At 47.6% G+C, this 69,635-nt stretch overlaps 4 protein-coding genes across 8 annotated transcripts in view; 2 read left to right on the top strand and 2 right to left on the bottom strand.

Annotated features, from left to right (window-relative positions):
• Positions 1-31,877: 31,877 nt before the first annotated feature.
• Positions 31,878-36,924, top strand: Cdc42ep5 (CDC42 effector protein 5). The gene is made up of 3 exons (XM_038340798.2): positions 31,878-32,150; positions 32,451-32,557; positions 36,388-36,924. Exon 3 carries the CDS (start codon positions 36,388-36,390, stop codon positions 36,847-36,849), a length of 462 nt encoding a protein of 153 aa, XP_038196726.1. The 5' UTR covers positions 31,878-32,150; positions 32,451-32,557; the 3' UTR covers positions 36,850-36,924.
• Positions 36,925-38,468: 1,544 nt separating this feature from the next.
• Positions 38,469-40,072, top strand: Leng9 (leukocyte receptor cluster member 9). The gene has a single exon (XM_038339650.1). The coding sequence runs from the start codon at positions 38,550-38,552 to the stop codon at positions 40,005-40,007; it is 1,458 nt and encodes a 485-aa protein (XP_038195578.1). The 5' UTR covers positions 38,469-38,549; the 3' UTR covers positions 40,008-40,072.
• Leng8 (leukocyte receptor cluster member 8) lies at positions 40,050-51,468 on the bottom strand. Of its 3 annotated transcripts, XM_038339648.2 has the most exons (16): positions 51,316-51,468; positions 49,387-49,479; positions 48,587-48,758; positions 48,142-48,249; positions 47,060-47,170; positions 45,965-46,217; positions 45,611-45,752; positions 45,207-45,410; positions 44,530-44,808; positions 44,300-44,440; positions 43,894-44,179; positions 43,378-43,479; positions 43,224-43,292; positions 43,002-43,131; positions 42,714-42,921; positions 40,050-41,273 (listed from the first exon to the last, which is right to left on the bottom strand). In XM_038339648.2, the coding sequence occupies exons 2-16, from the start codon at positions 49,422-49,424 to the stop codon at positions 41,111-41,113; spliced, it is 2,406 nt and encodes an 801-aa protein (XP_038195576.1). In that variant the 5' UTR covers positions 49,425-49,479; positions 51,316-51,468; the 3' UTR covers positions 40,050-41,110. The 3 variants fall into 3 exon arrangements, with proteins under 3 accessions (XP_038195576.1, XP_038195575.1, XP_038195577.1); XM_038339647.1 differs by lacking the exon at positions 40,050-41,273 and having other exon boundaries at positions 42,339-42,921; positions 45,611-45,749; XM_038339649.1 differs by lacking the exons at positions 40,050-41,273; positions 47,060-47,170 and having other exon boundaries at positions 42,339-42,921.
• Positions 51,469-54,207: 2,739 nt separating this feature from the next.
• The window catches only part of Ttyh1 (tweety family member 1), a 17,074-nt gene continuing 1,646 nt past the window's right edge, over positions 54,208-69,635 (bottom strand). The window contains exons 2-14 of one of the 3 annotated variants that reach the window (XM_038340170.1): positions 68,072-68,250; positions 65,976-66,087; positions 64,966-65,186; positions 62,225-62,320; positions 61,019-61,091; positions 60,652-60,727; positions 59,687-59,742; positions 59,412-59,504; positions 58,899-58,991; positions 54,971-55,113; positions 54,792-54,837; positions 54,451-54,525; positions 54,208-54,330 (exon numbers count right to left, since the gene is read on the bottom strand). In XM_038340170.1, the coding sequence (XP_038196098.1) occupies positions 54,487-54,525; positions 54,792-54,837; positions 54,971-55,113; positions 58,899-58,991; positions 59,412-59,504; positions 59,687-59,742; positions 60,652-60,727; positions 61,019-61,091; positions 62,225-62,320; positions 64,966-65,186; positions 65,976-66,087; positions 68,072-68,250 (1,227 nt within the window). In that variant the 3' untranslated portion in view covers positions 54,208-54,330; positions 54,451-54,486. Of the gene's footprint in view, positions 54,355-54,450; positions 54,526-54,791; positions 54,838-54,970; positions 55,114-58,898; positions 58,992-59,411; positions 59,505-59,686; positions 59,743-60,651; positions 60,728-61,018; positions 61,092-62,224; positions 62,321-64,965; positions 65,187-65,975; positions 66,088-68,071; positions 68,251-69,635 lie in introns of all 3 variants that reach the window. The other 2 variants (XM_038340169.1, XM_038340171.1) reach the window with 2 other exon arrangements.

The following is a 69,635-nucleotide window of genomic DNA, read 5'->3' as shown; positions in this document are numbered from 1 at the left end:
AAGCCATCCCACTAAAATCAGGAACAAGACAAGGCTGTCTACTCTCTCCATACCTCTTCAATATAGTGCTTGAAGTTCTAGCAATAGCAATAAGACAACCTAAGGAGTTGAAGGGGATTTGAATTGGAAAGGAAGAAGTTAAACTTCCATTATTTGCAGATGATATGATAGTGTACATAAGTGACCCCAAAAACTCTACCAAAGAACTTCTACAGCTGATAAACACCTTTAGTAATGTGGCAGGATACAAGATCAACTCCAAAAAATCAGTTGCCCTCCTATACACAAAGGATAAGGAAGCAGAGAAGAAAATCAGAGAAGCATCACCATTTATGATAGCCACAAATAGCATAAAATATCTTGGGGTACTCTAACCAAGGAAGTGAAGGATTTATTTGACAAAAATGTTAAGTCTTTGAAGAAAGAAATTGAAGAGGATACCAGAAAATGGAAGGATTTCCCTTGCTCGTGGATTGGGAGGATCAACATAGTAAAAATGGCAATTCTACCAAAAGCAATCTATAGATTCAATGCAATCCCCATCAAAATCCCAATGAAATTCTTTACAGATACTGAGAGAACAATAATCAACTTTATATGGAAAAACAAAAAAAAGATAGCCAAAACAATCTAATACAATAAAGGAACTTCTGGGGGCATTACCATCCCAGACTTCAAACTCTATTACAGAGCTACAGTATTGAAAACAGCTTGGTATTGGCCTAAAAACAGAGAAGTCAACCTATGGAATCGAATAGAAGACCTGGATTTTAACCCACAAACCTATGAACACCTGATTTTCGATAAAGGAGCTAAAAGTATACAATGGAAGAAAGAAAGCATCTTCAACAAATGGTGCTGGCATAACTGGATATCATCCTGTAGAAGAATAAAAATAGATCCATATTTATCACCATGCACAAAACTCAAGTCCAAATGGATTAAAGACCTCAATATCAATCTGAACACACTGAACCTGATAGAGGAAAAAGTGTGAAGCAGTGTACAACATATGGGCACAGGAGACCACTTCCTATGTATAACCCCAGCAGCACGGACATTAAGGGCAACATTGAATAAATGGGACGTCCTGAAGCTGAGCAGCTTCTGTAAAGCAAAGCACACTGTCACTAAGACAAAAAGGCAGCCTACTGACTGGGAAAAGATCTTCACCATCCCCACAACAGACAAAGGTCTGATCTCCAATATATATAAAGAACTCAAGAAACTAGACTATAAAATGCTAATTAACCCAATTAAAAAATGGGGCACTGAACTGAACAGATAATTTTCATCAGAAGAAGTTCAAATGGCCAAAAGACACTTAAGGTCATGCTCAATCTCTGATGGAGGAAAGTTATCTGTCTATGTTTCTTTCATTGGTTAATTAATAAAGAAAACTGCCTTGGCCCTTTAAGAGACAGAAAATTAGGTAGGTGGAGTAGACAGAACAGAATTGTGGGAACAAGGAAGTAGAGTTGGGGAGACGCTTGAGGCAGTCGCCATAGTGAGGCTCCATGCTGCTCCTCTCCGAGATGGACGCAGGTTAAGATCTCTCCTGGTAAGCCACACCTCGTGGTGCTACCCAGATTACTAAATATGGGTTAAAGGAAGATGTGAGAATTAGCCAATAAGAGGCTGAAACTATGGGCCAGGCAGTGTTTTAAAAGAATACAGTTTCCGTGTAATTATTTCGGGTGTAAAGCTAGCCGGCGGCCGGGTGGCGGGACACAGTCCCGCCGCTTCTCACTACAAACCTCCTTAGCTATCAGGGAAATGCAAATCAAAACAACTTCGAGATATCATCTTATACCTGTTAGAATGGCTAAAATCAAAAACACCAATGATAGCCTTTGCTGGAGAGGTTGTGGAGTAAGCGGTATACTTATCCATTGCTGGTGGGAATGAAAACTTGTGCAACCTCTTTGGAAAGCAGTGTGGGGGTTTCTCAGGAAATTTGGGATCAACCTACCCCAGGACCCAGCAATCCCACTCTTGGGAATTTACCCAAGAGATGCCCAATCATATTACAAAAGCATCTGTTCAACTATGTTTATAGCAGCATTATTTGTAATAGCCAGAACCTGGAAACAACCTAGATGCCCTTCAGTGGAAGAATGGATGAAGAAAGTGTGGAATATATACATATTAGAGTACTACTCGGCGGTAAAAAACAATGACATCTTGAATTTTGCATGCAAATGGATGCAAATAGAAAACACCATCCTGAGTGAGGTAACCCAGGCCCAAAAAGATGAACATGGGATGTACTCACTCATAATTGGTTTCTAGCCATAAATAAAGGACATCAAGCCTATAATTCGTAAAAAATCCTAGAGAAGCTATATAAGAAGGTGAACCCAAAGAAAAACATATAGTTATCCTCCTGGATACTGGAAGTAGACAAGATTGCCGGACAAAAAATGGGAACATGGGCGTGGGGTGGGATGGGGGGAGGGGTATGGGGAGAGAAAAGTGTGAAGTGGAGGATGGGAAGAGCTTTAGGGAATAGGATGGTTGGGATATAGGAAAAGTGGATATGGGAACAAGGAATTATATATCTTAATTAAGGGAGCCATTCTAGGGTTGGCAGAGACTTGACTCTAGAGGGGTTCCCAGGTGTCCAGGAAGACGCCCCCAGCTAGGTCCTTGGGCAGCTGAGGAGAGGGTGCCAGAAATGTACAGATCCTATTGCCATACTCATGAATATCTTTCATATCACCATAGAACCTTCACCTGGCATTGGATGGAGAAAATGACAGAGCCCACATAGGAGCACCGGACTGAGATCCCAAGGTCCCGATGAGGAGCAAAAGGAGGGAGATCATGAGCAAGGAAGTCAGGACCGTGAGGAGTGCGTTTACCCATTGCGAAGGTGGGACAGATCTAACGGGAGACCACCAAGTCCAGTAGGAATGGGACTGATGGAACAGGGGACCAAACCGGACTCTCTGAATATGGCTGACGGTGGAGGAGGACTGAGAAACCAAGGACAAAGGCAATGAACATGAACTCTACAGCATGGACGGGCTCACTGTGAACCTTGTCAGTTTGGTTGCTCACCTTCCTGGACTTAGGGGGAGCTGGGAGGACCTTGGACTTAACATAGTGAAGGGAACCCTGATGGCTCTTTGTCTTGGAGAGGAGTGGAGTGGGGGTATGGGTGGAAGGGAAGGGAGGGAAGGGGGAGGAGATGGAAATCTTTAATAAAAAAAAATGAGAAAAAAAATTTCAAATTACTAAGTTGTATTTTTTAACTATTTTAGACATTTTATATTTTTCAAAAACTTCACTTAGGTTTTAAAGGTTTTATAATTTAAAAATAAACTTCAGCTAGACAAGATAGTTCGAGCATTTAATCCCAGCACTTCGATTACCAGAGCATGTGGGTCTCTAAGAGTTCCAGGCCAGCAAACACTGTACATAGCATGACCTTGCCTCAAAAATACAAAACAAATTAAAAAGGACTACAAATCTGTTTGTAAAAAAAACAGTTTTTTAAAAAATACAATTTTGAACTTACAGAAAAAGTTCTAGAGGGCAGTAGAGACATAGTTCTTTGGTTGATAGTACTGGCTGCTCTTCCAGACAGCCTAAGTTCAATTCCCAGCATGAGTTCATAACTGCCAGCTAACTCTAGCTCCAGGTATAACCGACACCTCTGGCCTGATGTGCATATACTCACATGCACACACACACACACACACACACATGCACACACATATACCCACCTAAAAATAATTTTGAAGTAAATAAGTTAAAAATATATATGTATTTAACATCAATAATTTGATATGGTTATATATATATTCCTTATGAAATTATCAGTATAACCTATATCATAAACATGATTTCTCTTAGTTTTTTCATACTGCCATCAGTTCCTGTTGCTACATATTTTGTAATAACATGATGTTGAGAGGCTGGAGAGATGGCTCAGCAGTTAAGAGCACTGACTACTCCTCCAGAGGTCCTCAGTTCAATTTTCAGGAACCACATGGTGGCTTACAACAATCTCTAGTGGTATCTGATGCCCTCTTCTGGCGTAAAATCATGCATGCATATAGAGTACATAAATAAATCTTTAAAAGAAACAAGTAACAAATAACAAAGTGTTGATATCTATTCTCTTAGAAAAATATTCTATGAAATAGGGTCTCACTTAGTTATTCATGCTGGGTTTGAACTCATGACCTAATGAGTCACTCTTTGACTTCAGTGCCTTGAGTAAGATGGTACTAGGTATGTACCACCGACTATGATTGCAGTTGTCTAATTACACTAAACCCTTTTGTCAACCATACAATATATTTCTAGAACTTTTTAGTTAATGCAAAGTGAATTTTTACACTGTTGTTAACCACTGAATGAGTCTGACATTATTGCAAGAAAACGTCTGTATTAAAATACCGTCAAAGTGTTTTCCTGCACAAAGACCAAATTGTGAAGATTGCCGAGCATACCCAAAGTCTTTCCTGCCTCTTTTTCATAATATAGTCTGAAAATCCCCATTGATTCTGTCTGTTATATGTATGATTCATGCCGAGTAAGCTTGCTTAGAGGTGTTTCTCTTTTTGACAGAGACCATCATTTTTTATTGTTTTTATTGAGCTATACATTTTTTTCTACTCCCCTCTTCCTTTCTACCCTCTCCCGTAACCCCGCCTCCCAATTTACTCAGGAGATCTTATCTTTTTCTTCTTCCTGTGTAGATCCATATATGTCTCTCTTGAGGTCCTCTTTGTTGTCTAGATTCCCTGGGGTTATGGACTGTAGGCTGGTTTTTCTTTGCTTTATGTCTAAAAGCCACTTATGAGTGAGTACATATGATATTTGTCTTTCTTGATCTGGGTTAACTCACTTAATATTGTCTTTTCTAGATCCATCCATTTGCCTGCAAATTTCAAGATGTCGATATTTTTTACCGCAGTGTGGTACTCCATTGTGTAAATGTACCACAGTTTCTTTATCCATTCTTTAGTTGAGGGGCATCTAGGTTGTTTCCAGGTTGACAGAGACAATCTTAATGACACACACTGAGCATGTCTACATGTAGGCTCTCTTCCATTATTGTGCTGCAGGGTGACTATGTACTTAAGAGCTTATGATGACTGTTGCAGATTTTGAGTCATATGTTCCATTCCATGATCTTCTTGGGCTGCCCAAAATATATGTACAATCTTCTTTTCTTATATTCTGACCTTACATCAAGAAGCTGCACACTCCTAAAGCTGTTTTTGACATGACAATGTATGGGCTACCTGCATAAAATCCTATACCTCCTTTCTTCAAAAGCCACTTGCTCTCCTCATTTGCTGTGTACAATAAGCCCATCTTCACTCTTTCATTTTCTGATGGTTTGTTTTTTTATTTCCACCTACTTAATGTGACTCAGTTACAGATAGATGGGTCAGATCAAATGTTCTGCTGAAAATCACAGGGCTTTTTGCTATTAACTCCCAACAGGAGAAGGCATGAAGAAAAGCATTCTGCACTTGGTTGACACCCTGCACTGATAGAAATGGGTCTTGAGGTGAAATACTCTCCAGTTTTATCTGTTAATAAGTTTGTGTACTGACATCTATTTAGGCTGTTGCCATTGCTTGGTGATTGTAGGTATGAATTTCACAAACATGAGTGTGCTTGCGATCTTGACATCAGTATGTTTGCATAAGAACCTAGGTAGAAAATACAGAAGTTTTAGGTAGCTCCATTGTGAATTTATTTATTTTACTAATTTTGTTACCATACAAGAGAACAGGTTTCAAAATAATAGTTTTTATGTTTTTATCAGTGTACTTTGCTCATACTCCTCCATTAGGTTATCCTCACTTCCCCTCTCCAGTGTGTGAGTTCCTTTTTTCTGTCTAAATATAACCATTAAGGTCTCATTTCCTTCTCTGGGTATGTGAGACCTAAAAAAGCAGAACTCCAAGGGTCACCAGAACCAAAGCAGCCACAGTGATCTGAATGAGATTCTCCATTCCGTGATCCTGGGAAGGGTACAAAGAAATCACAACAAAGTAAGGTCAGAGGAAACATGAATGCTCACACAGGACACATCCCTTGCATGGACAAGACTGTACCTTCTGTATCTATCTATTTCCATATCTAAGGCTTCTCCTTGGTCAGGTGTTTCAGTGTCTGACTTGTTCTATACTGGGCTGAACTTTTCCCAGGAAATAAAGAAGCAGAAGAGTATGTTTATCCTGATGAGATGCAAAATGTTCCCCTGAGGCCTTCTTATGTCTTATTTTCATGACTTAAGATAGACTATCTTCTATTTTCTGTGCATTGGTGCTTTGCCTGCCTGTGTGCCTATGTGAGGATGTTGGATCCCCTGGAACTGAAGTTACAGAGAGTTGGGAGACATCATGTGGGTGTTGGGAATCAAACTGGAAGAGAAACCAGTGTTCTTGTTTTATTTATTTATTTTGCATATCCACCACAGTTCCCCTCTCTCCTCTCCTCCTGGTCCCCCCTTACCTCCCTTCTACACCCCCATCCACTCCTTCTCCATCTCCAGCCAGAGATACATAGAGAGACCCTGTCTTACAATTTTAAAAAGCACTTTCTCCCTTCCTTTCTTCCTCTCCTTCCCCAGCCACTTTGTGTTTGGGGGGTGTGTTTTCTGTGGCCCCATTTAGCCACATCGCATTTTAGTTTCCCTGAAAGCAAGACTCACAGAAATGTATGGAGGAAATCTCAAAAATTATTGTGTCAATCATGGAGCTTCCTCACCTGACACCAGGAGCTTCAAAGGGTTACTGGATTCTGACCACACATATGGATTGATCTTGTAATTGCCATAGCATTTGCACGTCTATTTCTGGCCAAAGGTCATAGAACCCACAGAGAACAGGGCCTGGAACTGTTCAGCAGGTACATGTTGTGCATGTATTGTCCTGGATAGGCTGTGTTCTCCTTCCTCAGTCAAAATAAACCTATCATATCCCAGCAAGGAATCACACTGAATTGTCATCTTCCCTCCTGAGGTTTCTTCGGAGCTGGGCAAGACTGAGATGGTTGGTTTTCTGTAGAATTTTACAAGAGAAAAAGGCAGCCAGGGATGACAGCACAAGCCTTTAATCCCAGCACTCAGGAGGCAGAAGCAGGGAACTATGACTTCAAAGCCAGCCTGGTCTATGTAGCAAGTTCCAGGACAGCCGAAGCTGTATAATAGAGAGAACTTTTCTCAAAACGACAACAAGAATGAGAATAAAAAGAAGAGGGAGAGGCAGAAGGAGGATGAGGAGAAGGAGGAGGAGGAAGGAGGAGGCGGCCAGAATGTGTAAACTGACAAACTGACTCACAAATTCTTCCCCGTGGACTGAGCTGTGAGAAAAAGCATTCCTGAAAGAATACCCTTTCTAGAGGGAAGACCTGAGGACTGAGATCCATGAGTGTCCCCTTAGCTGTCACCACCAGCCCCAGGGGGTCACTGTGCTCTGAACAGCCAGCATGGCTCAGATAGTAACAATGATACCACTCTGCATGATGATCTGATAAAAATGAAATAGTGAAATTTACCTTGTTTTTGCGCTCTGATGAAGTCCGTCTGTATAAGGATGATGGGATTCCTTCTCATTCCAGATGATACTCAAGAGCCTCAAAGGTACCCTGACACCAGATGCTCATAGTTGTCCCCCAAGTGATCACAGAATCTAGTTCAGCCCAGATAGTGAACACAGAGCATGTCGCGGAAAAGAAGCCAGAAGCAAGTTACTAGGACACTCATTTCTCAGATCATTGTTTGAAAGCTCAGAACTTCCTATAGCCATACTGATGACTATCTTGCATATCACCATAGAACCTTCATCTGGCGATGGATGGAGATAGAGACAGAGACCCACATTGGAGCACTGGACTGAGCTCCCAAGGTCCAAATGAGGAGCAGAAGGAGGGAGAACATGAGTAAGGAAGTCAGGACCACGAGTGGTGCACCCACCCACTGAGACGGTGGAGCTGATCTAATGGGAGCTCACCAAGGCCAGCTGTACTGGGACTGGTGGAGCATCTGATCAAACTGGACTCTCTGAACGTGGCTTACATGGAGGGCTGACTGAGAAGCCAAGGACAATGGCACTGGGTTTTGCTCCTACTGCATGTACCAGCTTTGTGGGAGCCTAGTCTGTTTGGATGCTCACCTTCCTAGACCTGGATGGAGAGGCAAGGACCTTGGACTTTCCACAGGGCAGGGAACCCTGACTGCTCTTTGGACTGGAGAGGGATGGGGGGAAATAGATGGGGGAGGGGGAAGGAAATGGGAGGAGGGGAGGAGATGGAAATTTTTAATTAAAAAATGCTCAGAACTGTCCAGCCTTCCCCAATATCAGCCCACATCTAATGTTCCCCATCCCCTCTGCCTGTTATGACACATTGTCCCAAGTACAGTGGAGATATCTGGGACAGCTGGATATACACTCACCAGCCAATACTGCTTTCTTGTAGCCTAGACTCAGCCCTGAAAGAGATTGTCCTGTGAGAAGTTCATCCTGAAAGCTGAGGAGGTCCCCTCCTACCAAGAGCCTCCTGCACCCTTTGATTCTCCTCAACCGCCAGGTCCTGTCTTGGAGTGGGGTCTCTCCTTGACTTAGGTGACTCCTTCCCCTTTTCACATCTCACTGAGGCTGAACAGGACCATGAGAGTGAGAGCCATGGTATCTTCCCTCACAAATTACTGTTGTGCATGAACAAACATGCAGGGTGTGGCCTTTGTTGGCCTTGTGTTTCCAGAGACAAAGATACTAACAGCCACACAGGAAGAGGAACTGATCACCTCAGGAGGTTGGTCTTCATTTTCTTAGAGCTGGGGCACAGGCAGTGGTGAGAACAGGACTGTGGACACTTTAAATAGAAAGGAGTTCTTTCCCAGGTCCATGGACATATGACTTAATGGTGCTCATTTCAATAAATCAGTACATAAGCCCCTCAGGTGAGGGAGGCTGAGGTCTGGTCATCCATCTGAGAGGAACACCATAGGGTTTCCTTTCCTCCTTCATCCTGCCATGTATCTACACAGTACTGTTTGGTCCTTACCATGGCCAGAATCCTCCAAACCCTGAAGGTATTTTGAAGAAGATACACATCGGTGTTTCAAGGAAAACACCTCAATCTGGACATGAACCTAGAGGGATGAAGAGGAATAAAAAAGGAAAAATAGGTTATCAGGGCTCCGTATGAGGGCTTCATCAACTGCTCCTTTCTCATTTACTTGCTTTTTCTTATCAAATCATACTTGGTTGTCCCCAGAGTTGTTGGGTTTGCAGTTAGGACCCCAAAACCCCTCGCAATCCAGGTTCAAGCACTTGTTCTCAATAGAACAAATAGAAGGACAGAAGTAGTAGTGAAAAACAAAGAGGGAAAATTATTCAATTTATTCAATGTGACAACTCTGAGAAAATCTGTTTTGCAGAAGGATGCTGGCCTGCTTCCTGGAGTAAGGCTGTGGTTTATTGCCCCAAACTTCCCCCTTCTGGCTTCTTCATTTCTGTAAGACATTATGGCTCCTCTTAACCCTTCTGTATGGACCAGTTCATGTAGTTTCTTCTTCTTCATCCCCACCCTTTTGTTCCTTCCTCACTTTCTCCTCTCTCCTGACAACAAATCCTAACCTGATAAAGACTGCATGTCTAGATACTAATGCTCACTAGAAGAAATTCTCCAGTTTCCCCTTGAGACTGGGGAAAATATTTACCAATGGCCTCCTCCCATATTCTTCAAGGTGAAAACATTGTGACACCACCTCTCAGGTTGTTGTGAGGATCATCCAATATAGTGGCATTTTCATTTTTCAGAATAAGACACAGGATCAAGAGTACTTGTGGTAGAAATGGCTCATTAGTGCTCCACATCTGCCCCCTACTGCTCAGGAACATAAGATGCCATACTACATCCTGGGTAGAAAGGCAGATGTTGTACAACACAAGCTCCACACTTAGGAACATTATTAACCAAACCTTATTTTAGAAATTTTATCAAAGAGATTGGAGATAAAGTTCAGGAGTAAAGAGCACTGACTGCTCTTCCAGAGGACCTGAGTTTGGTTCCCAGCACCCATAATGAGTGGGTCACAACTGTCTGTTTTGTAGTGTCCCAACACCAGGAGATCTGACACAATATTACAGCTTCTGTGGTGACACACACACATGTGTGCACACAATACACACAAAGACACACAGAGAGAGGGGGTATGCATTCACACATACATAAATAAAAAATGTTTTTTAAAGTTTCACCAAGGAAGCAATGTTTAATTGTTGTGACCTCTGAAGCATGGTGTACCTCTTCGGTGGTTTCAATGAGAACTACCATAAACTTGTGTATTCGAACACTTGGTTCCCATTTGGTGACATTATTTGGGGGGAGATTATGGAACTTTTAGGACATGGGAGGCTTTCTGGAGAAAGTATGTCGTTGAAGGTTCAATGTCTCTGCTTCTTGGTGGGCATCTTAGTCCCACAATCTGCTGTCATGCTGTCTTCTCAATTATGGATTATCTAACCCTCTGGAACCATAAGTAAAAGCAAACCTTAGTCTATACGTTGCTTCTAGTCATGATATTTTATCAGAGCAACAAAAAAGTAATTAACGCAAACCTCCTTCTGCTATAAAGATTATGTGTTGTTGGTTCCTCATTTTCCTGCTGGACTATAGCTCATAAAGCATAAATTTAACTATTAGCACTTCGAAGTATGTAATTCAACAGCACTGAATAAATTCTCAGTGACACACAGCTACCACCATAATCTAATCTAGCTGTCACCAGCCCAAAATAACTCCATATCCACAAAGCAGACACTATGCTTGTCCACTGTGCAGTTTGTGATTTCTACAACTGTAGAGCTGTTGGTTATGAGTGAATATTATTTTAATTTGTTTTTCAAACTAGTGTGGAAAGAAATTCTACTTTTGTAAAGATTTATTTTTACTAATTTTAATTATGAGTGTGTGGGAGGAGGTGTACACATGAGTAGAACACCCTTGGAGGCCAGAAGAGGGCACTAGATCTCCTGAAACTGGAGTTGCAAGTGGTTTTGAGACTGAATCCAGTCCTCTACAAAAGCAGTATGTGTTTTTAAACTCTGAGCCATCCTCTCATACTCTGTTCTTATTTGTCCTCCTCCACATTTTCTTTCCCAATCCCTCTATTCCTATGCTGCTCTATTTCTTCTTCCCCCAAATTCCAATCCTGTAGATGTGCCTTATCCATAAAATGCAGAGTTAATGACATGATTAATCATATTCTATCATTTAGCACATTTCAGTCATCTCATATTGTATTATTATAGGATGTATCACAACTTAATTTCTCCTAGATTGAATGCAATGTACTCTACATTAGTACAATGTTGTATGCTGTTAAACTTGTTAAAAACTGGATTCTGGGAGTTTGGAGGACTCTCCTGTCCCAGACTCTAACATGTTTATGGCAAGTGTCCTCCAAGTTGAAGATGAGAGTTGCAAAATAATTCCACACTAGCTCAGAATTGAGTATAATAAAGGGTTATTTATTTAGGGGTAGACTCACATGTCACAGTCCTCTGCACAAACAGGGAACAGGAACCAAATCCAGCAGCCAGAAGAGAGAGCAAGCACACGCTTTACTTCAGCATTTATAGTATAAGAGGCCATGCTCAAGTAGGCTGGTATCTTAAAGGCTACTGGCTGAAGAAATTCCTATAGCACCTCCCCCTTTTGTTTAAATAAGAGAGTTCTAAGCCTAATACAAAACTATATACAATAAGAACAAATACCAAGTATAAAAATTAAAATTACAACCAGCATAAACAATATCAAGCAAGAAACCTATGCTAAATGTTTCAATAATTTTACTATTTTAAGGAGTCTAAGTCTTGTATTAGAAATAGTTTGGCCACAGAGAAGCCCTGTCTCAAAAATTCAGAAAGAAAGAAAGAAAGAAAGAAAGAAAGAAAGAAAGAAAGAAAGAAAGAAAGAAAGAGACAGAGAGAGAGAGAGGGAGGGAGAGAGGGAGGGAGGGAGGGAGGGAGGGAGGGAGAGGGAGAGGGAGGGAGAGAGAGAGAGAGAGAGAGAGAGAGAGAGAGAGAGTGCTTGGCCAAGTCCTGAGAGGAAAGTAACTATGACTATCTAGTCTTCAACCCCATCAAAGACCTGAGAAAGGAAATAATATTACCTGAGTAAACAGGAAGTGCAATGAAGCAACTTCTAAAATGTGCAGAAAAAATGACAGAAACAACTGGCTACCTGTGTAATCACCCAAAGTCTCATTTGTAATATTGGAACAATTAATTTTGGCTAAGGCCTAGAGTAACTGACAGACTGTTTTCAGAGGCAGGAAATTTTTCAAAACCATTTTACCCTGTCTGGGAAAGATTTGACAGTCTTTTTCTTGTATCCCACTTGTTGTGTCCAGACACCATGCATTTTGTCAGTGGTCGGGGTCTGGGCAGATCTTTGCTCAAAGGCCACCTGTGCCAAGAAGAAAACAAGCTTCAAGTGGAGTGTCTTTGATGCTCAACATTCTCTTAGGAATTGGTGTTGCCAGGAGCAATTGTGTCTTGTGGCAACAAAACCCTAAGTTATTTAAATGCTATATTCTACAGCTCTTTGAAGTAGTTGAAGATTACCTATCTATGTAGAATACAATCCCTATGTATCTAAAGAACCTGATTAGTCTAAGTATGACAAACATAGATGAAAAATATAAGAGAATTTAAAAAACTATTCAATCCAGTTATGCAATTTACAGACCAAAGAAAGGATTCTGTGCCAGTCCAGCTTGGGAAACTAATGAGTTGCTTGAAGTCACTTACAGAAGCACATTCAAGACATCATTTACAGAAACATGGTGATTGACATGCAGCTACTGAAATGGATTAATTAAAAATGCTGTGGATCCTCAAGTAGCTGCAGTGATAGAAACACTGCAGGTCCCTGAGTGGCAGCAGGCAGCAGGCCATGTGGGATAACACCTCCTAGACACCTGCCTTCTTACCTCCCTCAAGAAACAAATGCCTGGCATTTCCAGGATGACAATGAACAGGATGCCTTTCTAGTCACACCTCCAATTAAAGGTGGACCCACCAACACCCGCTCTCCCTGAGTCTCATGGCAACAAATGTAATGTATTAATAAAAATATGCTGCAGATCCCCGGTGGGCAGCAGTGATTGAAATGTTGCAGGTCATGAGCAACAGCAGTGGGCCATGTGGGAGCAGGTAGTGAACAGCGGGTCCAGCATGTTCTGAGAGCAGCCAGTCCCAGGCAGGTATGGCACAGTTCCCCAAGTGGTTGCAACAGGCCACAAGGAGAAACAGAAGGATGAACATGCCATGAGACCACACCGCAGGTCTTTGAAGGTGGCTGGTCCCAAGCAGGGAAACATGTGGCAGGCGAGAGACAGAGACATGGATAGGCATGCCATGCATTTATTTAGAGGGTTATGGAGGAGAAGGGAGAAAGGGAGAACAGCAGAGAGGCAGAGAGAGAGAGAGAGAGAGAGAGAGAGAGAGAGAGAGAGAGAGAGAGAAGCTGCCTCTTCAAGAGAGATGAAAAAGAAGAGACTCAGGCTGCAAGCAGGAAGGAAGATCTGTCTGTCTCATTGGACAAGGCAAGGAGTGGGCATGACTTGTCTCTTAAAGAATTAGAATGGATCATTACAGCTAGAACACCAAAAAAGTTCTCTTAAATTTTACATATTCTGGGGGCTGGTGAAGTGGCTCAGAGTTTAAGAGCACTGGGTGCTCTTCCAGAAGTCCTTAGTTCAATTCCCAGCAACCATATGGTTACTCAGAATCACATATCATGAGATTGGATGCTCTCCTCTGGTCTACAGATGTACATACAGATAGAGTAATTGTATACATAAAATAAATAAATAAGGGCTAGAGAAATGGCTCAGTGGTTAAGAGCATTGACTGCTCTTCCAGAGGACCTGGGTTCAAGTCCCAGCACCCACATGGCAGCACACAACTGTCTGTAATTCTAGTTTCAGGAGACCCAACACTCATGGCAAAACACCAATGTACATAAAATATAAATAAATAAGTAATTTAAAAAATAAATATAAATAAATATATATATAAACCTTTAAAAAAAACTTTACATATCTCACTCCTAGCAAATGTGCCCTTCTTGAGAGGATTGAGGAGAAAGCTTTGGGGAATGGGATGGTTGAGATGGAGGAAGGGTGGATATAGGAGCAGGAAAGATGATATCTTAACTAAGGGATCCATTTTAGGGTTGGCAAGAGACTTGCCTTTAGAGGGGTTCCCAGGTGTCCAAAGGGATTTCCCCAGCTAGGTCCTTGGGCAGCAGAGGAAAGGGTGCCTGAACTGGCCTTCTCCCATAGCCACACTGATGAATATCTTGCATATTACCATACAACCTTCATCTGGCAATGGATGGAGATAGAGACAGAGACCCACATTGGAGAACTGGTCTGAGTTCCCAAGGCCCAGATGAAGAGCAGAAGGATGAAGAACATGAGCAAGGAAGTCAGGACCACGAGGGCTGCATCCACCCACGGAGACGGTTGGACTGATCTAATGGGAGCTCACCAAAGCCAGCTGGACTGGGACTGAATGAGCATGTGATCAAACCAGACTCTCTGAACATGGTTGACAATGGGGGTTGACTGAGAAGCTAATGATAATGACACAGGATTTTGATTCTACTGCCTGTAATGGCTTTTTGGGATCCTAGTCTGTTTGAATGCACACCTTCCTAGACCTGGATGGAGGGAGGAGGGCCTTGGACTTCCCACAGGGCAGGGAACCCTGACTTCTCTTAGGACCGGAGAGGGAGGAGGAGAGGGAGTGGGGGAGGGGGGAAATGGAAGGATGGGAAGAGGTGGAAATTTGAAATAAAGGAAGGAAGGAAGGAAGGAGGAAGAAGGGAGGGAGGGAGGGAGGGAGGGAGGGAGGGAGCGAGGGAGCGAGGGAGGGAGGGAGGGAGTGAGGGAGCGAGGGAGGAAGGAAGGAAGGAAAGAAAGAAAGAAAGAAAGAAAGAAAGAAAGAAAGAAAGAAAGAAAGAAAGAAAGACATGCCCTTCTTATATAATCCATAATCCATGGATGGTATGGGATGCCATGAGCCTATCACAGTTTTTCTACTACAAGATCTCAACATTACAAGCTGACAAAAGTCTGATGTGTTTATTTTGAGTGAGGTAACCCAGACACAGAAAGACAATTATCACATGTACTCACTTACAGGTGGTTTTTAAATGTAAAGCAAAGAAAGCCAGCCTACAGACCACAATCCTAGAGAATCTAGACAACAATGCAGATACTGAGACATCCATAGATCTAATCTACATGGGAAGTAGAAAGTAGAAAAAGGCAAGATCTCCTGAGTAAATTGGGAGCATGGAGACCTTGAGGGAAGGTTGAAGAGGGAGAGGAGAGGCAGGGAGGGGAGCAGAGAAAAATGTAGAGCTCAATAAATATCAATAAAATTTTAAAAATTAAAAAAATAAATTAAAGTCTAATTGTTATAAACATTCTTATTACATGTATTGTACACTCATAGGCACTGTGAGAAGATGTACTGTCTAGACTAATCCAAGCCCACATCTTCCCTGTTACCCTTCTGTCACTCGGCCTGGAGCAGAGCAGTATCTTTTGACCTATCTGGACCTCATCAATGTCTTAAGATTCTTCACTTCCTGCTAAATTCTGAATCCTTCCCTGAATATGCCCAAAGTCTAGATACCTTCCCTAATAGTTTTCTCATCAGAATGAAGCCTCAAGAGAATCGTTTTTTTTTTTTCCTGGTTGCTGTCCACAGTGCTGATTGATATGCTGGCATTCGGCTCTGAGTTCAGCACCATGGTCAGAATCTATAGGTTCATGTGGCTTTTTCCAAGTGCTGCTGCTGTCTGAGCTAGAGGATGGATGCACACAAGCTAAACCAGTTGCTTTTCATACACATAGTCTTCCTGAAGGATTCTCATAAGAAATATGCCATTGGACTGAGAATATAGCTAAGTTGTCAAAGTGCCTGCCTAACGCATAAATTCTGAGGATCTAGCACCTGTTTCACAGAAACAGTGTGGTGGTACATACAAAGTAGAAGTGAGAGAATAAGAAGCTCAAGGCCACCTTCACCTACAATATAGTGAGTTCTAGGTTAGTCTGGGTTATATAAGACCTTGAAAGGACTGAGGGAGGGAAGGAGTGAGGGAAAGAAAAAAGAGAAAGTGGGGGCATGAGCATAAGCTTGAAATAAGTAAAAAGACATCCATATTTAGCATCAATTCAAATTCTCTCTACATTCCATGAATTATGACTAGAAGGAGAATTCAGGAGTTCAGGTGTCCTCTTAGGCCTCAAAGTGCTTCCTTTTTTGTTAATTGCACAATACCACAGACCTAGTGACCTATAAGGAAATGATTTTTGGCTCATTTTTCTGGTATAATATTGAGTCCACATCTGGTGGCAGCTTTCTTGATGTCAGAGTCTTGACATAACATTTGTTATCAAGTGGTGACAGACAAGGAGCACCTGACAGATCTAGCCAATCTAGTTAGACATGGTGATTCTTGTCTGTAGTCCCAGAACTTGGGAGGTGTAGGCAGGAGGATTGGCAGTCCAAGGGTGTCTTCTGCTTATAGAAAGTTTAAGGGTAGCCTAGGATACATGAGACCCTGTCTCAGAGAGAGAGGGGGAGGGAGGAGAAAGCAGGGAGACAAGTGGGGAGGATGAAAGGAAAATGGACTGGTTAGACTGTGAAATGAGTAAAGGCACTTGTATTCCAGTCTTACAACCTGAGTTTGATCCCCAGGACCCTAATGGTAAAAGGAAATAACTCCTTCCAGCTGTCTTTTGACCTCCATACACACATTGTGTGGCATGGGCAGGATGAGCTCAACGTGTGTGTGTGTGTGTGTGTGTGTGTGTGTGTGTGTGTGTGTGGTGTGTGTGTGTGTGTCACATAAATGCATACACAAAAATATATAAATGTAATAAAAAGTTTAAATGAAAAAAGGAAAACAAGATGAAGGAAAAGAAGTCAATTCTAGGGGCTGGAGAGATGGCTCAGTGGTTAAGAGCACCAATTGCTCTTCCAGAGGACATGAGTTTAATTCCCAGCAATCACAGGATGACTCACAACCATAGCCATATAAAGTGGAATCTGATGCCCTCTTCTGACATACAGTAGAAGTAGAAGTATAGCACTCATACATGAAATAAATAATCCTTTTTAAAAAGATAAGTCAATTCTAGAGGTAGTTTGCTAAACCTGTTTGTAGGCTATGAGATCCAAGATACAGAGGAGACTTGGGAGAATGGATATTACCTTCTATTGTGAATGTGATAAGAGGGTCCTACAAGAAATTCTTCAAGGGACAAAGAGGATTTGGAATAGGCAGGAGAGAATAAAACAAAATATGAGGTAGAAAAAAAAGGTGAGTCCCAACATATCTGGAAATACTGCTGTCATGGTTTTTTTATTGGTATGACAAACATCATGACTTTGGTAGTTTAAATGAGAATGCTCCCCATAGGCTCATATACTTGGTCCCCAATTACTGGAACTGTTTGAAAAGGATTAGTAAGTGTGACTTTGTAAGGTGTGTCCCTGAGAGGTTTCAAAGATTTAAAGGGTTTAAGAGGTTTCAAAAGCCCAGCCCAGGTCCTCTCTTCTCTCTCTCTCTCTGCTTCTGTGCCTGCAACTTGTGGATCAGATGTGATCTCCCAGCTACTTCTCCAGCACCACATGTGCCCACTGCCACACTGCTTGCCATGATGACCACTGACTACCCCTCACAAACTGTAAGCAAGCCCCTGACTAAATGCTCTCTTTTATGGGAGCTGCCTTAGTCGTGGCTTCTCTCTACAGCAACAGAACAGTAACTGAAACAATAACCGAAAGCAAGTTGGGAAGGCTAGAGGTTATTTCATTTTAAGGATTGTAGTCCATCATCCAGGGAAGTCAGAGCAGTAACTCAAGCAGGGTCTGGGGCAGGAACTGATTCAGAAGCCATGGAGGAGAGAGCTAATTACTGGCTTCCTCCTTATGCCTTGTTCAGTCCAGTTCCTTATACCTCCCAGGACCACTTGCCAGGGTGGTGTAGCCTGAACTCTAATTGGTCTTACTAAATAAAAACCTGAAGTCAGATATCATGGTAAATACTTAAAGATCAGAGAGCCAGTTACTAGGAAGATCTTTTACCTCTACTAAATCTTCAGACCAAAGTGAGTAAGATCCTGTCTCCACGAATCCTCAAACTGAATGCTCCAAGCTCTTGTCTCCTCCCATCTTATATTCCTTTCTCAACCAAGCCATATCAGTACTGTATCCACCTCCCTAGTGCTGGGATTAAAGGTGTATGATCCCAAGTGCTGGAATCTGTTTGCGTGAGCTCTGTTTCTCTTTTAGGCAGATTCAATCTTGTGTAGCCCAGGGTGGCCTCAAACTCACAAAGATTCATCTGCCTCTCTGAGTTCTAGGATTAGTGCTAGGTGTGTATGCCACCACTGCTTGGCCTCTATAGCTAGCTACTGTGGCTAGCTCTGCACGCTGATCTTCAAGCAAGTTTTATTTGCTAGATCACAAACAAAGTATCACCACACAGTGGCACCTCCCACAGTGGGTTGTCTCTTTCCACATCAACCACCAATCAAGAAAATGCCTCATAGACTTTGCCTACAGACCAGTCTGATGGAAACAACTCCTCAGTTAAGAGTCTCACTCCCAGGTAACTTTAGCCAGTGTCAGGTTGTCACAAACCACATCAGCACAACTGTCTCTCCTTGACACTCATTTTTTTATTCGTGTATATGTGTGCCCTGTTTTCATGCACAACAGAAGAGGGAGTCAGATCCCATTACAGATGGGTGTGAGCCACGTTGTGATTGCTGGGAACTCAACTCCTGGAACTAGCTCTTGTAGACCAGGCTGACCTCGAGCTCACAGAGATCTGCCTGCCTTTGCATTCCAAGTGCTGGGATTAAAGGCGTGCACCACCACTGCGAGGCTTGAACTCGGGAACTTTGCAAGATCAGTCAAGTGCCCTTAATTGATAAGTCATTTCTCCAGGCCCCTCAATACTGTTGATCCCCGATATCCTTAAACATGTTGGTCTCTGGGAAGTCACCAACTGAGTCTACACTTCTCAAGGTAAAAGCAGCAGCTTAAGGCCCCTTCAGGAAAGGTGCAGATAGGCAGCGTGGACGCCATAGGTCGGATGCATCCACAGACATCAGTTTGGGAGCTGGTGATCTGGAGCATTGGGCTGTGTGAGGAACCCCTTATAACAATGTGAGAAGATCACACATACTGCTTTCAAAAATCGCTGTGGCACTATATACCTGCTCTGCAAGATGGCCTGCGGTGTCACCTAACAGAGACAGAGAGAATATTACCTTTTTATCCCACTAGAGGGCAGCATTGTTATCCCGAATACCAGTTAGTTCTGTGTTTCCACCTGTGTGCAAATCTTCACAAAACCTTCTCCAATTCTAAATCTCTGATCCTGGAGCGATGCTGGAGACCCTTAAAATTATTCCCAACCTTTATTTTCCAACACAAAGCCACGGTGAGAAGCCGCACTACGTTCGCTACCAAAGAACAAAAATTAACAAGGGTTGGTGAGAAGATGGAGAAATCAGAACCCCGAACTGGATGGTTCAGGCCAGTAACCTCAGCACAGGGGAGGCAGAGATAGGAAGACCGCTTAGGCTTTGGAAGCCAGCCTGGTCTACATAGTGAGCTCCAGGACAGCCAGGGTTACGTAGAAGACACTGAAAAAAAAATCTTCAAAAATTAAGGATTAACTGGCCAAATCAGGCATAGTGATGATACTGAAGCACACCTTTAATCCCAGTATTAGGCAGGCATGAAGATCTCTGGGAGTTCAAGGCCAGCCTTGTCTATATAGTGAGTTCCAGGACAGGTACATTACCAGACCCTGTCTCAGAAGAAAAAGGAGGAGGAAAAGATCCTGTTATGCACTGTAATGGACAAATATCAAGGACATTGTGCTGAAAGAAAACAAGTAGCTCCATGTCCGTCCCCCCCCCAAAAAAATATCAGATGATTACGCTCATATAATATGTGAGTTAAAGTCATAGGAACAGCCAGGTTGCAATCCCCAGGTGCTCAGACTACTGAATCAAGAGTCTTGCCACAAATTCAAGGCCAACTTGGACTAAATAGGGATATGCTGTGTCAATAAGCAGGAAAAAATAGAGGTAATAGTCGAGGGTGGGGAGAGGGAGCAGTGGGAGCTATTAAAGTGGCATAAATGCTCAATACTGCTTTTATTTTACTTTATTTTATTAAGTTTGCTTTCTGCTTAAGCAAGAAGCACAGATATTTGTGTGGGGTGGAGCCAGGAATCACAAGCCAGTTGCTCTGCACCCGGGCATGCAGAGCTCATGCTATAATCCCATCCACTTGAATTTAGAGTCAGGCAGGAAAGCCCTAGGGAAAACTCACAAAACCCTCTGCCAAGGGTTGTAGCCATCATCTCTTGACACCTCCCTAATTCCTCAAATTTCCCACTTATTCCCAAGGCATCCAGTGCTCTTCCCAGGTGCCCAGTGGGCTTTCGGGAACTTCTGATGTGAAGGAGTGAAAGTTGAAGAGGGAAATCTCAGGCTGTCTGCGCTTTGGGGCAGGAATAGTGACAGAAGCCTCAACTGAAGGAGGAAAGTAGCTGTATTAGAAGAGTATGCTCCAGACATAAACATTAGCTATGTGTCCTCCCACACTCTCTCTTTGTCTCTTTCCATTCATTACCTTCTCCCTTCTCCTTCCTTCCTTCCTTCCTTCCTTCCTTCCTTCCTTCCTTCCTTTCCTTCCTTCCTTCCTTCCTTCCTTCCTTTCCTTCCTTCCCCTTCTCTCTGTCTTCTCTGAACCCAGTGTTCTCACAAAGTCCTTTTATTCCTGGACATCCCAATCCTGAGGTTCTCTGGCTCTGGACAGCCCACACCTAACAGTGAATTGTACAAATTCCAGAAGTCCCAGGCATCGGTCACTGCAGATTCATGACACACACCCACCCCCCAGCTTTATGGACTTTGGTACAGGCTCTGCCTAGATGACTCAGTTTGGCTGATAGGATGGAGCAAGATAACGTACCACGTGCATAACACACCTATGAAACATAGTTCCTTGTTTGTTTCCTGTTTGCTGGCTTGTTTTCTGAGTCTGTCTTGTAGTATAACCCAGGCTGGCCTCAGATCGGCCATCCTCCTGTTTCCTGCTCAGAGTACTGGGATTATAGGCAGGTGCCACTCTATCTAGCTAGAGGAGGAAGGGCCCTGCATTTAGCCAAAGCTCTGTAAATGCTGCCCTGCTGTTCTCCAGCCTAGAATGAGGCAACTTCTGTTTCTTGCCTTCAGCTGAGGCACAGGCCCTTCCCCTTCTCCGAGACCAGCCCAGACCAGCAGGTGCCTCAGGGCTATGTCCTTACCCTTCTCCTCTTCTCTCCTTGCCCCTTTCCAGAGGAGACAACTTCCTTGTTCCTCTGTAAGTTCTCTGGGCCTGAGCCAATCATTGTGGGATGGGACCCAAGCCAGCAGTGACCATTTCAATTTGAATAAATTAAATAACTAAATCAATCTAAAATTCCATTTTTTCGGCCCCACTAAACCATCATTTTAGACAGTGCTATAGGTCAATCTCATGATCTCCCATAAAATAAATAAAAATGTTAAACATAAAATTTTAAAAGAAGCTCATTTTGCAAGGTTATAGCTAGAACAATAGTTTTCTTTTTTATTTTTGTTTTTGATTGTTTCTTTGTTTGTTTGTTTTATTTCTCAAGACAGGGTTTCTCTGTGTAGCTCTGGCTGTCCTGGAAGGCATTCTATAGACCAGGCTGGCCTTGAACTCACAGAGATCTGGGTGCCTCTACCTCCCCAGTGCTGGGATTAAGGGTGTGCACCACCGCTGTCCCGGCTAGTTTTCTTTGGAACTTTCATACAATATACAGTGTATCTTGAACATGTTTGGAAAAAAAATAGGAGGCGGGAAGGAAGGTGATGAAAAGCAAAGGACCATGACTGTTCCTACGGTGGAGGAGAAAGTCTATTAAAGATATGTGGGCGAGCATAGCCAGATTCAGGGAGGTCTAGGAAGGTCCAGAGTGGACTGACCCTGAGCCATATTTGGGGGGGGGGGGGAAGAAGGGGAACCAGGTTTAGTAGTCAGGAGGCACAATAGGCTTGGATTATAAAAGGAAGAGCAACCCACCCCCCTGAGATGGAGAGTTCAGGGTAGGTGATGGGGATATGCAAGCCAGGAGGACCCTGTAATGGGTAAGGACTGAGGGGTGCTGGGAGAACCTGGTGTGTGCCAGCACCCGTTTTGAAATGTTAAAAGGGCACCTCAGCCATTTGTCCCAGGTTTGACACCAAACAGAAGGAAGGAAAAGAAACAAAATTGTAGCTAATGTATTCAAACAATGGGAGAAAGAAAGAAAAACTTTTTCTGACCCTACCCACTCCTGCAGATATCCTATCTCCTGACCTGTCCTTCCCTTCCCCTCCCACAGGATGCCCAGGGTTCTCCACTCTTTTTTCTGCACTCTTCCCACACCAATGGCTTCCACCCACTCAGCCCTCAAGTCTCAGCTCCTAATCACAACCACAGCAGTTTCTGGATTGTTACTAAATCCTTTGAACGTTTTGTCTGGTTGTTTTGTTGTCCTTGGCATGACTTTGACACCTGTAGGCTGCCTGGTTTTGTTCTCATCAATAGGTTCAAGCCGAAGAAATAGCAGGTTCAGATCTGAATTTTGAAGTCATTCTTACTAGGCTCAAAGACATCTTTATTAGTCAACGTAGGAGCCAGGGTAAGCCGCACATTTTTTGGCAGTGGGAAGTTTGCGTATTCCTGTGGCATAGAAACCTAAGTTTTGGAACTTGACAAACTCCAGGGAAGTGTTTCCAGCATCCTTCTATTTGTGGAGGTGTTGTGTCAGCGAAGTGATTGAGAAGCTGCAGCACAGAATTGATGGGAGGCTGGGGATGTGATGGATGAGGTGACCTGGCTTCCCTGTCCACATCCCAAAGCAACAAGAAAGACCCTGAGTCCTTTGATCTCAACCCGTGAATGGTGGCCATGCATGGGTCTGTGCACACTTTAATAATAATCACAAGCTGATGAAGCTATCATGTATAATGTATTAATATTTATTAATTTGGTTATTTTATAGCTACATTTATTAAGAATAAATTCCAGGGCAAGCCAGATGGCTCAGTGTACAGGTGCTTGCTGCAAAGTCTGACAACATGAATTTGAAGCCCAGGACCCACATGGTGGAAGAAGAACCTCAGGTTGTCCTTGAGCCTCACACATGTACTATGTGTGTGTGTGTGCTATGGCATGTGTGTTTGTGCATGCAGGCACACAATAAAGCACTGAATAAAATAAATTAATAATGTATTTCAGTATCAAATGTCAAATATGAGCAGCAACAATAAAAACAACAAAAAGCAATTACTTTGGCGGTAACTGGTCACACTCTCACCACTGTGGAAATTATAAGGAAGGGATTATTCCTGGGAGATTTTGAGTCTTGGATAACTTTCAGATGATATTGTGTGGGTTTTTTGTTTGGGTTTGTTTGGTTTTTATTCCTTTATTTATCTATTCATTTATTTATTTATTTATTTTGTTTTTTTGATACAGGGTTTCTATGTGTTGCTTTGGAGCCTGTCCTGGAACTAGCTCTGGTAGACCAGACCGGCCTCAACTCACAGAGATCTGCTCCCTAGTGCTGGGATTAAAGGCGTATACCACCACTGACCGACTATTCCTTGCTTTATAATACCAAATTTAATTCGCTCTTTCTTTTTAAGTCTGTTTTTACACATGATAAATGATGCAAAAAAATAAAACAGAAGAAGGAAGTCTAATGAGCCATAGTCTTCCTCCCTCTTGATTTATGCCCCAGACTGACCTTGAACTTGCTATGAACTGAGGATAACCCTGAACTCCTGATCCTCTTGCCACCTTAGTGTTGGGATTCTAGGCATGTGCCACCACACCTTGATTTTCCAAAATCATCTCACAGGATTTCAGCATATTTAAAGAACACCACAGGTGTCTTTGAGGACAATCTATATGGGTATCAATTATTGCAAAGGTGATTTTGCTAGCCAGAAACATTTGGCACCAGTGTCTGTGTCTGAATGTCTCTATCCCCCAGACGCTGAAATCTTTACCCCCAAGGTTATGGAAAAGGTAGGTGACAAAAACACTTGGAATTCATGTCCATTGCCCCTCACACCTGTTGAGGACCCAGCCCCAAGAGGCTGTGTGTGAGCAGTAGCCTCTCATCACACCCCAAATCTGTTCTGATTTTAGACTTCAGGCCCCCAAACACTGAAAATATAAATGCTTTGGGCAGCTGTGGTGGCTTATATCTGTGAATCTACCACTGGGGAAGCTGATCCAGGAGGATTGTGAGTTTAAGAGTAGCTAGCAGGGCATTGGCGGCACACGCCTTTAATCCCAGTACTCAGAGGGCAGAGGCAGGCATATCATATTGTGAGTTGAGGCCAGTCTGGTCTACAAGAGCCAGTTCCAGGACAAGCTCCAAAGCTACAGAGAAACCCTGTCTTGAAAAGCCAGAGAGAGAGAGAGAGAGAGAGAGAGAGAGAGAGAGAAGGAGAGAGGGAGGGAGGGAGGGAGGGAGGGAGAGGGAGAGGGAGAGGGAGAGGGAGAGGGAGAGAGAGAGAGAGAGAGAGAGAGAGAGAGAGAGAGAGAGAGAGACACGTTGGCAACGGTTTCTGTCCCACCAGGTCCCCCAGTTGTTTAGTCCCAAGAAAATCACACAGAGGTCTACATTAGTTATAAACTGATTGGCCCATTAACTCAGGCTTCTTATTAACTCTTATAATTTATATTAGCCCATTATTCTTATCTGTGTTAGCCACATGGCTTGGTACCTTTTTCAGCGGGGCAGTCACATCTTGTTTCTTTTGTGCCAGGCTTCCAACTGCAGAAAGAGCTTCCTTCTTCCCAGAACACTCCTGTTCTCCTTGACCTGCCACCACTTCCTGTCTGGTTGTTCCTTCCTGGCTACTGGCCAATCAGCGTTTATTTAAAATATAATTGACAGAATACAGACAATTCTCTGACACCAGAGAGAGAGAGAGAGAGAGAGAGAGAGAGAGAGAGAGAGAGAGCAGCCTAAGCTACCCAGTGAGTTCAAGGCTCAACTTGTGATATTTTGTTATAGAAATAGGAACAGTAAACCTGGAAACACGTTTGGTCTTTCAAATGGGAAGTGTGGGAGATATGATATAAAAGTACCCAGTCCCATGCAAATGTGGATGGAGAGAACCAACTACATAAAATTAACCTCTGACCTCCATACTCATGCCCCCCATATACACACCATACAAACTTGGTCCTCTGCTAGAATGGTCCATCTCTTAACCACTGAGTCATCTCTCTAGGCACTATTTAAAAAAAGTTTCAAAGGCCATGCAGAGTAACGTGTGCCTATAAGACCAGAATTCAGGGAACAGAAATAGATGGATACCAGGGATTTGTTGGCCAGCCAGCCTATCCAAATGAGTGTGCTCTGGGTTCAGGCTGTGAGACACTATGCCTCAAAAAATAACAAGGGTCTAGAGAGATCACTCAGCAGCTAAGAGAGTTTGTTGTTCTTTGGGGGACCTGATCAACTCCCAGAACCCATATGGAGGCTAACAATTGTCTGGAGCTCCAGTTCCTGGGGATCCAGTGCCTTCTTCTATCTTCCATGGGCACCAGGCACAGGTGCAGTCAAAACACACATGTGCATAAAAAGAAAATCTTTAAAAATTCAAAAAAAAAAATTAAAACAACAACAACAATAACAATGTGGGTAACAATAGCGAGAGCTGACATCAACCTCTGACCTCCAAAGGAGCATACACATGTAGCACAGGTGCACACATATGCAAGGAACACACACAAATTGGGGTGGGGGACACACACAAAAATTATCTGGTCCCAAATAAAAACTTTTGAGAGTGGAAAAGTTCAGGTCAATTTGTAAGAGCCCATGCCAAGGTCAGAAGCTGTATTCCCCAAACTAACTTTCAAGAGATTCATAAGGTGGCAAATGCTGAGGCAGGAGAACGCCATGGGGACGAACTCCCCAACTGGTTACCTAATACCCATGGGTCATCCCTAAGATCATATACACACAGGTAACCTTACATGGACTGAGGCTGTATTTATGAATTTAGGAATATATATGGATGGATGGATGGATGGATGGATGAACATCCACTAAAAATAAAAGAGGTCATGAATTTGAAAAGGTTGTGCATGAGAGAGTTTTCAGGGAGGAGGGGAGGGGGAGAATAATGTAATTTTTTATAATTTCAAAAATTACTACAAATAATTTTATTAATAATAAGATGGGAACTAGATTGGCAGTCACTCAAGCTTTATTAAAGATTCCCACACAAGAAAAGTAGCTGTATATTCTCAGTGTCACTGAAAATTAAAAAAGAAATAAAACCATGTTTAAAAATGATACAAAATAGTAGCAAATGTGTATAAACCAAGCCAATAAGAGGAGACTTTTCTGTGACCCTAGTCTTCCCTGTGGATACCCTATCTCTCTGCCCTTCCCCATCCTGCCCTCCTCAGAGACTCCCTTCCTCACCTCCCTTGACCCCAGCCTTGCTTTCTCTCACTCTGCCCTCTAAGGCCAGCTCCTAGCCACACCCCCAGTAGTCTTTGGATTGTTATGAAAACCAACAACCCTTTTTATTTTGTTGTGTTTTATTCTACTGCCCTTGCTTGGCTTGCTTCTGAGACATAAGGAAGGTTTGCTGTCTCCTCTCAATCCTGCCCTTTCTCCCAGTTCTATCTACAACAGCCTTGCCCCAGTGTTTCATTCCCTCCCCTTATCACTCAGACTTTGCACTTCAAGTATTCTCCTAGGCCTTATCTTCTTGCTTTTCCTTTCCATAGGAAATCTGTCTCATAATGTGTGGGGTAGTATTTAGAGAAAGTAAAAATGGAGCCTTTTCTCTAAAAATGCTGACTTGCAATGGGGTTTGCTGGGGGTTAAGGCAAGTTCTGGGCACTTCTGAGCATGGAACCCAGGGTAGCTTCACAAAATGCATGTTCATGAAGCTGGCCCTGCTCCAGCCCACAACATCCTTTAAGATCTGTGACCCTTTAATACAGTTCCTCAGGTTGTAGTGACCCCAACCATAAAATTATTTTTGTTGCCAGGCAGTGGTGGCACACACCTTTAATGCCAGCACTCAGCACTCTGGAGGCAGAGGCAGGAGGATCTGTGTGAGTTCGAGGTCAGCTTGGTCTACAAATTCCAGGTCTCGCTGTTCCAGGACAGCCAGAGCTATTACACAGAGAAAATCTGTCTTGAAAACAAAATAAATAGCCAGGTGGTAGTGGTGCACACCTTTAATCCCAGGACTTGGAGGCTGAAACAGGCAGCTCTCTTTGAGTTCGAGGTCAGCCTGGTCTACAGAGAAAGTTTCAGGACAGGTTCCAAAGCTACAGAGAAGCCCTGGAGAGAGAGAGAGAGAGAGAGAGAGAGAGAGAGAGAGAGAGAGAGAGAGAGAGAGAGAGAGAGAGAGAGAGAGAGGAGAGGGAGGGAGGGAGGGAGGGAGGGAGGGAGGGAGGGAGGGAGGGAGGGAGGGAGGGAGAGACAGAGACAGAGAGACAGACAAAGACAGAGACAGAGACAGAGACAGAGTATTTGTCTTTCAGTCTAGGTTGCTTCATTTAACACAATGACCTCCAGGTTCAGGTTCTATCCATTTCCTCAAAAATGACATAATCATGCTTTTCTTCATGGCTATACAAAACTCCATTGGGAATATACACCACAATTTCTTTATCCATTCATCTATCTGTTTGTGGAAATCTTGACTAATCCAGTAACCTGGTTCCTGTGAAAAAATGCCAACATCAGGGTTAATAGGAATGTGGCATGCTCAGATGTAGAAGGGAGCAGTGGGCTGCATTCCCTCCTGGCTCCCAGCCGCCTGGCTAGCTTAGCCCCGGAAATAACAACACACAAATTGTATTCTTTTAAACACTGCCTGGCCCATTAGTTTCAGCCTCTTATTGGCTAATTCTCACATCTTACTTTAACCCATATCTAATAATCTGTGTAGCAACACAAGGTGGTGACTTACCAGGAAAGATTCAGCATGTCTGACCTGGTAGCTGACTTCATGGTGACTGTCTCAGAGAGGAAAGGCATGGCGATTGCCTAACCTCCCTTCTTGCCAGCATTCTGTTCTATCTACTCCACATATCTAAATCCTGCCCTATCAAAAAGACAAGGCAGTTTCTTTATTAACCAATGAGAGTCCATCATTTCCCCTTTTTCTGTTTAAACAAAAAAGAAAGGCTTTAACTTTAACATAGTAAATTTTCATATAACAAAACAGTTATCAAGTAAGAATTATAGTTACAATATTTATATCTATTTTATCTTTTATCATAACAAAGGAAAACGATAACTATCTATTCTTCAACTCCATCAAAGACTCCAGAAGGATATAATATTACCTAAGTAAATGAGAAGTAAGCAACTTACAAAGCTCTAGAAATGACAGAGACATCTCGCTGCCTGGACAGTCACCCAAAGTTCCTCTGTACTGTTGGGGCATCCATCTTCGGCCTACAGGCCCATGGTATCCAGTAGACATTTCCATGATGCAGGAAATTCAAAGAAAGTTCAGTCACTTTCTGCTGTGTCCTGCAGAATGTCTCGCAGACTCTTTCATGAATCAGGAACCCCGAAAGACCATCTCACCTTTAGGCAAGTTCAGCAGTCCTCTCTCTGTGGGTTCTTTATGTCCCGTTTATGCAACAATCCAGACAAGAGCAGTTTCTTGCCCAAATGACTATCAAACTCCATAAGGAGCCTCTTCGATACCCATCTTCCTCTTGAAGTAGATTGGTGCTATCAGGAGCAGACATGTCTCATTGTCATGAAAAGCCCTATGTTATTAAAACATTTAAAATGACATATTCTGTAGTCTTTGGAAGATATGAAGAATGCCTATCTAACTGAAATATCTCTCTATATATCTAGATATTCTAACTAACATGACTACAAGCTTGACTATTATCGATGATTATCCATTAACAACCTATATACATTACATTTTTAAATGAACTACACAATCACAATACCTTAATCAAGATCAGAAATATGTATACATATAACAAAATTGACCTTAAAATCCATACCAATGCAAATTATTCATATCTATATCATATCCCCCTTTAAATGTAAAAGAACATTTATAAACAATATCTGGGAATATGGACGTAGTTATTTCTCTCCAAACTTCTTCCTGCTGTATAGGGGCACTGTTAATCAGGTCTTTTATGGTATAACCTGTGTTCTAGCTTCATCTCAGTCGGCAGTTGAATGAAATAATTTTTGAGGGTGTTCACAGCAACCTTTCAGGAGGGCGTGGTCCATCATACCATATTGGGATAGAAGCAATCCACAGGGTCTCATCCTCTGTGAAAACAATAGAAGGACTTTTCCAAAGCATCATAACCTTAGATCCAAATTTTGAAGTCAAGGTATTTTCAAAATATCTATCTTGGATTAGTTCAGCAGAATTTATAAACAAATATCTTTTATCAGCTGTTGCTCCTTTCTCAGCATTCAAACAATTCAAAGAGAGCATAATAACATACAGTATCAAGATTCTCTGTGTATTTTCCATCTTTGTATGGCTTTATTTTAACCTCTATTTCGTTTATTTTTACTTTTCTTTTTAGAGACAGGTTTTCTGTATATCTTTGTCCTGGAATAACTCTGTTGACCAGGCTGTCCTTCAACTCACAGAGATCTGTCTGCCTCTGCCTCCCCAGTACTGGGATTAAAGGTGTGTGCTACAACACCTTGAACTCACAGAGATCTGTCTGTCTCTGCCTCCCAGGCATTGGGATTAAAGGTGTGTACCATCACACCCAACTTCTCTCTTTCTTTTTTCTTTGTTTGTTTTCTTTTTGCTTTTAAGAACTTTAACCTTTAGCCTGCATATATTTTTAACACACTGTAAACCATTTAGACGTTTTCTTCGACTTTGAATCTTTCTTTTACTGCATATCTCTCTTTTTGTGGCCACATGAGTCTTTAATTTACCAAACAATATCGATAGGACTAAAGCAGTGACTTTGGCGGCTGGATCCAGTATAATCCTTAGCTTTCTAGCCTCATGGCAGAAGTACCAGCTGTAGCCATTTTTATTGCCTCAAATCTATGGCGTTTCAAGGTCTTTGCCAGCAAGCAAGCTGCAGCATTCTGCTCACAGACCACAGTCAGTCGGACCACCTGCCTAAAAGAGTCCCAGTTTGCCCTGGCAGGACAGCCCAGAAAGTTGGCATTTTAAAACAGTGCAGTTTTTTTTTGTTTGTTTGTTTTTTGGGTTTTTTTTTTTCCTACGGCTAAAAACCGAAAAGCATGTGTTCAGCTTTTCATCAACACCGTTTAAGTGTTTCATGGCAGGACCTCTTAAAAGAGCTGCAGGGTTTTGCAGCTAAAGCTGAGTCAGGAAGCCTCTCTTAGATGAGAGCGCTTGCTTGCCTCTTGCAAGCAGAGCCAGACCCGAGAAATTGCTGCCACCAAGAAGCCATGCTTTACTCTATTCTTTCCCAAGCTTTCTCAAGCTTTCTGTGGATTAAGTTATCCATGTCTGGGCGCCATTCTGTAGAAGGGAGTAGCGGGCTGCATTCCTGTCTAGCTCCCAGCCGCCTGGCTAGCTTAGCCCCGGAAATAACAACACACAAATTGTATTCTTTTAAACACTGTCTGGCCCATTAGTTTCAGCCTCTTATTTGCTAATTCTCACATCTTGCTTTAACCCATATCTAATAATCTGTGTAGCACCACAAGGTGGTGACTTACCAAGAAAGATTCAGCATGTCTGACCTGGTGGCTGGCTTCATGGCGACTTCTCAGAGAGGAGAGGCATGGCGATTGCCTAACTTCCCTTCTTGCCAGCATTCTGTTCTGTCTACTCCACCTATCTAAATCCTGCCCTATCAAAAAGCCAAAGCAGTTTCTTTATTAACCAATGAGAGTCCTCCATCACTTAGATTCTTCCTAGTGGCCTTCAAGCTGACCTGTCAGGGTCTAGCAAAGTCACTTCTATCTGCTTCCCTGTGTGTCTGTGCTCAATGTGGTCTCAGTCCACTTTCCCCACCCCTCAGCCCTCTGAGACAGTGTCTCTATGAACCTGTGGAAGTCTCTGGAGTTCACAGAGTTCCACCTGCCTATGTCTCCAGAGTGCTGGGACTCACAGCCTCTGCAACTGCTGTCAGCCTCTGCCTTCCTCTTAATGTGCTTCCTCCTTCCTGGGCGCTGCAAGTTCCCAGTGGTCTTTCAGTGTGCAACTTAAAGTGGTTTGCTTGTTAGATATGTAACCTCTGCACCCTCTGAGTCTGCCCACTTTCTGTAGATTTTGTCCTAAGCCACACCACACCTCGGGACAGCACACTCATACCCCCACTCCAGCCATGCCCCAAGAGCTTCAGAAGGATGTTTGGAACACCAGTGGATTGTATGCCACAGACACAGGAACTCACAGTAATGACCTTCTCTGGAGGGTGTCTGAAATAGGAACATACATCTGGGGATCACTCCAGGACACTCACACCACTTCTTTCTCCAGGCAGGACTTTGGTTCTCTCTTCCTTCTTTCCTATCTTCCTGTCTCCCTTTCATACTCAACACACACACACACACACACACACACACACACACACACACACAAGCACGCACGCACGCACCACTCCCCCAACAGCTGCAGTCTGGAAGAAATTACTCTTCTAAACAGCCAGACTTCCCTAGTTTCAGGAAATTCCAAGCTGGGAAGGGGGAGGGGCCGGGCTGGGGGCGCGACCGTCCATCCCCCTAGCTCTGCCCCTGCATCCAGCACGTCCAGTCCTGGTCTCCTCCTGCCCCCACTATCCGCTCAAAGGGCTCTCAGCCTTTTCACCATCAAGGCTTTCTAGTCCTTTAAATCCTAGAGGCAAACTTTGGGGGAATAAGGAAGGCTGGGAGGGGCCTATGGCTTAACCCTCTCAACCCGGGACAAGAAGTTAAAGATCAACTAGGCTGACTGGGAGTTAACTCAGCGCTCGCCTGGTAGGCTACCATGGCTCCGGAGAGAGGCTGAAGCTTAGTTCCTGGTGCAGGTAAGAAGGGACCACTACCAGGGTTTGCCAGACTCTGGAATCTAGTCTCCTGTGTCTGAGGGAGGAGGACCGCGGTCTGGCCCCTCGTAAATGATAAAGAGTGCAGAAGCCTGGACCCCTGGAATGTGAGAACAGAGACCAAGGAAACTCCCTGCCTGTGAAACCAGAGAGCTGGGGGTGGGGGGGGGGGCTCCTGGGACCCAAGAGCGCAGAACCCGACCTGAGGTGATGGTACTCAGACCACATATCTAGGTCCTGGAACCCCTTCCAGGTTGGGCATGACATTTGTTTTTTTGCCAGGTGAGATCCCGCCCGGGAAAAGAAGGAAAAGGGCGCCAGTTAGGTAGCCTCCGAGACCAGGAGGGGCCAGAGCTTCAGCCGGAGACCAATTCAGTCAGGACCACGAGGTGAGGAGGCTGTTGTGGTGGGCAGGGGTCTTCATCCAGAGGGAATAAAAAAAGAGACAGACTAGTTAACGACGAGACCAGGGTCTTTAAAGTCCCTGTTGCAGCCCTGTAGCTTTAGGAAAAGGGTTGACAGTCCTAAGATCCCAGGGGTCTCCAGGTGGGGTCCTCTGCCAGGTCTGGGCTCCACCCTCCTCCAGCCTGAGAACCAGTTGGGCCAGCTCCTGAGCGGGTTGTTATTTCCGTGTCCTGGGAGGGCTGGGGCTGAGAAAGGACAGAGGTGAACCAGCTGTGCCCCTGACCCGTGCAGCTGGAACCACACAGTGCCTAGCCAGGAAAGGGAGTTGAAGAGTCCAGAGGAGATCTGCGTATCTGAGCGTGTGTCCGTCCGAGCGGGCGGGGGCCCCTGTATGTGCTTGCATCCAGCCCACTTTGCAATGATCCCTAACAACGATCCCTCTGTAAGAGCCTAGGCTGATGACGAACTTTTTCCAAGAATGACCGCATTGCCTTGAGTGTGACGGCCCAGCAACAAGCATATTGGAGGTTAGAGCTGAGTGTGCAGGACACCTAGCCTGAAGGGGAAAGTGACTCCCTCAAGGTCTCCAAGCCAGGAGCTTCACTGGCATTAAAATCTCCCTGTGCTTGTGTGAGAGGCATGGATGGGCTGTGTGCATACGTGTGTCCTAGGGGGTGTGAGGGCCGAGGTCAGAGAGGTCCAGTGTCCTGCTAGATTATTCTCTACCTTATTCTCAAAATGGAGGAGGATCTCTTATTCAAACCGGAGTTGAATAAGTCCTATAAGGTACTAGGGGCATGGTTCAATGGTAGAGTGCTTCCTAACACCCAGGGTGTTAGCTAAATCGGGGTTCTATCTTCGGCAGTCCAATAAAATGGGGGTAGAATTCTATTTCTCAGCAAGCGCCTACTGTTTGGTTGCTAAGACAGAGCATTCTATTGGCATCCCACTTTGCAGATGAGAAGACGAGGTCAGAAGGGTTACACTGCTAATCCAAAGCCACACAGCAACAGCCCCAGCCAGATTCAAACCTGGGCAGCTGGTTTTCTAAATTCTACCTCTTTTCACTTCTCTCTGCAGAGGAAGTACTAAGATGAATGGAATGGCATCATTTACACCCAGAGAGGATTTTTATGCTTAACTGTGACTCAATATTCACAGTTAAAAATAAGGAAATGAAAATAGGGAAAGTCCGAGGGCCTGCTAAATTGTTAAGGGCAAGTCTTAGTCTGTCAAAACATTCGTTTTCATTGCAGTGAAGGAGGGAGTGGTGGTTGTGTGTCAAGTTACAGTAAAACTGTGTTTATTCACCTAGGTTAAGGGCAGAGTGGAACTGGTGTAGCAACAGTGGTTTTAGAGATGGGCAAGATGGCACCTTGTGAAGGCTGAGGCAGGAGCATTGTCCTGAACTGGAGGCCATCCAGATCTGTCTTGTAGGATGCTATCTACAAAACAAAACAAACAACAAATGAATCTTCTCAAAACTGACAACAAACACCAATACTGGTGGTAATCACAATACTGGCCTGAAATCACAGCTACTCTGTTAGTTCATGAAGTTCAAGGCCTGGGCTACAAAGAATGGTCTGGACAACTTAGTAAGGCCTTGTTCCATAATGAACAACAAAGAGGTTTTGGAGAAGGGCATGGCAGTGTTGGAGCATGATTCATATGTTAGGAGCACTGACTGGCTCTTCTAGAGGACATGAGTTTGATTCCCACACACACATGGCAACTCTTGACCATATGTAATTCCAGTTCCAAGGAATTTGGCACCCTCTTCTGGCCTCTGTGGTCACCAGGCATGCATGCGGTACACAGATCTGTATGCCAGCAAAACACCAATGTATGTAAAATAAATTTTGTTTTTGTGTTTCTTTATTTTTGGTTTTCCAGACAGGGTTTCTCTGTGAAACAGTCCTGGCTGTCCTGGAACTCACTCTGTAGACCAGGCTGGCCTCGAACTCCCAGAGATCCACCTGCTTCTGCCTCCCAAGTACTGGAATTAAAGGCATGTACCATCAATGTCCAGCTAATAAATTGAGAGAGAGTTGGGGATATAACTCAGTGGTAAAATACTTTCCTAGCAGGCATGAAAGTCTAGGTTCAGTCCTAGCAGAGGGCAAACGTGGGAAGTGCACAAGTGTGCATGTGTTTCTAGGCTCACTCCCTATGGGAGAGGCTGTGTGTGCATGTGTGCATGGATTCAATAGTCCTTAGACTGCATCCGTCTAAATTACTTTGAACAGTTTTGGCTGTACTTTGTGTTCACATCCTCGTTGATCCTTCCCAGGGTGCTGAATTCTGAAAGAACAATGTTGGCTCCCTTGCCTTCCTCATACATTTTACCAAATCTAATCTTTATTCCGCAGTTATTGTTTGGGTGACACAGCCTTTTCTTCTCCCAACACCAGCACGACCGCTTAGCAGCACATGCTTCTATGTGCTCTGCAGGGAGGTGGCAGTGTCATTTTATCTGAGGTATAGACAGGAACACAAAGGATTAATTTGTGGAGATTCACTTAACTGGAAAAGGGTGGGGTTTTGATGGAAATAGAAACAAGGGATTTCATCACAGTAGTTAAGTGTTAAAAGTACAAAGTTGTCAAGTTCCTGTCACAGTTTCCATGGAAAAAGACTAAGCTCCAGGATATGGGCCAAGGTTTGCTGGGTTTCTCTTTACCACTCAGTCAGGTGCAGTAACCTAGCAACTGCATATCTGGTATACAATTCCCAAGCTGGCAGCTGCAAACATATGTCATTCTTGCAGATATTTGCTTATTCAATTTATTCATTTATTTTACCTATGAGTGTTTGCCTGAATATGTGTATGTACACTACATGCATGCTTGGTGCCCATGGAGGTCAGAAGAGGGTATATCTGGAACTGATGACAATGGATGGTTGTGAACTACCACGTGGGGGCAGTGCCTTCAGAGGCCAACAGAGGGCATCAGTCATTTTGCTGCTGTATGGAAGAAACTTGGAAGTTGTAAAATTGCAATTTGGAAGTTGTAAGAAGTGGGACTTGGGTCCTGGAACTTGCCTAGCCCGGAAGAGCAGCAAGCACTATTTACCTCTGAGCCACCTCTCAGGGCCCTCATTGTTACCGAGTTTTAACACATGAGGCATTTTCTTTATTATTTGAGTTTTAAAAAATGAGATGTTATACCTTAGGTGATGTTATGCCCTAGATGCTCCCCAAAGCATATTTTAATTTTAAAATTCTGCGTAAATATACAGCTCCCCTGGACACCCAAAGCCTCCCAAATGAGAACGTTCATGTCGTCTGTACAGTGAATTTTGCACATGCTCTGTAGAGCCTTCCTGGTCCATTTCTTCAGTGTGTGTGGAGGGAAGGGTGTTTGAGCGTGTGTGGTTGATCCTAAACCTGTGCCCAGCGTACTCACTGGATAGAATCTGCCCCGTCTTCAAGGACTGGGCACTGGTAATCTTCATCTATACTTCATCTACAGCTAATGCTTACTGGAGATTTTTACTAGTCTGGTTGGGAAGCACTCCAAAAGTAATTATTTGGTACTTACCCTCCAAGAAGGCTCAAATATTAGTTACTGGGGTGACCCACATAGCGAAATATGATCATGGACATGTTAGAGTCAGAAAAAACTTAAAATTTGAGTCCAACAGTAGTGACCTTGGGCTCTCAGAGCCTCAGTTTCCTTACTTGTTAACCGAGAATAGTCCCAACAAAGTCCCGCCTTATCAGAGCATTCTTGAGGCTGACTAGGCAGGTCTGGAACATAGAGTTGGGGCTCCAGGGTGAGGCAGCTCTGATATGCCTGTGCCCCCACAGATGTCGGTGCTGAAGCAGCTGGGCCCTGAGCAGCCCAAGAAGCGACTGGAGCGTGGAGCACTGTCTATCTCGGCGCCCCTTGGAGACTTCAGGCACACATTGCATGTGGGGCGCGGTGGCGACGCCTTCGGGGACACCTCGTTCCTGAGTCGCCACGGGGGCGGCCCACCTCCCGAGCCCCACACGCCACCAGTCGGGGCCCCGCATTCTGTCCCTCCACCTGCAGTTCCACAGCCCCCTGCACGTGGTCTCCGAGTGCCTTCACCTGCGGACCCGCTGTTGTCCTTTCACCTGGACCTGGGCCCCTCTATTCTAGACGCGGTGCTAGGCGTCATGGACGCGGAGCGTGCCAAAGCAACAGCCACCAGGCCTGTCGGGGACACCCACCCTGGAACACAGCACCAGAAGGCCCGCTGCCGCCCCAATGCTGACCTCCCACTGGACGACGTCATAGGCCTGTAGTGTCCTGATTCCTGCACCCCTCAGTCCCGCCCAATAACCCACTTTTGTACACATAAATGGCTGAGGTTTGTGCCAGTACTGTGTCTGTTCACTTTTTACGGGAAGGGGTGCAGAGGCAGGACAGTGGTCGGTTGCCACAAACTAAAAGCCAAGTCCAGTTTATCCATGTAATAAACCATTCCCAAAGGTGGAGTCTTGCACCTGGCCGCTCCCACAGTCTTATTCATTCTTCAAATATTGACGCAGCCTCATTGCTACCTGGATAAAGTCCAGACACCGTGGTTAGCACCACCTACGGTAACATTTGGTTTGAAGAGTCATAGACGCCTGGTCCTACACATCCCCCAGGTGCACTTTGACCGGGCGGTGCCATTCGCTTTTCTGAGAGCAACTGCAAAGAGAGCCGTTGGGTACTCATTGGAGCCATGAGACGCATGGTCCCAGTAGGTAGGGCTTCTGCTCCCACAAACTACGTGTCGCCATGCGCAGTAGCTGTTGCGTTACAAATCTGGGCACAAAGTTAACCCTGAGCCCATAGATGTCCAGATGTTTTAACACCCTAGAGGTGCGGGGCTCTCTAGTACTATATCATGGACTGAGGGTGGAATCAGATTCTCAAAGGATCCCGAAAAGGAGGAACCTCTAGTATTTATCACTCGGCTTGGAGAGTGGCTATCTGAGGTCCCTGAAGGGATGAGACCAACTTCCGGACTCAGAATAAGGTCTTTTAAAGTTTTCAGAGGGGTGGGTCATATGTGCCAACCCCTAGACTGGGGACAGGAGCAAGACTCGTACCCCACAACCAGGATCAGGTAAAACCATTGAAACTTGGCGAGGCCAAGGTAAGGCCAACGAGAGGAGGGGCATACACAAATCATTCAAGTGGGTTGAGACCAAGGTAAGCCACGCTCCCAGGAAATACAGGACGGGACAATCATAAGTAACTTTGCATGGGGAAGGACCAGAAGTCGCTTTGCTCATAGGGAGGTATGGTATGTAAGTCAACCACTGGTATGGGGAGGTCGGGGGCGGAGCCAGGATATTGAACCCCCCCAACCCCACCCCCCCTCCGCCCCTGACACAAAGGACTGTGTACATGCAAATCGCATGCTGCAGAGCGTTGTCCTGTGAAGGACAGGGCACAAGCAAAGTATTTGGTTGCAGCAGGCCCAGATCTCTAAGCCCCACCCCCACCTCAGGCAGCGGAAATATATGTAAATTAGCTGGCTGGAGAGAGGAGGCCTTGCTCCTTTGATGCCCTGAAAGCGGCCGAGAACACGTAGTGTTTGCATGGGTTGGTAACTGTCCCTCGCCAAAGCCCAGAAAGGGAGGAGCACATATAAAATAGCTGGATGGGATGGAACTTGGCTCCTTTGAGTTTTTGAGAGGAACTCAACACACTAGTTAATTGGCTGGTTGGGCGGGGCTAGACTCGCTAAGGCCTCTGAGGAGCTGGACTCACGAGGATCATTTTGGGCGGGGCAAGACCAGGTTCCCAGAAGCTCAGAAACCAGCTACATGTAAATAAGCTGGGCGGGGCCGGGAGCACCAGAGCCCGTGGGACACTCCTAGGTCTCACCTCGTTTCTTGGCCTTCCCCCCCCCCCCCCCCCCCCCCCCCGGGTGAGGCAGACAGAACTCCTGGTGTCACAGTTGGGGCTCAACGTTGTGGACTGAGGCTGCCCATTGTGCTGCGGTACCATGGAGGCAGGGGCCGATTCCTCTGAGGCCCCCTCGGTCTGCCGCTTCTTCCTAGAGGGCCGCTGTCGCTTCGGCGCTCGCTGCCGTCAGCCACACCCCGGGGCCCCAGCGCCAACCCCTGAGGTCGTGCAGCGGGAGACTGGGTCCAAAAAGCCAGCGCTGCGTACTGCCGCTGACGTCATCCAGCGCATCCGCTGGGATCCGCGCCTGGACCCTGCCGAATTTTCGGTGGGCTATACTGACCGCTTCCTGGGCGTGCAGGAAGAGCCCTTCTGCGCCTTCTGCTGGGACGAGCCGCTGGCAGCGCTTGGGCCGGGCGTCTTGGCGGTGCCACAGCACCGCATCCGCTACTTCCGCTTCCGAGGCCGCCTGGTGTGGGACCGTGCCTCGCGTACTGACCTCATTTTTGGCTCGGGCTCTGTGGCTGGACGGGGACCCACCATCCTGGACGCACTGGACGACGGGAACGAGTACTGGCCAGAGGTTGCACTAGAAATCCCTGACACAGAGAAGGCAGGTGCGGCTTCCGAGAGTCAGGATGGCCCTAAGGAAGGGAGTGGAAACCTGGCAAGAACTAGGCTTGATTCAGGCCTGGAGACACCTGAAGAAGGTACAGCAACCAAAGAGAACAGAACTGGGCTTGATTCGGGCCTGGAGATACCCAAAGAGGGTGGGGCAACCAGAGAGACTGTCCTGAATAGGACCACAGAGGCAGGAACACCAGACTCAAGCGGGTGCTTCCCAGGAGTAAAGGAGATCTTGAACTCACTAGAAACACCTGGAGCCACTCTACTTCCACAGTGGGAGGCACAGGCTATGGACGCTCCAGGGCTTTCTTCTGAAGAGATGGGAAGTGAGTGGACTCCAGGGGCTTGGCCTGATGAAAGAAAGTTCCCTCGCCAGCCCCGGCCCACACATTTTGTGGCACTGATGGCAACAGAGCCTGGGCTTAGGGCAGAAGTGGTCAAGGCCCAAGAGCATCTGGTGCGGATTGCTCCTCCTTGTGCTGCTTTCCTGGTACCTGTACAGGCCCTGCACCTGACAGTGGCCTTGCTGAGGCTGACAGGCCCTGGGGAGGAGGCTGCAGCTACTGGGGCTCTGCGGAGGGCCCTCCTGAAACCAGGGCTTCAGGTACCCTCCCAGCTACAGTTCAAGGACTTGGTTCTTCTGGGTCATCACGTGCTCTGTGCCATACCCTCCCCAACACTGGCAGGCATGGCCCAAACTCTGAATCAGAGGCTGGAGGCTGAAGGGCTGAGAGTGGTGCAGCCCCCAGGGGGCCTACAGCCACACCTCACCCTGGCCAAAGTGCCACAGGGATCCCAGGTTTGCATCCCTGAGCTCGAGTTCAGTTTGAATCAGGAGCTAGGAAGACAGCCCCTAGGGAAACTCTGGCTATGCCGTATGGGCAGAGCAGGACATAGCTATTTGCCCCTGGTTGAGATTTCCCTCAAGTGACCAACGTTCCAAACTTCGTAGAAACAAGCCAAATAGAAACAATTTCTCTCTCTCTTTCTCTTTAATTTTTGGTTTCAAGCTTCCAAAATGTACTGTACTCAATGTTCAAGGAGAATGAAGGGAGGGGAGGGGAGAGGTGGGAAGGGGAGGCAGGGAAGCATCTGGAAAAAAAGCAGCCTGACAGTCCAGCTGTTTGCAACCTCATAGCACATCCTCCAGTTACATGGTAGAAGAGGAGGGAGGGGTGAAAAGAAAAGGGGAGAAAGAAGAAAAATAACTTAAACACACACACAGAGGAAAGAGAAGGAAACATGACGTGAGCTGGTGATCCATGAAGGCAGGGGAGGGAGGGAGGGTAACCATTTTACCTGTGTTGAACCAGGGAGCAGGGAGGGAGAAGGAATAAGAGGGAGGGAAGGGAAAAAAAAATCAGAAGAAACATTGGGGCAGAGGGAGGAAGGGACACGGAGACAACTTAATACAACTTGAGTAAGACGAGGCAGCCCGGCTGGCATGGTCCCGCGAAGGCCCTGGAGTCCTCAGTGCGGTGTGGCGCTGGCTGGCATTTCTGGGGTGAGGGGTTGAAGGTGGGGCATAGTCTTTAAGCAGCTCCCCTCACCCCAAACACTGAGGCCCCAATAGCTGGGCAACAAGAGTCTATGAAGAGGCAGACGAGGCAATAGGTGTGGCTGGCTGGTGCCCCGCTGCAGGCGGGTGCGGGCTGGACGGCCTGTCTTCTTTCTGCTGACCCCCCAACATGGGATGGGCCAGCACGCAGGGTCAGGTGCTGGAGTACGAGCTCGAAAGAGAGAGAGAAAAAACACTGAGACAGCATTAGTGGAGGTGAGAGGTGGACACAGAACCTGTAGCCCCCACCCCGCCCTCCTCCACTATAATCCCAATTATCCCCTGTGCGACAAAAAATAAAAACGTAGAAAAATCTCTGTACAGATCCCCGGTGGGAAACGGGGGTAGGGATGCTGGCTCTTCCTGGAGCCTTCTCCCCACAAATTAATTTACAACCCATGTCCATGGCTCAAAAACAAAATCCGCAAAGGCGGTATTGGGCCACAGCCCTAACCCCGCCCGTGCTCGATGGGTGCTCAGAAGGCTGGCAGCTGCGCCAGGCTGAGGCGGCAGTCCACGCTGGAGTTGTCCGGGCCCGTGTAGGACAGGCCCAAGGGCTCTAGGAAGGCCCGGCAGGCGGCCTCGCCCTCGAAGGCCAGCTCGGCCTGCAGGTAGGAGACGGGCAGCGCAGGGCGGAAGCTATGGAGACAAGAGGAGAAAATGATGAGGCAAGCAGACAAGGGAGGGCCCAAGAGCAGGGAACAACGCTCCCCATCTGGGCTCCCAGAATTTTCCTCAGCAAGGAACCTGCTGGCTTCTGCAGCCCCTCCCAACCTCCCCATGTTAGCGGCTTGGGGGGGCCAGGAATGGGGTTGGTAGCCCCAGTGCCCAGCTGCCCCCCCTTGCCCACACTTACCTGTCCAGGAAGGAGGGGGCAGGAGGGAAAGGGCCCAGATGGCTCCTCTGCTGGCTGAGGGGCTGGAGCCAGACAGAGTAAGTGGTACAAAAGCTTGGAGGGTAGGGACAGTGATACTCCACCCTCAAGGATGTTCGCACAGTGTCACACTCAGCAGTGCTTTCTGGTTGGTACCAAGGTGCCCTAATTTTTTGTACATGTCCTACTAGTTTTGGGGACCCTTTCCTGCAGGCCACCACAGCCCTTTAGCTACTTGGTTTCAAGTATCTGGAACCCAGGTATTCAATGGCTCTGGGACAGGGCAGCCTCCCTGTCTTTCTAGGCCATGACAGGGACTTGTTTGCCAAGAATGGCTATGCCAAGTTCATAGGAAAGGTGCTGTGAGAATGAGGTCAACACAAGCCAGGGCCCTGAGTACTCACAAGGACCATTTGTGCTATGTAGCCAAGGTTGACTAAGAATCACTTGCACCACTGAGGCTTGAGGGCTGCTCATTGGACCATAAAAAGCTGATAGCTCAGTGCCCACTCATCTCACTCCCTTAGGTTGGACTAAAACAAAATCCTAGAACAAGTTTCCTTGGCAGGTCCCACGATAAAAGGACCACTACCTTAATGAGAAAATGCTGCTGCTTGGCCCGGCATTCAAGACGCCTTGAGACTGAGACTCTTGATAGATGTATTTACCAGGGTTTCTCAACCTTAGCAAGACTGGCACACACTGCTGTGGGGCCTTTTGCTGCACAACATTCCTGGTCTCTACCCACTAGATGGCAGCAGCATGGTGATCATCTCTTCCCCACATGAGCAAGCCTCATGCAGTAAGATGACCAGAGGGCCTTGTGACACCACCCCCTGTGCCATAGGTCCAGAAAGACATTTCAAGAGACTGCTAACAATATGAGCCAGGCCACCCTTTCTAATAACTATGTCAGGAAGAACAGCAAGTAGCTGCAGGCAAAGGCCTGGAAAAGGGGAAGATAACCCAGGTTTCAAGCTGATGTGAAGAGAGGAGTGCAGGGAAGAGGACATGACACCAGGAGCAGGAAGAACAGTGGGAGAAAACCTGGACCTGAAGGTGGCTGAGGAGGAAAGCAATGAGGGCCAGCGGTGTGGACAGGAGAGTGGGAGGGGACTCCAGCAGAGAAGCTGAAGGTTGACCAGGATGTGAAGGAGCGTGGCAGAGCCACAGCACAAAAGGCAGCAGAGTGCAGTGCCACATACGTTTTGATCATGGCCTTGAGGGCAGCCTTGCGCTCCCGGTCTGCAAACTTGTCCACAAGGTAACCAGACATACAAGGTGCATGGCAATAGAGCCGGAAGAAGCGGTGGTAGTTGCCTAGGGCCCACGCTGCCCTCAGTGCCAATGCGTGGGACACACAGGGGTCCGCTTTCAGCTCCCTTGTGAGGTATGCCAGCTCCGTAGTGATGTCTGCACAAGAGATAACTGTAGGTCAGGTGACAGGGTGCCACCTTGGGCATGGCACCCTTCATCTTGGGATGGCCTCTTACCCCCAGAGTTCTTGGTGAAGATGTAGTAGAGGATTCGGTATGCAGTAAATTCACCCACATTGCCTGCCAAGTTTTCCGCGTACAGCGACTTGAGTTGCGTCTGGCACTGGTTGAATTCTTCATGGTCACCCTGAGCATGGAGTAAGGGGTGTAAGGAACAGGCAAGTACAGGTGGCTTCAAAAGAAGGGTGGGCGCCCCATGGCAGTTGCCTAGCTCCCTACCTTCTCCAAGGCAATGCGGGCATGTGTCTCATACACCTCCACAGTGAACTCAGTGCGGATGCCTTGTACCTGGGCAGTGGGAACGAGCAGAGAGTCAGGTTGAGCAGAGCAGGGCAAGACGGCTGACACCAGAGCCCCGCAGCAACTGACTTACCGTGAGGTCCTGCCGAATGGACTTCATCTGCTCACAGGCGAAGGCGTAGTCCTGCTTCTCCTTCCAGTGGGACTTGACCATGCACAGAGACTTCTTCAAAACCTGCAGGGAATAGAATCAAGGCTGAGTGTAGAGACAGCTGACAGGCCAAAGCACTGTCACTGCTCAGTGACAACTGCAGCACAGCCTGTATCAGTGATTCACCACTGCTATAAACAAACAAACCGAGTAACACACAGCAAGACTCAGTGCCCCACAACTTCCTGTTGACACAGTGCTATGCCATCCTGAAGCAGAATAACAGCTGCCTTTGCAAGGCCACCTGGCTCCAGGGTCCTATATGGAAGTCTGCCTTGACTATGCTTGTAGTAAGGCTGACTGTGGCCAGGCTATGCCCGAAGTGTGAAGAGCCTGCGTGCTAGCGTCTTCTCATAGCCAGAGGTGCCACCTCCCTATGTTAGCTCCCTGGCCTAATGCTAACACATCCTGGTGGTGGACCCACTGCCTGGAACTTACAGCCACAGGTCGCACAGTTGATGGGTCTGGGGCGCAGGTCAGCCGTAGATAGTGCTTTGTGATGTCAGGACAGGTGCCCACAATCTGTAGCTCCTGCCAGTCAGGGTCAGCTCCACTGCTTTCCAGGTTACTCATCTGCAGCACCAAAGGTTCAAGGCGCAGGCGGCGTGAGTGCCCATGCTGAAAGCGGGCTGCCCTCTTTTGCTTCTTAAGCTCACGCTCTGGGTCCTCACACTCGATTGCTGCCATCTTCTTGCGGCTGCGTTTGGTGGGAGCTAGGTCATGCCTGGGGACAAAGCGTGAAGAAGGCCAATGTCTTCAGTCACTCTGAAGGCCATCTCCCTCACCTGTGAGACCCAATCAACTCCCACCTATGCCTAGGAAAGAAATCCCACCCAAAGCTCACCTCTTTCCTCGCTGCGCCCTGCCTCGGCCCCGATCCATGTGGGCCCCACGACCACCCCGACCCTTGGGGGGTGGGTTCCTGCGGCCTACAGGGTGACACTCATTCCCTGAGTAAGAGCTGTCAGAGTCTGAGTGGGAGTCACTAAATAAGGAAACAGAAAAGTCAGGCCTGAAGCACAAGGGTTAGGCATCAGCCCCCTCCCAGCTGCCCTCCAGCACAAGCTTGCACACCTCCTCCGGAAGTGACGGGTAGGGGACCTGGACGAAGACCGTGAACGCGAATCTGTGCTGGAGGAAGAGCTGTTGTCCTTCATGAAGACGTTGCGGTTGCCGAACTTGGCGAAGCTGCTACCACGGGCTCGGCCAGCACCCCCAGACCCAGGTGTCCCTCGCTGGGATTGGGCACCCCCGCCCCTGGTCACCGAGCCTGCCCCCCTGGGAGGGTGAAGGCTGCTAGGGGCCTCCCACCGTTTCTTCTTGGGGCTCTCAGTCACAGGCTCCCTGGTCAGCCTGAGGATATAGCAGGGCAGGGCATTACCAACCAGCCACCAACCTGCAGGACTGCAGACCCCACCCTGTGGCCCAGGGCCTCGAAACCTCAGAAACAGAGAGGCACTTACCCTGGCAACTCAGCCATTGTGGTGCAGGAAAGGGACCAAGCCCAAGATTGTCTGTGTCCAGGGGATGCTCTTAGCCATAAAGCCACCCATACCTCCCCAGCCAGTCCTGCCCACTCCCCAAAACCCTATCCTTGATCACTCCTCGGCCTTCTACCCTCCCCAAAGGGTCCTGAGATAGAGCTGTCAGCTTTCTGGCTCATTTCTCTCTGAAGCTGCCAGTTTTTGAGGCCCAAGTCGCCAACCTAGGACCCAGCAGCCCCACTCCCTCATAGTTTCACCCAGACTGACCCAGGGAGAGGCTCTCGGCTCCAGTCGATGGTGTAGGCAGAGCCATCCTGGAGCCGGGCCTGTAGCACCTCCTTGAGCAGCTTCTCTGTCCGGTCCTTGTCCTCTTCTGATTCACAGGCGGTGAAGCACCGCTCAACATATTCCTTCATATCCTGCGGCCAATCGTCCGGCTTCCCAGACAGGTTTCCTCGGCCAGATGGCCCACTGTGGGAATAAGCCAGATAAGGGCACTAAGGTGGGAGAACCCCACATCTCAGCAGAATTTTTACTGTGATCTTAGATGGCAGTCCTACACCATACATTCCCAGGGTTCCCTTCATCGCATGAGGCACCTGGAGGGACCTTGGAGAACAGATACTGCTGAACACAGAGCATGGGTAGGTAGGGATGGGGACGAGAATCACCTATGGTTCTGGGCTTTCTCAGAGCTGGGCTGGGAACCGAAGCTACTGTGTTGCCCCTCAGTACTGGAGCTGAAGTTCTGGTTGGTGACAGCAAAGGGCCGCTTCTGGATGTTGAACTTGAGACCTCCAGTTCCAGGGGCTGCTGTGGGAGGATAGCAGAGACCAGAGTTAGGTCCTTCCCAGACATTCAAACTGGCCAGCGCTGGAGCAGGTCTCTAGCATGAGCAAATCTGTTCCAGAATAGTCTTTCCCTAGACTAGAGTCCCATCACAACACCCTGACAAAGGTCAAGCCACCCTGGGTGGCTCACAAATAAGCTCCAACTTTCTGACCCCCAAAAGCATGCTAACTCACGTTTCATGCGGGTCCACAGCTGCTGACCCTTCTTGGGCTTGGCAGGCTCACTGTAGCTGTGTGGCCCATAGGTCTGCCCTGTAGGTGCCCCTGTCTGACTGTGCTGAGTGGCTGGAGCTGTTCCAGGCTGAGGGCCATTGTTTAGACCATGTGTCCCATGCTGAGGGTTTGAGGGCTGAGGGGGCTGGGCTGCAGGTAGCTGCTGAGGGGAAGCCTGGTAGGCCATACTCTCATCCATGCCAGGAACTGGAGGCTGTGGGAAAAAGCAGAGGCTGAAGGCAGCAGGCAGCATCCTGATGCCAGATCACATGGTACTCAGTTCTTAAAGTCACCTTCTTCAGCAATAAGTGCTACAATCTTCTGGGGGTTGCCACTCCATATGATCGGTGGCTTCCTGGGGTGTCTATTTTTACTAGCTATCCTTCCCACAACAGAGAGGTCTCAGACTCAAGAGACCGAGCAACTTTCCATAGGCTCAGCTACCACCAGTGCCAACACCGGGGCCTGACTCTACTAATAGCCACTGACGACACATCCACTAGGGTTCTCTTGAGCACATCAACACGTGACAACACACTTACTCAAGCCCTATGACAAGGCTGCATCCTCTCAACTCCGAGGAGTCACTAATGTGTAGAGAACAGTGAAGCAAAGCAACGACTCAAAGCCAGGTCAATGTACTTCCTATGCCCTAGGGTCCTCCACTCCTCTAGGTTGCACCAGTTGCAAAGGCAGCATGCTGGGTAGGTATGGGTGTGGGTATGTGTACACCACTTGCTGTGTGTGCAGGGGGCACACTAGCTAATGAACACAGTTGTGAGTGCACATGCTGGAGAAAAAGAGAGAAGGCAGACTGCCAAACTACAAACTGCTCCCACCATCTCCCCAACATTACAGCCCCTGGGCCTTGCCCAGCCTCAAGCCCATCCTAGTTTTAAAAGCTAAGCTTTTACACCAGGAGGTGCTTGACAAGAAAGAACAAGCGAGAGGGGAGGGAGCAGCTTTGAAATAGTGCAGACCATTCTTGGTTGCAAGTCCCCTAAAAAGTCAGGCTCTTGCTCCCAGCTGACCAGGAGCAGCTAGGCAAAGCATTACCTGGTTCAGAGTCCCTTGGTGCTGGGGAGCCGATGGCTGCTGGGCTGTAGCTGAGCCGTAGGAGCTGGCCATCCCATACTGGGAGGGGGAGCCGTAGCTCTGGTACATGCTCTGCCAAGGCACAGGAGGAGCCGGAGTTAGTGAAGGCTGCTCATGCCTTCGGCCTCTCTTGGAACCATGCTCAACTCAAGAGGCTGTAGACACCAGGCCCTTGTTCTTTCCACCATACAAATGCACCAAACCATGTATTTTCAAAAAAATCAAAACCAAAAACCTCTTCATTCCACTCATGCTAGCACCCATAGGTCTTGCTATCAAGTGAAAAGAAGCAGTGAGTGCCAGCATCTCTAATGCTATGATAAAGAGACAGGCAGGAGACAGGCACAGTCTCACCCTTTAATCACAGGACTGATGAGCCAGGATGGAGACAGTGGATTTCTGTGGAGTGTGAGGCAAGCCTAATCTACATAGCTAGCTCCAGGCCAAAGAGGGCTATACAGGGAGACCTTGTCTTTAAAAAAATTAAAATTAAAAAAAAAAAGGCAAGCTTGTTGTGGTGATGTATATTCAGGAGGCTGAGGCAGGAGGGGTAGTTAAAGTCCACCTGGGCTATACAGAAAATTCTGACTCAAAAAGAAAAACAAATCCCGGGTTTAACAATGTCCACACATAGTTACACAGCTAAAGGAGTAAGTAGGTAATGTCTCACAGTAATTAGCATGAAAGGAAACAAGGCAAAGAGAAGCAGGAATATGACTTGAACAGTTTGGCAGTGGGAGGCTCTCTGAAGATGCTCTCTGGGCAGCAAGAAATCTTGAAGTGAGCACAGTAAAATGGAAAGCTGCAGCAGAGCAAAGCACAGGGGACTAGGATATCCTAATGTCCTAGGGTAAGGAGGCAGTGAGGATGTGAGCATCAACAGTGGGATGGACCATGGACAAGTCAGATCTTGTGAGACCGGAGCAGGAAGCTAGGATTAGGGGATACTGGTAAGTTTCTGAACACTGCTATGTCCATCTTCACCCACACTAGCAACGCCCCCACATGGACAGAAAGCTCTCACCCTGTAGTCAGGTACTCACCATAGGGTAGTAGTAGCTGTAAGGATAGGCATAATTGTACTGCTGATACCACTGGTAGTACTGTTGTTGCTGCTGCTGCAAAGCTGAGGCTTCTGCCTGAGAGACATACTGTGGAGACAAAAGCGTGTACATATCTGTCAGTACAGCCACAGGAGTCTATGGGCACTACAGTCCCAAGAGAACAGACCTCTAGTAAAGAGTAACTACAGAAAAGAAATGGAGTCCATGCCTCTACAGTAAGAGTAGGCTTCTGGAAGATGGGGCAAGTCTCTCTCCTTAGGATAACTCAGACCCTGGCTGAATCCAAGTTGATTTAGTTAACAGAAAACATATTTACAGTCCACTAAGGCATGCCATTCTCTGAAAGTCATCATCCTTCCCATCCTTCTCTCAGCAACATCCCCACCCCAGCACAGCAGTTCCAAGTCCTGTGTGCCCTTCTCACTTGTGCACTGGCCACAGGCCCACTGCTACTGGTTTTGGAGCTACTGGCAGCCCCTGCTTTGCTAATGCTGGCCAGGGCCTGACGGGCCTTCTCCCACTCTGGGTTCTCGTGCATAGGAGTCTCCATGCCATTCTCTCTGCTGGCTCCAGCCACCATGCCATACTGAGAAGACCTGCAAAGGTGAGACAGAGTTATGTTCTACTATACACAGTAGACAGGCCTAAGTTCCAGAGCTAAGATCCCTACCTACCAGAGCCATAGCTGAAGATGGCACATAGCAAGTGCCAAGCAAACAGAATGTTGACCAGTATACACAAAACTTTACATGACCTACTACCTTAGAAGGACTCAATCTTTTACAAGTCAATGAATTCTGATATGGCCAACTATGGGGGAAAAAAAAAAACCCAAAAAAACAAAACAAAAAGGAATTATCAGAAAGACCATAAGAGGGGGCTAGAGAGATGGCCCATATTTAAGAGTATTTGCTGATCTTGCAGATGTTGCGAGTTCAGTTCCCAGCACCTATGTCAAGTGGCTCAGACACCTGTAACTCTAGCTCCAAGGGATCTCATGCCTCTTCTCTCTCTCTCTCTCTCTCTCTCTCACACACATACACACACACACACAGACACACATCCACACCGGCACGCACACACAGAAAGCTCAGAGGGGAAGTTTGCCCCTCCACCCTAGCCCCCAGAATGCGAATTTCTTCTTCCAGGCTGCGCAAAGAAGTCCCATTGTATTTTGTTCCTCTTTCCCAGCACAATGGGCTGTGTTCCCCTAGTCCTACTAACCAATCTGTGCTGCGCTGATCACCCACGTTGGCCGCCATCTGGACCTTGGGGTGTAGGGAGTGGACCTCGGGAGCCAGACTGCCTTTTCACTGTCTATAAGAAAAAAAGATGAGTTAGACCCAAGGAGGATCCATAAAAGGATAGATAGGAAAGACAGAGTATGTCGTAGAAAGGAGCACTGGTAACGAATGGAAAAGAATCCAAGCATGGTGGCTCATGACTGCAATTCCAACACTCTTTTGGGAGTTCAAAGCCTGCCAAGGCTACATCTTGAAATCCTATTTCTAAAACCAGTAAAAAGAATCAGACTTCCTACTGTGGAATGAAGAGACTTGAGTATGAAAGAAAGACACTGGACTCCCTAAAATGCAGGATGGAAAAATAAAAGACAGAGATGATGATGAAACGATCAGAGTGGATGCGAGGGGAAACCACGCTGAGGTGGTGGATGTGGAGACCCAAGTCCTGGGCAGGGAATCTAATGGGAATTCCTAGAGTATTGATACAGGTTCTAAAGAAGCAGAAAGAAGGCAGGCACTATCCAGTGAGTGAAGTCTTAACTACCAGTGAACAAAGCATTAGCTACCAAGACGTTTGGGCAAGACGGAAGTTTCTGGGGACACATGAAGGAGCATGGAGCCGAGACTGGGAGAACACTGGAGAACAAAGCAAAGTCTCCAAAGCGAAAGGGAAATCTCAGGATGTCTCACTGAGAAGCAGCAGAAAGTGGAGGTGGGGGAGGCTCTCCCTATGTGAAGTCACTGGCTGTCAGCATTTGAATCAATGAAGAGTCCCTGGAGGACAGAGATTTGTATAAGATGTTCCTGGGAGCAGGAGCTAGTCTGGAAGAAACAGGCAATCCTTTGTGTATGATGTCTGCAGATAAAGTTTTCGGGGTGCTATGGGAGGTTCACAGTTTTCTTAAGAAACCATTAGGGGTGAAGGGTGGGGTGACAGAAGCATGAAGGACTGCCTTGGGGTCTGGACTTAAGGCCAAAACAATAGAATTTACAGCAAAGAGGGCCACGGAAGAAACAGAAAGCTTGCAGGAAGCCTTAGGGGCAATGACAGGCCTCAAAGACATCAAGAAAAAAGAAAAAAGACAGGGCCAGGCGGTAGTAGTGCACGCCTTTAATCCCAGCACTCGGGGAGGTGGAGGCAGGGGAATCCCTGTGAGTTTGAGGCCAGCCTGGTCTACAAGAGCTAGTTCCAGGACAGCTAGGACTGTTACACAGGGAAACCCTGTCTCGAAAAACCAGAGAGAGAGAGAGAGAGAGAGAGAGAGAGAGAGAGAGAGAGAGAGAGAGAGAGAGAGAGAGAGAGAGAGAGAGAGAGAGAGAGAACACAGACCGACCATTGGGTGGAGTCAAGGGGTCGGTCGAAAGTAGGGAAGCAAGTGGGAGACCCTGGGAGTACTAACTGGTATTAGGAGTGAGGCCTAGGGGACAGGGATCTGACAGACGAGGACAACATGGACTCTATGCACCTGGCTGTCCCGAAGGCATGGGGTCCACGACACCAGGTGGAGATGGAGGCCACCCTGAGCCCAAGCGACCCTCCTTTATCCCCGCGGTCAGCCACCAGCCAGGCCGTGCCTGCGCACCAAGACGCGAGGATGGTCTCTGGGTTGCCCAGGGCAACACGGCAGCCGCGTAACAGCAGGTCAATGGGGTCGCGAGGGGAGCGCCTAGGGCACAAGGGTCAGCAGCGTTCCCAGGGACTGTGGCAAAGCGGAAGCGCGTGCGCACGCGCAGTGTCGCCGGTCGCGCGCACACAAAACCCGGGCGCATGCGCGGACGGCCACACCCTTCACAGACGCTGGGAGCGGCGTCGGTTAGCCCGACCAAGCAGGCCCGGACTCGCCGAGCGCGGAGCCGGAAGGAGTCCCTGTGCTCGCCCGCCAGTCCGCCCGCCAGTCCTCATACTCACCAGGACCTCTTGCTCCCGGGGTTCGTTACCGGTGGTCCAAGGCGGCGACAGAACACCCGCGATAGCGCTCGGTCACCGGAAGGGTCTTCTGGGGCTGGAACGTCCTGACCGCGGCGTGATGGCGTCACCCGGACGTCTGTACCCGCCCCGTGTCGCGTACAGCCAATGGATGTCACCGCTCGCTTTGAACCACCCTCCACCTATCCCGCCTACGCAATTGCGTGTGGGCGTTGTCAGCAAGCTGAGAGCTGGGCGTGGACGGTGGCCCCATGGGGACAAGCGCCGCAGGCTCTCCCATATAGCAGCATTAGCCGTAAAATGTAAACTATAGGGACGGTAGTTTTGAGGCTGCGCACAGCGCTATGACGTTTAAAAAAAAAAAAGTGAATAAGTGATGAGGATGAATCTTTCCCCAAATATGCTTGTTTAGTGAATAAACCTGGAATGGCACACCTGGCGTGAGCAACAGTGAGTGAGACCCCAAGGAAGCAGGAAACACGCCTCGCTTGAGGAGTAGCCATTTGGCTGTGACGCTGGAAAGGTAGCCGGGGTAGAGGAAGGTGTAGGGAGAGGTTTGCAGAACCTAGAAGTACGTGCATATGTGCTGATCAGGCTGGCCCCGGAACTCAAGGAGATCCGCCTCCCTCCTATGGGATTAAAGATGTGCGCCATCACGCCCGGCCACAATAGGCTTTTATTTTCTGTTCTTTTTCTTTCTTTCTCTTTTTCTTTTGGTTTTGGGAGACAGGGTTTCTCTGTAGCTTTGGAGCCTGTTCTGGAACTAGCTCTTGTAGACCAGGCTGGCCTCGAACTCACAGGGATTCCCCTGCCTCCACCTCCCCGAGTGCTGGGATTAAAGGCGTGCACCACCACCGCCCGGCCCAGTAGACTTTTCTTAAAGCTCATTTCTTACACCAGAAATGACTGAATTGTGCTGTTCAATTAGGGATACCTATTAAAATAATAACCCAGCTTCTAGTCACACTTTGTACCTGAGACTTTTGGTAATTACACAACACTTTGATAACTTTATAACATTTTGTTACTGTTAGCATCGAAGGCTTCTTCCCATCTCTTTTTTTATAATGAACTTTTATTTTAGAATAAATTTGGGTTTACAGGGGGGGAAAGTTGCAAAGATAATACAGGAGTTGGGCATAGAATGCCCAGTTTCCCCTATTGCTATCACCTCGGATTCACCTTGGTTTATTTGTTAAAAAGTAAGAAAGTGACTGACGTTGCTTTTATATTCTGAACTAAGCTGCAAACTTTAGACTTCGATACTTTTCTCATTAATGTTTTCTGTGTGCCAGTGTGTAACCCAGAGCATCGTGTAGCATTCATTTTGCTTTCCCTGTCCTGTCGGAGCCGAGGTTTCTGGATTTATGACACCCATTTGCTTGACGATGCAACTGAGGTTCAACGAGTCAACTGACTTGCCCACATTCAGCAGTGTGGTGCTTGGACTGGGGCCCAGAAGCATCCTGCCGCTGTGTGGGGGCGTTTCAGGGTATGTCACCTGGTGCTTGTGCACCCAACTGCCACTGTTTGTCACACCCAACCTGAGGATCCTGCTCTACTGACTTCCCTTAGAGAACTGCTGGTCTTCCAGAGAGTTCTACTTAGCAGATCACTTCTCTTCCTTTTGTGGACTTTTTGTCTCCAGCATTTAAGTAAGCCAAGTGTTGCCTGGACAGAGGGCTCTTCACACACATCTTCAGTTGCTTGTCTCTTTCTGGAAGCCTGTTCCTCAAAGGATCACAGTTGCCATTCTTTCACAGATAAGTAGGTTTTTGTTTGTTTGTTTGTTTGTTTTCACACAACTGGGGATTCACAGACTCTGGGCAGCATATTTTGAGCACCTCTTTGGGCTTCTAGACAGCACCAGACAGCACCCCAATTTAACATCACAGTAAGTAAGTACTAGGCAGGGGAGTAGCACATTGTGTTGGGAAATCATTAGAATTTTAACCACTTTATGAGTTTTGTCTCTGGATTTTTGTTTCTTCATATGTTCATCTCAGTTGCTTATTTTTAAATTGAGTTGTCTTTTTATGAATTATTTGTCATATGTGCTTATTTTTTCTTTTTACAAAAGAGAACTACATAGGCATTATTCCCCGTACAATAAATTTCCCTTTTTACTCTGCCATATTTGTTGTAGTTTTTAGCTCATTGACTGCCTTATCTTTCTTGTCTAGATTTATATCTTCAAGTTTCCTCTTCTACATCACCTTAGCAGCACTACATACAAAAATTCTACTTTCTCTTTGAATACTTCTTCCCCTTTACTGGCACACACTTAGGTTTTCTGACATCTTGTGCTGGATTTGAACTGCTAGGAAGTGAGTTGATGCCACACCATTCCTAAACCCACTAGGCCTTGCACATTCCACATGACTGGAAGCTCGACTTTGTTGTTCCTGTGGATTCATGCATGTTTAGATCTAGTGCTACGTTTATTCTCTTCCTGGGGTCTGCCTCTTCCTTTGTCAGGACATGCATGTGACTTTCAGAACCAGAGCGGTGCTGAACCTAGACAAGAGGAGAGTTGCCTTTCAACCATCAGGGAAGGGGTCATCTCTCTAGCTCAGTCAGGACTTCTTCTCCCAGGAGGGGAGAAAAAAAGAAGGTCCTAGCTACTTGTAAAATAGCCTTCCCTTTTATTTCAAATCAACCCTCTTCCAAGTTAGTGCCATGAGTTGAGATTGCTGGAATATGGCAGGAGCAGAGACATCCTTATACCTGCTTCCCTTAGTCCCTCCAAGAACAATACCAGCAGCCAGCCAGAGGTGAGGGACAACCTGGCTGTAGGTCAGCCCCCTTCCCAGCGAGCCCAGATTCCTGCTCTGCCATCTCAGCAGTCCCTTGTGCTAAAGACAAATGGGAATGGGGGAATGTTGGGGCCAAAGCAGAATGTCATCCTATGTGAGGTGTCCATGGCCAGCAGTGTTAGTGGTCAGAGCCCAGTCAGGGTCAGGTTAGTGGGGCCTTCTCCAGCAGCCAGGAAAGGAGCTAGAGAGAGGGAGAGATGAGGAGCTGACATAGGCAGGAGACACTCCCATGGACACCCACCCAGCGCAGAGTGCCATAAATCAAGGCCCAGCAGATCACCAAGGTGTCATTAAAGCTTACCTAACAGGAAAGCCCACTCCAGGCTGGAGGGGAGGCTCAGATGGAAGACTGCCACTGCACAAAGCGCTTGGATTCCTAGCACCATAATGGGGAGAAGACATACAATGAGAATCTGTCACATACTGTGGGTCCCTCCCTCAGACCCAGGATCCCAGACCCCGGCGTTCCTCCCTCAGGTCCAAGACCCATTTCTCCTCCCACATTATCCCAGGCCCATCCCTTCCTCAGAGCCAGTATCCCAACCCCAGTCCTTCTCCCTCAGACCCAGAGACCCAGATCCAACCATCCCTCAGACCCAGGAGTTGACACCCCAGCCTTCCTCCGCAGACCAGGGTCTGTACCTGAGGGTTGAAAGGGTCGTCATCATCTGTGTCATCGTAGTCATCACTGGAGTGTGATGTGGGGAGTGGCAGAGAAGCAGGATGGGAACCCATCAGGAGGCTGCCCCATCCCCACCAGTGGCCCTGGGTGCTGCCTCCTGTCCCCTCCCTGGGGACCCTGCCCTCTCTCCCCTGCTGACCTGGGCGGGAAGAGGGCCCAGGCACGGGGCAGGCTGCAAAGGGTGGTGGCCAGGGCCCCCGCAGACAGGAGAGAGAAGAGCATCAGGAACAGCAGGCCCTCCAGGGCATCTTCACACAGGCCTCGGAGTGCCGAGCCATAGTCCTGAGGCAGAGGGTAAGCCTTAGAGTGTGCACATCTGTACTCTGTACATGGGTCCAACCATCCACCTGCCTGGCTGAGTGGTATTGCATGAGTCACTGAGACTCTGTGCCCAAGAGTAGTCTCCTGTCAGAGAGCTTGTTCTGAACATGGAAGGCCATATGTTCACCTTGTGCCTTTGGCTGAGCTGCAGCCCCCCCAGTCCGTTCCTATTTTATCTCATGCCTCTACCCCACATGCAAAGTTGTCTACCATCTCCACTTAGCGCCCAGAGAACTGCTCTCGCAGGATCCCAGGTGGAAGAGCCTCTACACTGCTGCCTCCCACCAGCACCAGCCCTGCCTATCCTTGTTCCAACCAGGTGTTACTGACAGATGAGGATGCTGGCACCCTTTCCTGTAGCTGTGAAATTCGTGTTGCCACACACTGTCAGATGCCCCTTGGGTCCCACAAATCGCTGGCTTACGTAACAATTTAGGATTGGACATGGCACATGATATGCATGCAGAAAAGACTGTCTACTGTGACTGCTGCCCTGGAGGACAGCAGAACCACTGTGACCTCAATGCCCAGTGGCACAGTCAACATGCTGGTTCATTCTGTAGAAACGGACTAAGCCACCTTAGCTCAGCACTGGCAACCTTCAGCACATGGGACCAAGGAGTCCACTTTGGAGGCTTGTGAGCTGGTAGGACAATAAGACGTTAGGACAGTGCCAGCAGAGGCCATCTGAGAAGGGCACAAGGAGCCAGGAAGATGGTTAGTTCTAGACAGAGGCAGGTAGCTGGGTGACATGGAGGACAAGAGTAGAATCATCAAGACTGAGGCCACACGGCTTTTGCTAGGGTTGTCTCTACAGGCTCTTCTAGGACAGTGCTAGGAGCCCTGGCTTTAATCCATGTGCAGGGGGATTCACACAAGGGCTTTTCGAGGAAGACTCTGACCTGATTGTGTTTGAAAGGATCACTAGCTGTCTCTGGATAGATGGAATGAACCGATGGGCATGCAAGAGGCTGTGGTCTTGACAGGAGGGGAGGGGCCAGGGTCTGCAGCCGCAGTGGCTATGTGAGCAGCAGATGCAGTGGGGAAGTGAGGATAGCGAGCTGGAAGGGCAGTCCTGACTTCCTGGTGCAAGCGCTGGGGTGAAGGAAGAGGCTCCTACTGTTGAGTAAGTGAAGTGTGTGGTGAGGAGCCCACCAGGATACTAACCCGTTAGGCTTGCATCAGGCACACACATACTGTGCCCACATATCTTTGCAATAGCCCCATGCAATGCTGCCTTTGATGCTGTGGAAAGAAGCTTAGCCCAGAGTGGACAATCTGCTTTTACAGAGTCACACAGCCTAGAAAGTACAAAGCTGAAGCTGGAATCAAGTCTCTTAGGTTCCAGAGACACCTCCCCCTTGCCTCTCATTTACACAGGGTCTCTTCCTATAGGCCTAGCTGGCCTGGGACTCATTTTGTAGACCAGGCTGGTCTAAAACTCCCAGAGATCCACCTGTCTTTGCATCTGCCTCTGGAAGGGCTGGGATGAAACGTGTGCACCACCACACCCAGTCCGTTCTTTCTTAGCCTAGTGTCTCGTCCCTATTTTATTTATGTGTATATTTGTGTCTATGTGTGTTTCTGTGTGTGTGTGTGTGTGTGTGTGTGTATGTATGTATGTATGTACATGTATAAGGGTTGTGGTATGCCTGCGCATGTGGGGTGGGAACAAAGATTAAAGTTCAAATACATTTTGGGTTTTGTTTTATTTATCCAAACAGTTTCTCTGTATAGCCTTGGCTGTCCTAGAACTCATCCTATAGACCAGGCTGGCCTCAAACTCAGGGATCTGCCTGGTTCTGCCTCCCCAATGCTGGGAGTAAAGGTATACTGAGCCACTGTCAGCAATGTTTTGTTTGTTTTTTAAGTAGGCTTTCTCTCTGGGACCTGGTGTGCACTAACTGGGCTAGGCTGAGTGGCCAGCAGGTCCCAGCTATCCACCTGTCTCTGCCTCCTCAGTGCTGAGCACCATATGCCCTGCTTTTTATATGGTTTCTGGGGATCAAACTCAGGTCCTCATGATTGTGTGGTGAGTACTTTATAGATGGAGCAAAGTCCTCAGTCCTGTCCCTAATTTTAATATGTGGTGGAAAAGGTCTAGATGGAGAACCAAGGCCCAGGGTCACATGATTTCTCAATAGTTGCACAGACTGACCCCTCATCTCTCCCTTCACAGTCATCTTGGATCCAGAATTAAAAGCTCAGCATCTGAATGATACATAAAAGAGGATTGGGGCCCAGCTTGCCATTGTATAAAAAAAAACAAGGACCCCTACCTGGCTCTTCTCAGATACCTGTTCAATGACCCTTCACTGACTTTTTGGTACCTGCCCTCTGAGGCAGGATACCACATTAATCTCAGACTTTGCATATCCAGCAATAATGAATTGGAGCAAGGACCTCCAGGTGTTACTTAGGTCTCCTTGTAGAGAGGAGTTTGTTTGCTGAGTCTGTATCCTAATCCTAAGGTAGACCAGATGACCAGAGGTGGTGAAGAAGCATATGTTCTCCAGGTCTGATCTGTAGTGAGCCCTTGGATGGCAGATGGGTAAAAATGTTTCAAAAACAGAAGGGGACAGACTGGCCATGCTTCAAACCAGAAGCAGCTCAGTGCCTTCCATGATGTCCTGGCCTTCTGGGAAAATCACTCAACTGCCTTCTCCCAGCCTCTGGGTTTGCAGAATATGTAATAATATTCCCTGCTGGGTCTGAAAAAAATTGTCAGCTAGTGGGGAGGCTGAGACCAGAAGATTAGGAGTTCAAGGTCTGTCTGGGCAACTTAATGAGACTCTGCCTCAAAATGAAAAATACTTTTTAAAAAGACTGGAGGTTGCAGACATAGCTCAGTTGGTAGAGTGCTTCCTTAAAATACATGAAGCCTTGGGTTCCATACCCAGTACTTCATATAGGTGTGCCATCACACACCTGTAATCTCAGCATTCAGGAGGGAGGTGTGCACAAAAGGATCAGAACTCAGGGCCATCCTCTGCTATGCAGCTAATTGGAAATAAGCCTGGGCTACATGAAACCCTAGACACACACACATGTGCGCATGCGTGTGCACACACACATACACACACCAATGGTAGTGTGCTCATCTAATAGGCTAAAGTATCAGAATTCAATCCACCAGTACTATAAAAGAAAAAAGCCATCCTGGTCTGTTTATGGGGGTCAGTGACCAGTGACCCCATAGAGTCAGCATCAGGGCAAAAGCTGTGTGCATGGACAGTATCAGTGTGGGAGACTGTAACCAAGGAAAGCAGTTAGGTCTCTATTAGATCAACTCTTGGTTGTAAAGATGTTGTAAAGGTGAGAGTCTTTGTGATGCTCATAATTGTTCCCCCAAAGGTGTAAAGGTAGGGAAACTGAGACTCGGAGATGCTGACCTGCTCTTGAGGCCACACAGCTCACAGCTGAGCCTACAATGGGGCTTGAACAGACTGCTACCCTTTCCCCTGCCCCTTTCACATCTAGAGATCCGTGGACTAGCATTCAACCCAGGAAATTCGGAGCCTGCTCAGGCTCTCATTCCAGGGCTTAAGAGGCTGAACAGCTTTCATGGAGTAGGGGAGAAGGTAGAAGCTGAAAAACTCAGGAGGACAGGAGAGCGAGAGAAGGGGAGAATAAGAGAGAGAAGCAGAGGGGAGGGCAAGGGAGACAGAGAGGGACAGGGGAAGAGAGAGGAGAGGAAGGAGAGAGAAAAAGACAGAGGGCAGGCAAGCAAGCACACAGGAGTGTACCTTGTGCAGACTGCGGCAATGCAACAGTGCCACCAGCTGGTGGAAGCTTCCCTCTGTCACATTCAGCATCTCTTCCAAAGATAACAAGGGCTTCTGTTGTGGGAGGGAACAGGTACACAGTCAGCTACCCAGCAATGTTCTGCCCTCAACTCATGAGCCCCACTTCTTAAAGGGACCAGACACTCCCTTTTACATAGGTTCAGCAGCACTCTCAATCCTCCCTCACCTCCACTTCCTCCCCAGCTACAAGAGACCAGTCTACTTCTGTTGCCTCAATCCCTTCCTGGAAGCTCTGGTCCAGAGAGCTGCTTAGCTCTATTGCCCTGCCCCTTTCCATAGGCTCTTCACACAACATGAAATCATGCCTACTTAGAGAAGGGCCAGCTCCACAAGTCTATCTGACCCAGTCAACCTGCCCCTCCACATGAAACGGGCCAGCATCCCACAGGTTCACCAGGCTCAGCCCCCCCTACTCTCCCACCCCCACCTACTGGTGCAGTCCATTGACCTAACCTGTGCTGCAGGGAACTGAGGGACAGCTTCCCGCTCCAGGCCCTGCAGCTGGGAGTGGATGCTGGCTAGAGCTCGTTGGGACAGAGTCAGCCTCTGCAGGGAGATAAGAGAGAGGAGGACTCAGGTCAGGGTATCCACCATGTCATCTATCCACTAGAATACACAACTCAGGACCTTAGCCCCCTCCACCTCCCAGAAGGGCAGCCCAGCATATGCCCTTGGGGCTCCACATTAGCCATCTCCTCATTTCCCATTTCTTTGCCCACAGTCCTAACCTGTTGGAAGGGGTTGGAGACCGCCTGGTTGCACAGGAAATAATAGTTGAGGATGTCTGAAGTGGAGGGAGAGAAAGGAGCAGGCTATGAGCCTGGGCCTAGACTCTCCCTGGGCAAATCTGGAGGGCCATAGTCCAGTGGCCATTCCCCAGTTTGGAACTTTCTTGGGGTATCAAAGACCTGCTAGTCACTCTCCTATCCTTTCCTTCTCCTCCCATTCTCCCTTCTCTTCCCCTCCCTCTTCCTCTCCCTTCATTGCTTCCTTCCCTCCCCTTTACTCCCCCGTTCTGTTCCCTCCCCTTCCCCCCTTTCCTTCCATTTCCTTCCCTACTTTTCTTCTTCCTTCCTAATTTGTTGTTCAGTTTGTTGCTGTTATTTTGAGACAGTCACGTAGCACAAACCAGCCTTGAACTTGCTATGTAACTGAGGATCATCTTGAGCTTCTGATCTTTCTTCCTTCACATCATGAGTGCTGAGATTTTAGGCACAAGCCACTATACCAAATTTAATGTGTTGCTGGGAATCAAATTTACAGATTTGGGCATGCAAGGCAATACCAACTGAGCAGCAACATCTCCAATTCCATTCTGTCTTTGTTTTTGTTTTAGAACAGAGTGCGACAAGGTCTACATAGCCTAGGCTATTCTTGAACTCATGCCTCAGCCTCCTAATTGCTGGGATTATAGTTGGGCAATATCACACCACATATTTCCATCCCTTCTACTTCACCTGCACCTGGAATTCAACTGACCTAATTATGCTTCCTTGTTCTCCCATAATCAATCAAATTCTCCTATCACTGAGGCCCATGGCCCACTCCCCAACCCCCACCACTCACATTTTGATCCTTCCCTTTTACCATCCTTCCAGGATTGCTAGATGATTCTACACTCTACCCTACAACGGACTGGGCACTAGGGGGGTGGCAGGGAGTGCTGAGGACCGCAGGGATTTATGGGAATCACCTGAGCTGAGCCCTGTCTCCTCCTCGGTCAGGTTCAGCACATAGGTGTCTGGGTTGGAGCAGAAGTCACTGAGGCCCTGATGAAGAAAATAGGAAGGGATAAGACCAGATGTCCAATTTCATATTTTCATAGAACTCAAAGGTCCAGGATCCAACCCTGCTCCCTCAGATCCAGGGGTCTAGACCCTAGCTTTTTTCAGACTGAGGAGTCTAGTCTAGGCCCCAGCTTCTGCCCTCTCAGGACCCAGCAAATAAGTTTGAAACCTCAGAACTGTGATCAAGTCCACCAAGCCTTAGGATTAATGGCAATAATTAGGTCACACCCACCCCAGGATTCAGAACACCCCAATCCAGAGCCCCATACTTACCACAGCTGTGGCCGCCTCTAGGCCCATAGAACCCCAGCTCAGGACAAGCACCAGGAGACTCATGGCGGTCATCCTAGAGGGGGAGGTGATTGGACTCAGATCTCTTAATCAGCCTTGCCTCTTTCTATACCCTACATCCAATCACAGCCCTCCCCAGTACCCACCAACCTCTATAGCCTAGAGGATTAGCATCAGAGGCATGGGAGTAAAGGGTGGGGTAAGGCCCAGACTGACGTCAAACAGAACATCTGTTCAGTTGGAACAAGAGAGGAGAAGGTCTTGGCTGGCAGGTCAGCAGCCACTATCCCAGCTGTTCCTGGACCCTAGGGGGCAGCTGTCCACCCATCGGCTGAATTTGCTGGGATTTCATTGCACAGGGTCCTGGAGGTTCTAAGCTAGTTTCAGGCCCATCTACAGCCCATTTTATTTAGCTATCCTCTCTCCACTCCCTCCACCTCCAAGCTGTAAGGTGTGGAAAGTGTTTCAGAGTTGATTTCTGAAACTCAGAGCTTGGTTTATTTAAGTCTTGGCCTATGTCCAGGGTTGTGAGGGGTAGAAGAATTCTGGGTTCTGGAGTAGTGGGGAAGGTTAACAGCTGTGGTAAACTGGAAGACCTGGCCCCCAGTCATATACTTGCTCAGCACAGTGTGTTCTATGAGTCTCCACGCCTTGATGAGATCCTAGATGCAGTACTTGGACTTGTCTCCCAGGGAGAGTTCACAGACAGTGGGTCGCAAGGGAGGAGAAGGAGGATGAACTCTTCCAGTGAAGGGTAGGCTGGATTTGAGCCCCACCACAGTACTTCTTGCTGTGTGGTCCTGACCTAGCCACATGGGCTTTCAACCACCTCCCACTGTTAAATAGAGGTCAGTGCCTACATCCCTGGGTAGCTGAGTGTGAGAGTCCCATGAAGTCCTAAGAGTGATATCTGGTACACGGAGAACTATTCAATAAGTGCATGGGTCCTATGTGTCCCCACATTACCACAAGTCCCTCACCTGCCATAAGAGGACCTGGTGGCACTTCCTCCATGAGTTTGTTGTGGTGACCAAGAGAGAAAGCATCTGTGGCATGTCAGCAATCACCTGATCACACCCCCTCCCCCATTTACAGCAAACACAGCCTTTGTCTTTCCTAAGACTCTAGCAAATGCTGCATGCTGGAAACCCGCCTTGTTTTCTCCCCTGTGCAATATACTCCACTCACACAACCACCAGCCACTTGCTCTGCTTCGCCAGGCCCAAGAGGGTGAAGAGGCAAACCAGCAGCACCAAGAGCAGCAGGAGGACATAGGCCAGCCACCTATAGGAAGAAGGGACAAGGAAGTGGGCCTCTGGAGGCCAGCAGGACCTCAGATTCACGCTAACCCAACCCGATTCTGCAGCCTCTCTGCTGCCCAGTTCATTGGTGAAATGGTACATGGGCTCACAAGACTCTGGAGCACCTGAAACCTACCCTGAATGGTTCACTCAGAAGTTCTGTGTTTGTGGACACATGCATTGGCCTCTCTAAATAAATCCTTGAGCCAGTACTGTAGGTTGTCAGTCACCTAGGACCTTATTGCACACTTAAGAGGTATGATGTCTCGGTCTTAATTACTCATTTAGCCATGTAACCTATTTGCCTCAGTTTCCCTACCAGAAACATGAGTGGCATATCAGGATCAAATTCAAAATCCGTTGCCAGGTGAAGGAATGGATACATGTAAAGGTCCTAGGAGAATGGGCTTGTGAGTGAAGTTCGTGTTAGCTAAATCATCATCCGGAGAGCTGTGAACGCGACATAATATGTAAGTCAGTAAGTAATGCATCAGGACTGTAGAGGAAGACACATAGAAGGCCCAAACTCTGCACTTGGCACACTGTGAGTGCTCCATAAAGTCACCACAGAGTTGTGGTTTGCACTCCCCGAGATCTTGTCCCTGGCCATACCTCCGCACTCACCTCTGTGGCCCCAGTGTATTTATTGAGGGCCTCTCTTTTACCAGACACTTTTCCAGAGCATCTGCGGAGCATCATTGTCACAGGCCCCTCTACCTCCCCGACCATGACACAGAATCTGTGGCCCTTGGATCTAGACCTGCCTGCCTCCCACTGCCTCATCTCCAGCATGTATCCCCTGCTGCGATTGTTTCAGCCCCGGTGTGCTTGTACCAAGCAGCATGGCCTCCTGCTTGGGAACAGAAGGCTCAGGAGCGTCTGCTAAACGCAAGAAGAAGTGAAATAACTGTGTGGCTATAAAGCCTGGTCCTGCTGGCTGTTGAGATGGATGGTTGACTCAGAGCGCTTCACAGCTTGCCCTCCCCTCCCCCCAATGTCACCTTTCAGTATGGCCCTTCTAAACACTTTCACATAAACTGCCCTGCCTGTCCCCAGACAAGCCCCTTCCTATTTTATATGCTCCAAAGCTCTCTTTCACCCACCTTACAGAAAACCTGCTTTCTAAAAATATCTATGAATGCTTTACCTACATGTATGTACATCTACCAAATGCAGGTCTGGTGTCTGCAGAGGTCAGAAAGAGTGTTGGATCCCATGGAATTGGAGTTACAGATAGTTGTAAGCTACCATGAGGGCAGGGAATTGAACCTGGGTCTTCTATACAAGCAGCATGTGCCCTTAAGCCGCTAATGCATCTCTCTAGTCCCTCTCTTCTCACTGCTTTTAATGCTTCGGTGAATGCAGAGCCTCACACATGCTAAGTAGGCAACTCTACCAGAGTCAAGTTCCCCAGCCCCTCAGTAGTAGATTCTAAGTAAGTCTCTACCAGAGCCACAAACCCAGCCCATCCATCACTGGGGGATTCTAGGCAGGCGCTCCACCACTGACCATTACTCCCCAGTTCCTCACCGGTGAATTCCAGGTGCTCTACCTTTGAGCCACATCCCCTTCACTGGGAGATTCCAGGCAGGTGCTCTACCACTGAGTCATACCTGCAGTCCCTCACTGGGGGATTCTAGGCAGAAGTTTTACTTTTAAGTCACACTGTCAGTCCCTTAGAAGTCAATTCTAGGCAAATATTCTTCCATTATCCAGATCCTCAGCCTTCCTTTTCCTCTTTGAGACAATGCCTCACTGAGTTATTCAGACTAACCTTGAAATTACTCAGTAGGCCAAGCAGGCCTTGAGTTTTCAACCCTTTTACCTCAGCCTCCAGAGTAGTTGAGATTACAGGCCTATACCACCAGGTCTGGATTTGTGAGCCTGTTTTATATTGATCTCCCTGCTAAAGAATCCCTTCTGGGTGGGATTTCCTGTCTCATCCCCCACTGCTTGGCATACCTGTACTTTACTGGCACAGTTCCATCTGTCATAATGTATCTTTGTTTCAGACACTCAAAGTTATTAACTCTCCACAAGGCATTTTGAGCTACGCATGACAGGATTGACTTTAAGGTGGGAAAACCAAGGCCAAAGAAACTTGTGTAAGTGTGCACAAATACAGAGTGGTCTCCTGAAGCTAAGGTTCCTAACCACATGTGCTGTCTCTCACCAGATGCTAAGTAGTTATACAGTGAACACAATGGCCTCCCAAATAATCTGGTAGGTAGGTTTGCTACTGGGTTAGTGCAAGAGAAACTGTGTAACATGATTGATTTGCTGAACGAATGAGTCAGGAATGGCCGAGTGAGTGAGAGAATGAGAGAGGAGACCATGGAGGGGGTATGTAAATATGAGGAGTGGCCCCCAATCTCTGGATTCAACCTCACAGCTCAGTTTGTCAGCCTAGTCTTATATTCACAACTGGGCAATTCTCCACCGTGGGGCTGGCCTGGAGGATGCTGACCGGCATCTCTGCTTCTACCAGGTGACAGTAGCTTTGCTTCCCCAGTGGGGCAAATAAAACTGTCTCCAGATACTGTCCCACATCCCCCCAGGGACTAGTATGAGACTACAATGCTTAAAAAAAAAAAAAAAAAAAAAAAAACAGAAATGTCCTTTTCCCACCTGTACTCCTCCACAAAAGTCACATCTTCAGCCACCTGCACGGGGCTGAGGGACACTCCTTGCCAGAAGGCCAGTCCCTGAAGGTGCTGAGCCACAGCCTCAGCCTGCCTCCTGGCTCCCCGGGTGGCAGCCACCAGCTCCACACGTTCTGATAGTACTTCCTCCAGGGTGGTCAGCTCAGTCCTCACCGCCTCACCCAGCCTCTCCACTGTTTCCAGCACCTGGGGAGATGACATGGTCTCAGATCTGGGACTGCCTTTTCCAAAGCCTAGGGTTGGGGCTGATGGATGGGGTCTCAGGGGTGAAGCAGGTATGAGGAATGTCAGTTGCCTGAGATCTGGAGTTCTGGGGCATCTGGAGACTGGGGAAAAGGTGAGTCAAGGTGGGGCTCCCAGGTCCTGCCATCTGCTCTAGTTTAGTCAGGAGCTTGAGTCCAAGGTAAAGATTCTAACCCCAGCACTGAAATTAAGTCAAAATGGAAGGATGAGTCTTAAGTCTGAAGTCTGCATCAGTCCTTTTGAGTCTGGGATCTTAAATCTGAGTCCTTGGCTCTATACAAGTAGGCACTGAAATATAACACATGCACACATGCATCTCAGTCCCAAGCTCTGGAATCCTGGGGTATAAGATCTGACAGTGGGGGTCCCTGAGCTTGTATTTGGTTCAAGAATAGGGTCTGTAGTTTTACATCTGGCCTGAAGACAGGGACCAGTGTCCTTGGTGTTTTGTCTCTGGCTTGGTCATAAACAGAAATCCAGGCCTGGGCCTGGATATGAGTCTTCAGCCTGTCTGAATCTTCTAGATCCAGCTCCAGGTTGCAGGGTTGGGGCTGAACATATGGTCTAATGTCAGCAGGTCTGAGTTTACAGTTCTGTATCTGGGGATCAGGTTTCTGGTCTGGGATCTGCTTTGATCTTGGTTTCTTTTGTTCCTCAGTGGGGGACCACATTCCCATGTGGAGATCAATTGAGGTATGAGTTTGCAGTCTGGCTCTTTGCTGCCCCTCTCACCAAGTCATCAATGGTGCTGAGTGTGTGGTTGGCATGCAGCAGTGCTGAGCTGAGCTGGGACACCCCATCGCTGGTCTCGCTGTTGCCATAGAAACCAATGCCAATGCCCGCACTGAGAGAAAGAAGAAGAAATACCAAACAGTCTCAGAATATGGAGGGCAGGATCACATCTCCACACTTACTCGGACTCCCCTTTGCTTCATTTGCCTATCCAATCTCTGCATCCACCCTATTGGTTCATCTTCCGTGGGAAAAAGAACAGCCCAAGGTTGGCCTCCACCAGTTGCCAAGGTAACCTGAAGACCTCACTCCCCCAAGCTGGAAAGACGTCATTGTGATGCTAATGGTGGGTGGAGTGGTGGAAAAGAAGGAGTCCCCAGATTTAACTCGCACCTCCCCAGAATGGAACCCTGGTTTTTGCCTATCCCTGGGTAAAAGGTTATCAACTCCTAATTACGATCAGCTCACGACCAGCTCCTACATCCTTTGTCAAAACACCCCACAATTCACAGCCTTGTCTTAGGAGTCATTAGGCACCAACACCTGTCTCTTCCTAGCCCTTCTTAGTCTTCTTTGCCCCTGCCTCCTAAAGGTTCCTAGGAGCACGAGGTCGCTAGCCCCTATTCTTTTGTAAAAGACCTTGTGCCCGGAGCTCTCAGCCTTCCCCTGTGCTGCCCAGGGATCCAGGCATCTGGCCAGCTGGAAGAGGAGTAAGAGAATGTGGGAGGGAGGGCTGAAGGCCAGGCCAGGAGCTGGGCCCCTGTCCCTGCCCAGCCAACACACAGACTTCTATTGTGGGGTTTGAATATGGGGACCCACTTTTCTCCCTGAGCCTGTGCCTCACACTGGAGGGGGCGAGAGCCTGATGCTCTCTCAGTTCCCAGCCTTGGGCTACACAGGCCCCCATCCCATCCCTTGGATAGGAGCCTACTGGCCCTGCCCCATTGTTCAGAACCCTACAAAGCTCCTCTTGTTCCCAGGCTCTGAGGGGGCTGGGGTTGTGACTCTCCCCCACTGGGCCTTTGTCAGCCTCCCTCATCCACCCCCATTCTGGAGATCCTGATGAGAAAATATCTTGGACAGGGGGTGCCCAGCCCCCATATATTCCCAAACACACATTCTCTTCTTCCTACAATGAGGAAGAGTGGACCAGAGCCCAGATTGGAGTGACTACTCCAGGCCACACCCCCAGATGGCTGGAGGGGGACACCAGGGCTCCTGCTAACTGTGCATGAGGTCCCCAGCAGGTCTCAGTCCCCTCAAGTCCTGAATACTCTCATATGTGACATAAGTCAACTAATCATGACCTAGGAGGGGCTGGTCTCAGAGCAAACAATCTTGGTGTCAAGTTCACTAAAGCTCCTGTGGAGTTCCTGTTGAGGGTCCTGAGGAGGGTGGGAGGAGGAGAGGGTTGTTTTTCCACGAGTCTAAATCTCCACTTGCCTCTTAAACCATATGGGCTTGAAAAGTCATTTTCTCTCCCTCCCTGATTTTCCCTCCATTAGAGCCAGGTGTGGCCATCTTGAGCACAGCTCTTAGGAGAAAGACTCAGACCCAGCTTGGGTGTGGGCTGAGCAGGTGCTGCTGCTGCCCTGTAAGGCCTGCTGTTTCCTTGACTGAAGCTCTGGCTGAAGTCACAGAGTGCTCGGGCTGGCATGTCCCGTGTCTGGCACATGGCAGTTATGCTCAGTTGTTGAATGAATGAGCTCAGTGAATGAATAACCCTTTGATCAGTGCTGACACTGAGGACATCCCCTAGGACCCAGGTGCTGTGCACTCTCTAGGCTTAGTGTGACTAACAAGAGTATGGGTAGTACTGCAAAACTCACTTTATAGATGTGGACGCTGAGGTCTAGAGAAAGCATCTCACTCCCCTACGTAGCACAACCACTGAAAACCCCAAACCTATCCCAGGCTTTCAGTTCTACTCCCAGGCTGGCTGCTTCATCCTCGTTAAGCCTCTAGCCCTCCACTCACCAAACAGACAGGTACTCTGAGCCAACTCTGGGCCCATACCCCATGGTAGCTTAAACAAGACTGATAGCAAGTGTAGGGAGCTTTATCCCCACTCCCCACCCATCCTGGGGCCCCATTACCAGCCCACGAGAAGGGCAGCGATGCAGCTCCAGGTAACACAGCCTCCTCCGGGTGGGGGACTCTTGGCCCCAGGGGGTTCTGGGGGCCTGCAGCAGCAGAAGCGGATGAGGTAGACAGCGATGAAGATGAGGCTCAGGCCCAAACCCAGCCCAGCCAAGGCTGCCACCAGCAGCAAAGCCTGAGGAGGAAGTGATGAGAAGCCTCAGAGAGCACTATCTTGTCCCAGACAAAAAATTCTTCCTCAGTTGGGGGGCTCAAGGGCACGAAGCCCAGCCCCTGAGGGCACCCAGGTTGAGGAAAAGTTGAGATGCCTATTCTCTCTCTTATTAGCAACTGAGGCCCATCCAGAATTTAGGACTAGGTTGCTGGAGGCAGCATCCAAGTAAGGAGCCTAGGTTTTGGGTTCTGACCCTGTTCGTTCTTCCCAGGTTTTGAGGTTGTATGGCCTCGAAAGAGGCCTCATCTCTCTGAGTCTCGGTTTCCTCTTCACTGCAATAAGGCAATCGGAGTGCAGCATGTCTCAAGAACTTCCCGAGGTTCCCTCTGAACTGTATGGAATGAAGGCGCAGGAAGGCTTTCATTTCCATACTTCAGGGGAGCAGGAGAGACAGCCTTCTTTACCCCATCTCCCTCCTGCTGCTGAGCTCACACACCCACTGCAGTTGAGTCTATCACCCCAGGGCTGGGGATGGGGACAGGGTGCTGTGACAGCTTGTATGTGTGTGCTGTGATACATACACACAAGGCTCAGAGATGGAGATAGGGAAGGAAGACAGATCAAGCAATAGAGAGGAATAGGCAGACAGAAGAGGCAGGCAAGGAAAGAGACAAAGGCAAGAAGAAAGAGGAATATAGAGACAAGACATATAAAATTCCAGAGGGATCAAGCAGAGATAGGGAGAGAGGGAAGAGAAAGAGAGACAGACACAGAGAGATGACGAGACACACAGAGAAAGAACTATAGAAAATAGGAGACTGACAGGGTAGTATGTAGTGAGACCCAAAGGCGGGAGGTAGGAAAGGCAGGCAGAAAGGGTGTTCATAGCTGGGAACACCTTGCAGAACAGCATAGCTCTGAGCTAGGAAAGGCAGTTCATCCCTATAACCCCAGCACTCTGGAGCTGAGGCAGGAAGGTTGTCACAGCTTTAGGACAGTCCAAGTTACATAAACTCTAGCCAGCCTGGACTACAGAGTGAGGCACTGTCTCAAATAAATTATAGAACTGTGGGCTCTTCATGTGATAGGGGCTTTCAGGAGACCTGTGTCACCTGTCTTCTCAGAGGCCCAGAGCTGGACAAGGTTGCTGGAGCTGCACTGCAGGATATGGGCAGGATGAGATCTGGAATCACAGCCCTGCGTTCCCAGGGACTGTTGTCCCTAAACCGTAGCATATCTGCCTGCCCTTCACCTCACCTGTGTGAGTGACAAGTGTTAGCAGTGTTTATGTGGCTGCGAATTTGCCTTCCACCAGGTGAGGGCATATGGGCTGTGAGTATAAGGTGTTTGTGTAGATCATGCTGCATGTTTGTGTGCAAGGGAACACTTGTGGGCACTGATGTTTT

This window comes from Arvicola amphibius, chromosome 8 (assembly GCF_903992535.2).
Source record: "Arvicola amphibius chromosome 8, mArvAmp1.2, whole genome shotgun sequence".
In the NCBI taxonomy this organism is placed as follows: Eukaryota; Metazoa; Chordata; class Mammalia; order Rodentia; family Cricetidae; genus Arvicola; species Arvicola amphibius.
Note: the sequence above shows the minus strand (reverse complement) of the source record. Positions and strands in the feature narration are given on the sequence as shown.

Excerpts from the sequence above, each read along its gene's own strand:
- Leng8 (XM_038339647.1), bottom strand. The coding sequence starts at position 49,424 with ATGGCGGCCAACGTGGGTGATCAGCGCAGCACAGATTG. Across the intron at positions 48,759-49,386 it reads GATCAGCGCAGCACAGATTG|GTCTTCTCAGTATGGCATGG; the intron begins GTTAGTAGGACT and ends TCACCTTTGCAG. Across the intron at positions 45,750-45,964 it reads GCTGTGGACCCGCATGAAAC|CCCCTGGAACTGGAGGTCTC; the intron begins GTGAGTTAGCAT and ends CTCCCACAGCAG.
- Cdc42ep5 (XM_038340798.2), top strand. The coding sequence starts at position 36,388 with ATGTCGGTGCTGAAGCAGCTGGGCCCTGAGCAGCCCAAGAAGCGACTG.
- Leng9 (XM_038339650.1), top strand. The coding sequence starts at position 38,550 with ATGGAGGCAGGGGCCGATTCCTCTGAGGCCCCCTCGGTCTGCCGCTTC.